We start from the raw sequence: 72,089 nt of genomic DNA, 5'->3' as shown, positions 1-72,089 counted from the left end.
TTTTTCTCTTCAGGAAAGAGAGAAATATATTTTTTAAACTTTTCCATTCTAAAATATTCTCCACCCAACACCATCATCACATTTTCCACCGCCCAAACATTCTTTATCTCATATATATATATATATATTTTTTTTCTTGTTCTTCTTTCCACCGCCCAACTTTTTATCTTTTATTACAAAAAAAAAAAAAAAAAAAAACACCAAAAAAACCTTCTATTCATTCCATCTCATTTTTCTGCTCAGTCTTGTACCTTCAAGCCATTCGGATTTGCACAATAAACTCATTTTATTCATATCGGGACTTCGCCCTGGTCATAATTTTCCACAAAAAAAAAAAAAAAAAAACCAAACAAACAAACACACAAAAACAAAACAACCACATCCACAAGCAGGATTTTCCCTTCTCTACTCTGCCGCTGGTCTCTTCTTCTTACCTCCGTCCTGGGCGGCCCTTGACGGTGCTGCCTCCGTGTTTCTCACACCGCCGAGCCCGTTCACTTCCCTTTGCTCCTCCACCGCAGCATCTGGCGGACCTCCGAATCGGAACATAATGGTGGCCTTCCGCTTCAGCTCCTTATTTTCCGCCTTTAGCATACTTATCTCTGCTCGCGCATCCTGATACATGCGTTGGAGCAGAGCCAGCTGGGCATTTAACTGCTGCACCTCATTTGTCCTACTCTGCAGCCGGTGCGACAGGTTTGTGACCGCCGTCATGGTCTCCACACATGACTTCAAAGTATACTGATTGGCCTCAATATCAGTTTGCATCGCCATTTTTTGCTCCACCGACCGCATCGGAAAGTTCAACGGAGCAAACACAGAGGTGTTTGGTTGAGGTTCACTGGCCACCGCACCAGTTCTCTCTCTTGTTGACTCATTGAGGTCGGGAAAGAGAGTGAGTAGCCCACGGGAAGACGAAGCCATTTTCTGGGCAACAGAGTGTTATAGCGTATTACAGAGTTTCTCTCTCAGAAAAGGAAGAATTTTTCAGAGGTTTCTCTCAGTTTTTCTGTTTCAGCTTCTGCCTCAGCCTCAGCCTCCGTCTTGGTTAAATAGCCGAGGCAGCCACGCGTATCGCGCGCCACTTGACGCCAGACGACAAACGGGCGCGCCAGCCAAGGCACTCACGTGCCTCGCCATCATATCTGGCACGCCTTTTTATGGATTGGGCATGCCTTTTGATGGCACGCCTTTTGAAAGATTGGGCACACCTTTTGAGGGTGCGACTTTTTAAGGGTCCGACAAGACTCTGTAAACTGTCCCGACATTGATTCCGGTTAGCTCCTTTATGGGTCCGACAAGACTCTGTAAACTGTCCCGACATTGATTCCGGTTAGCTCCTTCATGGGTCCGACAAGACTCTGTAAACTGTCCCGACATTGATTCCGGTTAGTTTCTACAAGGGTCCAGCAAGACTCTGTAAACTGTCACAACAACTGTCACAACATTGTCTGCTACAACGGTCCGACATGACCCCATAAACTGTCTTCTACATCGGTCTGACACCGCCATCCAGTGTCCTCTACACCGTTATGACACCACCATACAGTGTCCTCTACATGGTTATGACACCCCCATACAGTGTCCTCTACAACGTTATGACACCACCATCCAGTGTCTTCACCAATGGTCTGACACGACCACACCATGTCTCTTATCCTCTTTTATTTTTATGTATTTTCTTGTTTTGTTACTCTCTCCAAACTCAAGTTGGTTAGTTCCTATCCCCCTTGAGTTTGCGGGGGGCTGTTAAAATCCACCTACTCTCCACCACCTACTTCACCCACTTAAACCTACTCCACTAAACCTAACCCACTACACCACTACCACCTCACCTACTCCACTAAACCTAACCCACTACACCACTACCACCTCCACTTCACCTACTCCTTACCTACTACACACTCACCCTCTTTTATATATAGGAATCATGAATCATTGTAATTTATATCAATATAAATCAATCAATAATAACATCAATATATACATAATTGATTCTCTCCCCTTCTCTATACAGTTATTCTAACAAATATGCCTTCAGATAATGTCGTTAATTGGCATGGATTATAGAATTGGAACAGTGTAGGAACTTTACGCGGGTCAAATGTATTCAATAGTTAGTGTCAAACACTGAGAAATTGAGGGAACAAATATAAATATTCCATGCTCAAGGAATTTGAGGAATGAAAGACTGTCAATTCCTGCACAATCACGAAGGTCCCATCTATTATTATTATTATTTTTCCAGATAAGGTGACTGATCTACAGTGCTTAAGATTCATGTAGCCAAAAATTTGAAACTTGAAGCTTAGAAGAAAGGGTTATTGTATGAACCAATTGAATAATTTTTTCATTAGTTTCAAGATATAGTGTTAATTACTTCTATTGTCAGGGACATTCTCTTATTGCTTGAATCATGCCAAGATTTTGGTTTATGGAAGGAAGGGAAGCTGGTGCAATTGCTGATATTTAACTGTGGATCATAGTTTTGTCCTTAAGTTGTGTGCAAGGTTTTAAAAAGCGGCCGCAATCGTTACGTAACACCGTTACGTAACGGTTTTGGTGGTTACCGCCACCCGTTACGGCCGCTTTTGCAGTGATTGAAATTCACAGGTGTGTCGGCCGTAGCGGTCGTAACGGTGCTGTAACGGCCGTAACGGCCTGTTACGTAACGGTTCCGAATTGCTTCTTTCAAAAAAAACAAAAACCAAAAAGCTGAAAATGGAGGAAGAGGGATAGAGAGAGAAGAGGGAAGGTAAAAAGGGAAGATGGAGGAGTAAAAGATAGAGAGAGAGAAGAGAGAAGGTGAAAAACATGTTATTGATTTGTTAAAGCTATAAGACCTATGCTATTCTATTCAGCTGTTATCATTCAACCATTTTGTTTCTGTGTATCTAATTATATATTGTTTGAAAATAATAATAATAATAATAATAATAATAATAATAATAATAATAATAATAATAATAATAATAAGTGTAGTCATTATCTATATCTATATATATATATTTAGGCTATTATTTATTCTTTTACTTTTGTCATTGTTTAGTGATTGATTTTTTGTAAAATATCTAAAAAACATAGCACCTATAATTATATATTAATACATTTTTTATACATGTCAATTTTTTTTGATTAGTTTACTTTATTTTTATTTACTAGTTATCCAAAAAGAGAATGAATATTCAAGTGATCCAAACCCAAACAAAAAAAATTTCTTTATAATTTATTTTTCAATTTTTATATGATTACATTAGCATGTATAATTTGTTTTTTAAAACTATTCAAATTAAAAGTTGCATATGCTTTCACAAGTATAATAATTAAAAAAATAATTTTATACATCTAAGTCCAATAATTTCTTTTTTTTGTTGCCACAAGCATAATATGGATTTATGAAATACAAAGTCATTAATTATTAAAATAAAATGTAAAAAACTCAGCTTATAGTGATTTAAAAATATGAAATATATTGGATCATATTTAAAAATTTACAAAAATTGATCAATATTCATTTTAAAACCCAATAAATATGATTATGGAAAAACAAATATGCGTATCGGTAAATTTTTTTAAATTGTGCAAAAAATTAAAAAATTCACGGTTCCGGTTACTGCAACCGTTACGCTACGGCCTTTACACCCTGCAACCGCAACTGCGCCACCGCCACTATTACGGCGACCTCAACCGCTTTTCAGAACCTTGGTTGTGTGGGTAAGTGGGGTTAGAGTTAGTCAGTCATTGACTTCTGGGAAGATGGCAGGCACTTCAATGTCCTAAGATCACCGGAGGGAGAGATGAGAAGGCCAAGGCAAGTTGGGAAAGGGATAGGTTGGCAGTGAAGGACCTTGAACACTCGTGTATAAGTGTATAGGTTAAGTGTGTAAGTGTAGAAATGTCTCTGCCTACTACATATGTGATATGTTATATAGGCTCCCGGAGTATTGAAGCCCAAGCAACCTATTGGATAGGTAGCTCGTTCTTTCCAACTCTGCTGGAAGTTGATATAAGTCCTATTGTCGTATGTGGTTTGGTGGCAGGCGGGAGAGCAACATATCATATACGCATCAGGTTGTGAGTGCAAGGTCCTAATCAACTCTTCTCCAAGCTTGGTCAAGGCGGAGGTCTCCTGGCAAGAGGACAGCCAAACATGACCTTGACATTTCCCTGATATCGATACTTGAGCCATGTAGAGGGCAAGCCAGATGCAGATGGGATAGAGGGTGTTGGGACAAGGGATGGGAAGTGGGGCAGTAGTGAGCATTTGGCAATATTTATTATGTATTGGCTATTGTGCTGCATCTTAGAGGGCTGGCCGCAAGATGGGGTCAATCATGTGTTGTTCCCTATTGCCACGTTTTTGGCATGTGGCTAGTTAATTTCTCTGGGCCACTATTCCTTGGTAGCCTATATAAGAGGTTGGACATGTATTCAAATGTTGTTTCCTGCTCTGTAGGGAGGTATGATATAATGAGTTATAGATCTACCTCTTTTCTTCAGGTATTCTTCTACGAGCGATTCCCCAGTGTAGCACCAGTCCCCCACTCATTTGTTGATGGTGGCAATAGGTATTGGTTGGCATGGTGGGCAGATTTGAGTGCACAGGGAGATGTGGTGGATGCTTTTGATGATAAGTCCAAGTTCGTGGCTCGTCCTTATAGAGTGTCCATTTCTGGGATTGTGTCAGTTATACTGCCCAGAGGATTTTGAATCTAGACTGGCTCTTCGTATTTCTTGTTCGATATCCAACCATTCCTTTTTGTTATTTCTTTAGAGAAGTACTGGAGGGAGACTATTTTGAGCCTATGTTACATGGACTCTTCAAAATAAATCAAATATCCGTGTCGGACACCCGACACTCGGATAAGGGTATGGGATATGTGTCGGATACTTTTCAACGGATACTTCTTATATAATTGTATATAACACTATTATTATATGTACATATTATTGCATAATTGCTATAAATGTCTTTTTGACACTGTAAGTTACATATAACATCATTTTATCTTACATACTTCATTAATTTATAAAAATCTGGCATTTTTTTGCCGAGTCTGCGTACCCTTAAATTTATAGTTTGATGAGTCCAACCTCTAGATACATACCCACACCCGACACCCACACCCACACCCGAGTCCATGTAACATAGGGTTTAGGGCATTTGTCAGCACTAGTGTTTTAAAAGGTGCACTTAGGCGCGAGATACACCGAGGTGCCCTCTAGGTGCCTCAGACAGCTTGAGGCAAGACGCAGTAGGAAAGGCACATTTGAGGCGCTTGAAGCGTGCACCTTAGGCTTAGGCACGAGACGCACGTCTCATGTGCTTCATTTAAATTTTTGCTCCATTATTCTTTGTGTGTAACCATATGGAATTACAAACCCTTTAATATAAAATTTAAACACATGATTTGAGCCCCAATTTTCATATCAAAAAAAGCTCTAGGTATTAAGCAAAAGCTCTGGGATTGCAAGATGGACATATGGCTTTGGGATTTCTTTCAATGTAGTAAGTTACAACAGTTTCGGGACAATAATTGAAGCTATCAAGCAATTTGGTCCCAATTTAAAATTAAAACCACTAAGGTATTATATGGTGTGAATTCCTTATCTAAAAAAAGAAATAAATCACGTTAATAAATTGATAAAGAAAGATAAATAGTAGAGGAAAAATTAAAATTGAATGTTATTTTTGAGAAATTTTTGAAATGTTAAATGTTATTTTTTATGATTTTTGAAATATTGAATGTCATTCTATTTTTTGTTTTTTTTTTTTGAAACTTTAAGAATATTCGTTTTATGTTAAAAACTTCGTCTATATTAATATTTTGGTTATCTTCAATAGCTTGCGCCTCACGCTTAAGTTGTAGGAGACCTTAGTGCCTCAATGTGCCTAGAGCTTTTTAAAACATTGGCCGGCACTGCTTTAGGGAAGTTGCATATGGAGCGAATATTGGCCAATAATGGGGAATTATGCGTGCCCAATGGGGGAAGGGGTTCATCAGCATCAGATAGTGGGGATCTTAGTCCTTTAACTCGGCTTGTTGACGTGGCTGCCATGTTGACGAGGGTAGAGGAGTGTGAGGCTGATGTCACGGAATGTGGTCACAAAAAGCAGGCACTTGCCTCTTTCTCGAGGAGAGTTAGTCGACGGAAAAGAGGTGCAGACAGGTCTGTGGTGACCGAGGTTGCGTGGAATATACGGATTTCGTATATCGGATGTTGTCTCTAATGTTGCCAGTGATATGGTAGGCCCCTCAATTGTTATGCAGGTGAGTTTTGAGTATTTATTTATTTATTTTTGTTTTTATGAGTATATGTATATGTTTGTACACTCAAATGTTTCTAGTTTGAGTGTTTTCTTTATGATAGGGAGATCAGCAGCCTGATGAGGGCCTTAGCTAGACACGGGTGGTGTGTCGACAGATGTTGATTGATGAGGATGACGTAGATGGTGTGGGTCTTCTTGTCCCTCAGGATCGGTTGGACGACATTGATGTTTTCAAGCCTAGCAATGCTGCCATGGATTCTATCATGGATTGGTTGGCGGGGGGTGAGGATTTTCCTACTCTTCCCTTGTCGACCAAGCGAGGTAAGGTGCACATATCCAAGGGCCCTTGGCCAAGCCAATCGATAGAAAATGATGATGATGATGATGATGAGGAGGAGGGGAAGGAGGAGGAGATGAGTTAGGTGGGAGATGAGGAGGATCCTTTTTTGAGGTTTCGGGCATTTGTCGACATTGTTATAAGGAAGTTGCATATGGAGCGAATATTGGCCGATGATAGGGAGTTATGCGTGTCCAAAGTGGGAACGAGTTCATCAGCATCAGATAGTGGGGCTCTTAGTCCTTTAGCTCGGCTTGCTGGCGTGGCTACCATGTTGCCAAGGGTGGAGGAGTAGGAGGCTGATGTTGTCTTGAAATTTAGTCACAAGAGGCAAGCACCTATCCCTTCCCTAGGGAGAGTTAGTCGACTGAAGAGAGGTGTAGATAGGTCTGTGGTGACCGTGGTTGCACGGAAGATACATATTTTGCATGGACACAATTGTCTCTGATGTAATCGGCAATATGGCAGGCCCCTCAATTGCTATGCAGGTGAGTTTTGAGTTTTTTTATTTATTTTAATTTTTTATAGGTATAGGTATATGTTTGTACACTCAAATGTTTTTAGTTTGAGTCTTTGAGTATTTTCTTCTTTGTAACAGGGAGATCAGCAACTCGATGAGGGCCCCAGCCAGACACGAAGTGATACATCGACAAACGTTGATTGATGATGATGACCTAGATGGTGTGGGTCTTCTTGTTTCTAGGGATTCGTTAGACGACATTGATGTTCTCGAGGCTGGTGATGCTACCATGGACTCTACCATGGATTGGTTAGTGAGAGGTGAGGATCTTTCTACCCTTTCCTTGTCAACTAGGTGGGGTAAGGTGGGCATTTTCAAGGGCCTTCGGACAAGCCAATCGATAGAGGATGATGATGAAGAGAAGGTTGCACAGGATACTGAGGTGATAAGTCAGGCAGGAGATGATGAGGAGGTTGCCCAGGATACTGATGTTGCGACAGAGCAACGTTAAGTGCTTCTAGAGGTTCATGTTCTGGTGAATCAGGCGAATAAGGTGTTAGTTGCTCAAGAGGTTGGTACTGTAACAGATCAGCTAGAGGTCGATTCGGACGGTCATGGGTTGGCATGCCAAGGTTCAGAGGGTCTAGTTGTTCAAGAGACACATATTTTAGCGGGGCATTCCGGAGGTGTATTGGAGGTTCATGCATCACCGAGTTGTGTTTCAGTTGCTCAAGGGACTTCTGAGATTAGTCCAAAGATTGATTTGCCAACTAGCCAGGTGACATCTGATGTTATTCTGGAGACTTATATGCTGACGAGCCACGTTGTAGATGTTTCAACAGAGCAGTTTGAGGTTGCTTCAAGAGTTTCTGTGTCTGTGGGCAGGTTTTGTGTTAGTTGGGAAGACAGTGACTGCCTTCGTCATCATGTGCCTGATCAGCATCAGGGTATTCCCGCTGCTCCATTGTTAGGTGGCAAGGCTGCTTTGAGTTCATCTTTCGGCGGGGTTATTCCTATTCTCCTTCTCTAGAGTTTGGCAGTGGTCCTTTGTTTAAGGACAGTGCTTCGACTGTTTCTTCTTCTTTATTTGGGGATGGTGTCCTTGTGGGTAGGATGCATGAGATGATTAGGAGTGGGAGGAGTGCCACACTGGGTGTATGTGATGTTGCTGAAGGGGGGGTGTTTACTCTGACTCCACTGCCGACTAGTGACGGAGTGTATGCAATTAGTCATTTGGCTAGAGGTTGCGTGTCATTGTGGGGGGCGGATGGTGTAGAGAGGCTCTTGGATCCTACTATTTTGTTTGCTGGACTTCGGGAGGAGATCTTGCGGCGATTGTTGTATGTTCTTCAGTACAAGCCATCCACTTTTGCTCGCATTGGGCTCTCCTACCTGCTGGTGCACTGCTTGAACGGTTTTGGGGAGATGTTAGAGGGACTTAGCCAGTTATCTACTCAGGATGCTTCAGTTGACCAGGTTGGGGTTCTCCGCCAGGCAGTAGCAGAGTTTAGGGATATAAAGGTTGAGCTTGATTGGCTTGAGGAGTGGTTGAACCAACTTGAGTGTGTTATATGGGCAGAGCTGGAGGAGGTTGGGAAGGCCTTAGCGGGTTCTCTTGCGGCAATGGGTAGCCTTAGTCGGCAAGAGGAGTCCTCCATATCGGCCGTTGCGGAGTCTAGGTGAGCATTTGAGGAGGCAAGGCGGGTGATGGAGGGAGTAGTGGTGGACCTAGAGCGAGTGAGGCGGTCTTTGGCAGAGGCTGAGTCAGAGACTTCTGTTTTGCGAGGGAGGAAGGTTGCCGTTGAAGCCAGACTATCTCAGTAGCAAGTGTGTTTTCTCGAGTTAGTTAAATTAGTTGTTTTTTTTTTCTTTCAGTTAGTTGCTTGTAATATTGAATATTTCCCAGTATTTTAATGAAATGTCTTGCTTTTGGCAAACTGTTGGCGTGTATTATATATATATATATATTTTTGGGGGGCATAGCTTCTAGGAAAGACCATATGTGGAGGAAAGGAAATTAACAAGTACGCAAGAAATACTAGTAATGTTTTATTGATAGTAAACCCGAGTGGGTGTAATACATTATGGGGATCCTTTTAAGGTTAGCATGCCTTCATCCACTTTGCATTGATTGGACTTAGGAGAGTCTGGCTTGGAGATTTCATAATAGCCAATTTCATTCACTTCTTTTACCACATAAGGATCTACCATTTGGGTACAAACTTATGGGAGAAAGCTCCTCTCATGATGTGAGGTGCAGTTCGAAGCACTAAGTCTCTCATTTGGAATTGCCTAGGTCATACCAAGGTGTCGTACGCTCGAGCTATACAGCTTTGGTAGACTTTGATGTTGGGTTGAGCCTTGTCTCTTCTTTCATCCTTGGCCTTTAACTTTGTTTGTCTTAGATCTAGAGTAGTTTCGCTTTTGAGAGCCATGTGGGTAGAGGGGATGGCGATTTCCAAGTGTAGAATTGCCTCTGTTTCATACACTAGTGAAAAAGGGATAATTTGAGTTGGCCGTCTTTTTGAGGTTATGTATGCCCACAAAGCCATGAGAAGAGCATGAGCCCAGTCCTTTTAACGATCTTTGAGTGTCCTTGCTAGGATCTTGAGGAGTTTTTTGTTGGTCGCCTATACTTGTCTGTTCACATGAGGATAGTAGGGTGTTGACTTGTGGTGCTTGACGTTATAGGAAGCAAGGAGTTGTCCAACTTGTCAGTTGCCAAAGGGGGTTCCATTGTTTGAAAGGATCACTCTAGGTATTCCAAAATGGCAAATGATGTATTCTTGGATGAAGTTGGAGATGGCCGCTCTTGTTGTTTTTTTTAGTGGTACGACTTCCGCCTATTTAGTGTATGTTTCCGTGGTGGCTACTATCCAAATGTGGCCTCTTGATGGACGAGAGATGGGGCCGACAAAATCCATCGCCCAAGTATGGAATGGCCATGGAGAATTAGAGTTGTGCAAGTCGGTAGCAGGGGCGTGGATGAGATTTCCATAGAGTTGACATGGTTTACACCGCTTGGTGTGTGCTTTGGCATCAACTTCCATGGTAAGTGTTACAGGGTCAATTTTCGAGTTAAATTTTCAACCTGCAATGACATTGAGTTACAGCACTTAGTCTCAGCCAAACATGCACGAATTACTCACAATGAGTGTAGACACCCCATTTTTGACCGTCCTCAAGACTTGGGCGTCACCGTTTGAACACTCGGTGATCATCCATGTTTGTGTTCGTCTTGAGTTCCCGGAGGTCTCGGCTACGCGCCTTGCCTCAGGACCTCTCGACTCGACTGTTTTGTGTTTGGTTTTGCACCAAACACTTGTGTTTTGCCTTGGAGGGGCAGGGAATGGCTTGTAAGCCATCCCCACACATCACCTGTGTTAAAACCTATCACCTACTTCACCCACTTAAACCTACTCCACTAAACCTAACCCACTACACCACTACCACCTCACCTACTCCACTATACCTAACCCACTACACCACTACCACCTCCACTTCACCTACTCCTTACCTACTACACACTCACCCTCTTCTATATATAGGAATCATGAATCATTGTAATAAAACAACAATACATAAATCAATCAATAATACATCAATGTTAACATGGTATCAGAGCAAGGTTGAGAACCTAATAATTCCGCTTCACTGGCGGGCGGCAACCTCGCCTTCGCCGCCTGCCGGACCTCTACTAAATTCTACTCTCTTTCTCTGACTATCCGTCTCTACTCAACTCTCTCTCTCTCTCTTTCTCTCTCTCTGTGTGCCATGGCGTCCACCGAGAGCTTCACTGACAAGAACGCTTTTTCCAGAAAGCTCAAAGCCAAGTATACCTCAAGAGCGGCTGAATTATATAGACAGATACTTACAAAAGAAGTTGCTAAAAGTTCTGCAGAAGATGCAGGCTTGCCATCATCTCCAGTTGCTTCTCAGTCAGCATATGTCTCTAATAGACTTCCTGATGTCAAGATCAGTGAAGCTTCTAAAGAAATTTCCTCAGGAAAGCAAGAAGTTCCTAATGTCTCTGCTTCACCTAAAGCTTCTCATACAGTTACTGTTACAAAGCCTCTTGGTGCAAAGAAAACTGGAAAGACTGGGGGACTTGGTGCTCGAAAGCTTACTACTAAGCCAAGTGAGAATCTCTATGATCAGAAACCTGAAGAACCTTCTGTACAAGTTTCCACCTCCACCCACATGGGTTGGTTCCCACTTTTCATCATCAATATGTTCACACTCTCTTTCCATGGCTTCTCTGCTGTTCTCACTACTTCTCAAGCCGGTTACGTCCTTCAACACCCTTCTATTCTGGCCACGTTCGAAGATCGCCGGAGACAACTCCACACAACTCGGTCACCCCAATTTCTCGGCCTGAGAAACCAGCGAGGCCTCTGTTCTGAATCTGATTATGGGTCCGATGTGATTATTGGTTTGTTTGATACTGGAATTTGGCCTGAGCGAAGAAGCTTTTCGGATCTGAATCTCGGCCCTATCGATGGAAAGGGGTTTGTCAGATCGGAGATAAATTCAGTTCGAGGAGTTGTAATAGGAAGATCGTTGGAGCAGAGAACCACTAACCTTCCAGCTGTCTTTCCCATCTGCTCTGGGATTCCTTCTCTGAACCTAAGCTATGCCAATATCCAAAGCCCTGATCTTCTCAAACTTGTTAGCCACTGTCATAGCTTGCAGCGCCTATGGGTACTGGATTACATTGAAGACACTGGCCTTGATGCCCTCGCTGCATCTTGCAAGGATCTGCAAGAACTGAGGGTGTTTCCATCTGATCCATATGGGCCAGAACCAAATGTATCATTGACAGAGCAAGGCCTTCTCTCTGTTTCAGAGGGCTGCCCTAAGCTCGAGTCAGACGGCCACACACCCATTCTTCTTTTATTTATTTAATCACACCCACCACTTTTGTGTCACTCTCATCATCACATCCATACACACCCGTATCATGTTGTCTTCCACTTTCTTTTATTTATCCTTTTAGGCTACACCCTTATATGTTGTTCTCAACTTTCTTTATTTTATATATACATATATATATATATATATATATATATATCTCTTTTTCAAAAAAAAAAAAAAAAAAAAAAAAACACACCCAAACGGCACAAATATATTCTTATTATTTCTTTATTTATTTTTCTTTCACATTATTTTTAATCTTTTTTAAAATTCCATTCATACCATATAGCTTTGCACACCAAACCATATTTTATTCATCTCAGGGATCAACCCCGATCACAATTTTACAAAAAAAAAAAAAAAAAAAACACCCAAAGATTTGTTTTCTTTTCTGCAGACGGCCAACCACCGACCTCACTTCTTCGCCTATTCAGCCGGTCTCTTCTTCTTGCCTCCGTCTTGGTCGGCCCTTGACGGTATTGCCTCCATGCTTCCTAGACCACCAAGCAAGTTGCCTCCTCCCTGCTCCTCCACTACAGCATATGGTGGCCCTCCAAATCGGAACATCACGGTGGCCTTCCGCTTCAGCTCCTTGTTTTCTACCTTTAGCACACTTATCTCTGCTCGCGCATCCTTATACATGCGTTGGAGCAGAGCCAGCTGGGAGTTTAACTGTTGCACCTCATTTGTCCTGCTCTGCAGCCGGTGCGACAAGTTTGTGACGGCTGTCATGGTTTCCACACATGACTTCAGAGTATACTGATTGGCCTCAATATCAGTTTGCACCGCCATTTTTTGCTCCACCGACCGCATCGGAAAGTTCAACGGAGCAAAACCAAAGGTGTTTGGTTGAGGTTCACTGGCCACCGCACCAGTTATTTCTCTTGTGGACTCGTTCAGTTCTGGAAAGAGCGTGAGCAAACCACGGGAAGAGGAGGCCATGTTCTGGGTAGCTGGACGGGAAGAAGAGACCATGTTGCTGAGTGTTTCAGAGACGGGTTGGTTACAGAGTATTACAGAGTTTCTCTCTCAGCAAAGGAAGAGTTTTTTTCAGAGGATTTTCAGAAGTTTTTTGTCTGCCTCAGCCTCAGCATCAACCTTGGTTAAATAGCCAAGGCAGCCACGCGCATCATGCGCCGCTCGCCGCTCGACGCCAACCTGGACACACCTTTTGATGGCACGCCTTTTGATGAATTGGGCACGCCTTTTGATGGCACGCCTTTTTTGACCGATTGGGCACACCTTTTGAGGGTGCGACTTTTTAGGGGTCCGACAAGACTCTGTAAACTGTCCCGACATAGATTCCGGTTAGTTTCTACAGGGGTCCGACAAGACTCTGTAAACTGTCCCGACATAGATTCCGGTTAGTTTCTACAAGGGTCCGACAAGACTCTGTAAACTGTCCCGACATTGATTCCGGTTAGTTTCTACAAGGGTCCGACAAGACTCTGTAAACTGTCCCGACATTGATTCCGGTTAGCTCCTTCATGGGTCCGACAAGACTTTGTAAACTGTCCCGACATTGATTCCGGTTAGTTTCTACAAGGGTCCAGCAAGACTCCGTAAACTGTCACAACAACTGTCACAACATTGTCTGCTACAACGGTCCGACATGACCCCATAAACTGTCTTCTACAACGTTATGACACCACCATCCAGTGTCTTCACCATCGGTCTGACACGACCATACAGTGTCTCCTATCCTCTTTTTCTTTTATGTATTCGTCTATTTTCTTGTTTTGTTACTCTCTCCAAACTCAAGTTGGCTAGTTCCTATCCCCCTTGAGTTTGCGGGGGGCTGTTAAAACCTATCACCTACTTCACTCACTTAAACCTACTCCACTAAACCTAACCCATTACACCACTACCACCTCACCTACTCCACTATACCTAACCCACTACACCACTACCACCTCCACTTCACCTACTCCTTACCCACTACACACTCACCCTCTTCTATATATAGGAATCATGAATCATTGTAATAAAACAACATTACATAAATCAATCAATAATACATCAATGTTAACAACCGGCCATGGCTTGAGGCCACCAGCTGTGTTTTGTTGCCACCGGCCAAATGTTTGGCCGGCCGGCACTGTAGTTGGCCGGCCGGCTATCTTTTTTTGGTCAATTGCATTTTTGGCCGGCCGACTACTGTGCATCTGCTTTTACAGATATTTTCATGCAGCTGGCATGCACTTGGCTCCCCTCCATACACGTGTATGGAGGGATTTCCCTCTTAGCTAGCTTGTCTTGTAAGCTTACAAGATTGAAGCTCTATAAGAGGAGGCTTCCTCTCCCTCTTTGAAGGGTTAGACAATTTAGACAACATTTTCAGAGAGCTTTGAGTTTTAGGGTTTGAGTGTTGTATCCATCCTATCTCTATTTCTCCTTCTCTTTAGCTCTAAGTGTGTGTTTAGTCTTATTATTGCACACAAACACATAGTATCACACCTTTTCTTGGTTGCTGAGGGCCAGAGAAGTGTTCTTGGAGTTCTTGGAGCTGGTTTGGAGCCAAAGAAGCTGCTGGAGCTTCATTTGTAAAGGGGGTCTACAAGGGTAAGAAACTTGTCCCTTTTTACCCCATTTTTGCATAGCTCTTTTGACTACCTTAAAACTGTTTTTTAGACTTGGTGTATAACATATAAAAGTTTTTGCTTGCTCTAAATAGTTGTTTAAGAGTGTTTTGGTGTTTGAGGTTGTTTGACCCCTCTTAAGGCTTGTTTAGCCCCATTTTGTGCCTTTTTTGGTGAGCTCCGGGACCATAGGGTTTGGGCCTCCTCACCATTGAAATCTTGAGGGATTTCAGTGGTGAGGATGGTGCCTTTAGGTCCCAAGAAGGAGAGGGCCACCCCCTCTCCTTGTTGTCCTTGAAAAGGGCCATTTTTAGCCTCTTGAGGGAGCATATAGTTTGAGTATGTATTGACCATGCCTTGACTGATTTTCAGGCTTATTATGTCATAATATAGCATTGTTGTATGTTGGTTTTGGTACACCATGCTTGTCTAGCATACGTACCTTGTAATGCCATGATTTGCCTCAATACATGCATAGCATTTAGACTACCATGCTTTTGTGTTTTGGCCAAGTTTTGTGAAGCTTATATGCATATTTTGATGTGCTAAGGGACTGCTTTAAGTCATTTAAGTCATCCATGCCTTGCTTTGTATAGCTACCATGTAATCCCTCTTGTATGCCTTAAGCTTTGGCCCTTCTAGCATGCCATCCTTGCTTTGTTTCAGTGATTTGGAACCACTTGACATGTTATTTCAGACCTCATGATGTGCCCATATGCTTGCATTTGATCCCCCTTCAATGTGTTTAAAGGTTGTTGCCTTATGCCCCTTGTTTAGGCCTTGGAGTATGCTTGCATTTTTAGACCACTTAGATGCCATCTAAGTACATCCTTAGCTTTGTTTAGGTCTGCATTAGACCTATTTTAAGTCCCTTTGGCCTTGTGAGGCTTGGTTGACCTAGCCTTGGTTTACCTCCCCTTTGGCTTGCCTTAAGTCTTGGACCATTGTTGCATGTTTGGCTTGCCTTATTTACTTGGTTTGGCACCTTTATAACATTTTTTTTCAGAGCTTTATGTGCATGCCATTAATCTATGTTTTGTCACTTTTAAGTGTGCTTAAAGGTTGCATGTTTGATGCTTGAGTGTTGGCCCATTAGCATGTGCATGTGTGTGTGTGTGTTGGCCCTCATTTCCATAGCATTGGCTACTGTTTTGGACCTAGTTTAGGGCTGTCCAATTAGTGTAAGTCCCTTCCTTGCATGCTATTCAAATGTCATTACATTATTCCATGGTTGCATGCTTTGGTTGCATGTGTTGCATGCTTAAAATCACTTGTATTGGGTATGCATCCTCTTGGTCAAGTTGTTAGCATATTTGTATGACTTGCATGTTTGCATGGTTGAGTTGCACATTGCATACTTGATTAGCTTGCATGGATTGCATGCCTAGTGAGCATTGTGCATTGCATCTCCATGTTACACACTTAGGCTCACATGCTTAGGTTGCATTGTACTAGCATGCATGCTTGGCCTCTTGAATTGCTTGTGATAGAGGTTGAGTTCAATTTGTTTGTTTATGTGCATTGCATGACATTTGAAATGAAAATGCACAACTTGGTCTCTTGGGCCATCACGCATTGAAATGCGCGATTGGTGGTCCGAGAACCAAGGGTCGTATCCCTTTGAGTCACAAACATGACAAGGGATGTGTCGGTGCACACATTCGCTTGAATTGCATTGCCATGCAAAGCTTTGCCCTCTGCTGCTGTCAAACATGTACTGCAGGAATTTTTGGCCGATCGATTACACAGAGTGCCGACCGGCCATCCATCGGTGGCCGATGGATTCATATTTAACCGATGACCGCCAAATCGCAGCCGGTGATGATCCCTTTTGGCCGGTGGCATTCCCCAGCATCCAATGAGAATATCCTGAGACTTTGGCAGTTTTCAGAGGAGTATAGTAGGGAAAACAGAGGCAGCTTGCGCATGGCAGTGAACTTCCTAGCAAGACCGAGCATGCATTGCATTGGGCTCTTTTCCCGAGGCCGTTTATCGCTTTCTTAGATTAGTTGATTTGCTTAACTAATTTAGTTGGTCTGTAATAATTAATTAGCTAGGATAGTTGGTTTGTTATTCGGACTGTATTATCTTTCGGATCCTCCGAGCGAGGGCAATTGTGTAATAAGTGTGGGTGCGTGTGTGCATGTCTTCCAACCTCCGCTTCTTTCTCCCTTTTACTTACCTGCTTTGATGGTTAGTATTAGGACATGTTTACTTTAGCATACCTTATGCTATGCATGCGTGCATCATTCATCAGTATTGCATGCACCGGGCTTGGCACATCATGCTAACTGCATCGTATTTCAAATCTGACTTGAACACATGCTACTTGCCGCACTTTACATGCCATTTTAGGATTAGCTGAGCCTATCCTAATTGCATTCTGTATGCGTTGCATTAGCCACTTTAACATGAACTAGGATCACGCATGTTTGCTAACTAGTTTATTGTTTTGGCACGGAGTACATTGTAAGTATTTATGCTTTAGTATCTCGCATGCGTGTGAATGTTAACATAATTGCACGATTACCATGAAGCTAGCTGCTTATGTGATATAACTGCTTGAATGCCTGTGGATGAAGGTCGAATTGCTTAAGTTAGGATAATGCATTAAAACTGTGAGTTTTAAGCCCACTAGATAGTGGCAAAATCATGTTTTTCTAAAAGCCCACTCGAAGGTGGCAAAACCTGCATTTTAGCCTACTTGCGAGTAGCAAACCATTTTTCAAAACAAACATGCTATGTTTTGTTCCAATTTAGGCAATTTGGTCTATACTTGTTTGCTGTGCGCTTCACATAGTAAATCTAGGCTAATAAATGGAATAAGAACACATAACGTTTTCAAAAACGGATATCACGGTTAGTAGAGGCCGATCTTCGGATTAGGCGAGAGGGTATGCTCATAGCTGACCTTCCCCAATCGTACCCAAGCTCCCGAGCCGAGGCAACTTTGGTGATGCCGGACACGTGGCCTTTGGCACCGAGTCAGGGTTTCCTAAATTCCCCATAAAAAATATTTAGGTGGCGACTCTGTATCTGGCAAAGCAGTCTATATTTGGCACTTCTTTTCAAAAAATCTGTTTCTCAAAACGATTTGCCGGATTTGGACTCTTTGGTTCAGATTAAGAACCGTGATACAGATTGAGTCCGAACTGTAGCGAGGCCCGCAGGCGCGTCTACAATGAGGTTTATAAACAAACAAGCAACACAAACATATTACAAGAATCATTCCAACCTTTATTACCACCAGATAATACAAGGATACAAGAGTGTTCGTACAGATTACACACACTACTTGAAACTCTCAATACCTTAGCATTTTAAAGGCATTTATGAGCAGTTGACACCCCCAATTGCTAGGGTAAATTCAAGCCATCAAAAGCTGCTTTAGGAAATAACTGCCGGTAATTATCAAGAACTGCCTTGGACCAGATCCTTAATTCCAACATTCTTTGTCATGGCTTCTTGCAAGCATAACTGCCATGTCTGTCGGCCTTGCATCATGCCAACATAACTGCTATATCTGTCAACCTTGCATCATGCAAACATAACTGCCACGAACTACTATCCATGTTAGTCTTTTGAACCCTCTTGAGTTTGACCTACAAATTTGTGAGTCTTGGTCTGCCACTAAGTGTCAAGCCCATCGATATGTCTAACCCAACAAGCCCATGCTGCTAGCAGCATTCGGACTAAGTCTAGCCTTACATTTGCCCACATAAAGTGTCACTTGTCTTTGAGTCTTGTGGCATTGCCACTACCACATTGTTACCTTGACCTAGGCATGCCTTCCTCGTGCCTGACTTTGATGGTTAACATAGGTGCAAAGTGCCACCGCATGCCAACCTATAAGTGTCCAAGTCCTAAGGTGCTAACAAATCACCCCACCAGAAGAAGCCGATGTCCTCGTTGGTAAGGTGTTAAAATCCACCTACTCTCCACCTACTTCACCCACTTAAACCTACTCCACTAAACCTAACCCACTACACCACTACCACCTCACCTACTCCACTAAACCTAACCCACTACACCACTACCACCTCCACTTCACCTACTCCTTACCTACTACACACTCACCCTCTTCTATATATAGGAATCATGAATCATTGTAATATATATCAACACATCAATCAATAATACATACATCAATTTTAACATGGTATCAGAGCAGGTTTAGAACCTAATATTTTTCGCTTCACCGGCGGGCGGCAACCTCACCTTAGCCGTCCGCCGGACCTCCACCTATTCCGCTTATTTTCTACACATACCTTTCCCATTTCCAATGTAGTGGACGCTCGGCACCACATGCTGGGGAGGCTGGCTTCGATTCTGGCGAAAGAGCTCTTGAACGGCCAGAAAGTGGTGGTTGTGAGGTGCGAGGAGATATGCCTTTCCGGAGGACTCGTCCGCCAGAAGATGAAGTACCTCCGCTTTCTCCGCAAGCGCATGAACACCCAGCCCTCTCATGGCCCCATCCACTTCCGAGCCCCAGCTAAGATACTCTGGCGCACCATTCGTGGGATGATTCCTCACAAGACTAAGCGCGGAGCAGCTGCACTTGGTCGTTTGAAGGCTTATGAGGGATCTCCATCAACATATGCCCAAACTCCTCAATCTCCAATATTCAGCCTGACTCCGGCTCCAGCACCGGCACCACCATTCGTAAACCTCACGGCGTTACTCACAGTCACCGGCCCATACCACACCTTCCTCACCTACCTTCAGTCCACCAAAGTCATTGAAACCTTACAAAACCAAGCAAACAACACTGTGGAAGGGCTAACCCTCTTTGTCCCAACAGATGCTGTTTTCTCATCTCTCAAAAAGCCCTCTCTCTTTCACACCCCAATCCCGACAGCACGCCACCGTCCCATATGCACTATATGATGAAACCCCTTTTTTTTTAATCCATCCACTCCCTCTCTCTCTGGTCTCTTTTTTCTCTCCATCAACACACTGCAGCAGCAGAGGGAAAAGGGCCACACACACACACACACAACACCCACGTGATTTCCCACTTTTCTTTTCTTTACAAGGGCCACACACACACAACACCCACGTGATTTCCCACTTTTTCTTTTCTTTTAATATATATATATATATATTTTTATTATAATATATTTCCACCAATATATTTCCACCATCCTCTAAAATAATAATTCTTCACACACTCCCAATTTGACCCATTCTTTTTCTTATTATTATTATATATATATATATATATATATTTTTCTTTTTCATCCCACCATTTCAGAACCCATTAACAGTCTGTTCCACCAAAAAAAAAAAAAAAAAAAAAAAAAAATTCCAAATTTGCACAACAACTCATATTTTATTTCTCTCAGGGATCCACCCCGATCACAATTTTACACCAAAAAAACAAAAACAAAAAAAAAAAAAAACAAAAAAAAAACAAAAAACAAAAACAACACCATAAGCTTTGTTTTCTTTTCTGCCGACGGCCACCCACCGACATCACTTCTTCGCCTATTCCGCCGATCTTTTCTTCTTGCCTCCGTCCTGGGCGGCCCTTGCCGTTGTTGCCTCTGTGTTTCCCACTCCACTTGGCACGATCACTACTCCCTGCTCCTCCACTGCAGCATATGGCGGCCCTCCAAATCGGAACATCACGGTGGCCTTCCGCTTTAGCTCCTTGTTTTCTGTCTTTAGCACACTTATCTCTGCTCGCGCATCCTTATACATGCGTTGGAGCAGAGCCAGCTGGGAGTTTAACTGTTGCACCTCATTTGTCCTGCTCTGCAGCCGGTGCAACAAGTTTGTGACCGCAGTCATGGTTTCCACACATGACTTCAGAGTATACTGATTGGCCTCAATATCAGTTTGCACCGCCATTTTTTGCTCCACCGACCGCATCGGAAAGTTCAACGGAGCAAACACAGAGGTGTTTGGTTGAGGTTCACTGGCCACCGCACCAGTTCTCTCTCTTGTTGACTCATTGAGGTCGGGAAAGAGAGTGAGTAGACCACGGGATGAAGAGGCCATATTCTGGGTAGCTGAACGGGAAGAAGAGGCCATGTTTTTTGGGTTGCTGAGTGTTTCCGAGAAGGGTTGGATACAGAGTATTTACAGATTGTTTCAGAATAACAAGTTCAGAGGTTTCAGTCTGGTTTGGTTTCCTCCGCCTCCGCATTGGTTTATATTGACACAGACGACGCGGCCGACACGCCGCTCTGTCGCTCACGTGCCTCGCCGTGTCTCCGGCTCACCTTTTGATGGCTCGACGCTTTCTGTCGGGCACGACTTTTGATGAAGTGGGCGCGCCTTTTGAGGGCGCAACTTTTGATGGCACGCCTTTTTATGGATTGGGCACGCATTTTGATGGCACATCTTTTTATGGATTGGGCACGCCTTTTGATGGCACGCCTTTTGAAAGATTGGGCACACCTTTTGAGGGTGCGACTTTTTAAGGGTCCGACAAGACTCTGTAAACTGTCCCGACATTGATTCCGGTTAGCTCCTTCATGGGTCCGACAAGACTCTGTAAACTGTCCCGACATTGATTCCGGTTAGCTCCTTCATGGGTCCGACAAGACTCTGTAAACTGTCCCGACATTGATTCCGGTTAGTTTCTACAAGGGTCCAGCAAGACTCCGTAAACTGTCACCACAACTGTCACAACATTGTCTGCTACAACGGTCCGACATGACCCCATAAACTGTCTTCTACATCGGTCTGACGCCGCCATCCAGTGTCCTCTACACCGTTATGACACCCCCATACAGTGTCCTCTACATGGTTATGACACCCCCATACAGTGTCCTCTACAACGTTATGACACCACCATCCAGTGTCTTCACCAATGGTCTGACACGACCATACAGTGTCTCTTATCCTCTTTTATTTTTATGTATTTTCTTGTTTTGTTACTCTCTCCAAACTCAAGTTGGTTAGTTCCTATCCCCCTTGAGTTTGCGGGGGGCTGTTAAAATCCACCTACTCTCCACCTACTTCACCCACTTAAACCTACTCCACTAAACCTAACCCACTACACCACTACCACCTCACCTACTCCACTAAACCTAACCCACTACACCACTACCACCTCTACTTCACCTACTCCTTACCTACTACACACTCACCCTCTTCTATATATAGGAATCATGAATCATTGTAATATATATCAACACATCAATCAATAATACATACATCAATTTTAACACACCCTCTTCTATATATAGGAATCATGAATCATTGTAATATATATCAACACATCAATCAATAATACATACATCAATTTTAACATAAGGTCCCTAAGTACTCAACAATCTGTTTCTCAAACTGCCATAGAGTGCCATCCTTTTCCTAACTCGCATCTGCTTCAGGAGAACCCTTCCACTTAACTAAGTAATGAGTTCTTCGATTTTTCTTTCTCTGCCCCTCTGTTTTATGATCAAGAATTTGTTCCACCTTTGTCAAACTGTTTTCTAATCACTGGAGGAGCCTGGCTAGCTTGTGTCCGTGTTAGATTAACTTGATCCTCGTGATAAGGTTTTAGGAAACTAACATGGATTGTCAAGTGTGTTAGACTTATTTATTTTGATAATTTATTTAATTATATTTTAATTTATTTGAAAGAGAAAAATAAAATTCAAAATTTATTTTGATGATTTATTTAATTATGTTTTAATAAAATCCAAAATTTATTTTGATGATTTATTTAATTATGTTTTAATTTATTTGAAAAAAAAAATCAAAATTTATTTTGTCCCATTATTTTTCACCTAAACTTTTATTCTAAATATTGTTTGAATGTATTTAATATTTGCTTAAATCATGAGTTCATTTCAACCAAAAAATAATGCCTAAACCAGAGGTTCAAACAGTCCAAAACAAATGTTCAAACAGCCCAGCCTAGCAGTAGGCCAAAAGGTTCAAGTGAAAAATATTCAAATTAGTAATGATGGAGTGGAAGATATTCAAATTAGTAATGATGGAGTACAACGGCTATAAACGGCTATAAGTTTCATTATATATACCAAAGCCTCTAATGTAAACAAGTGACAAGAAAAACCAGAAAATATTCTTTGATCTATAATCACTCACATCTATTTTCTGAAAAATTCTCTGAGAAGTGTTCTTTAATTTTTGTTTACATCCTCTTTCAGAAATTATACACTGAGACGTATAGCTTTAAGCCCATCTTTCATGTGTGAGGTTACAGAAAAACCAGAGTTTCATTTTTATATCTATCTTTGAGAGATAATTCTTGTAACTTTCTGTGAAAGCAAACTCACGTTCTTTTCAACTTTGTGAGTGTAGTACACTCAGTGTTCTTGACTTAGAAAGTTTGTGTAAAATTTGTGAAGGATTGCTCCATCTGTGAAAAGGTTGCTAGCACCCTGTGAAGCTAGAGTATAGTAGAAAATCTCAAGTGAAGCTTGAGGAGTGGACGTAGGCCGAGTTGAAACCGAACCACTATAAATTTGTTTGACTCTCTCTCTCTCCCTTATCTCTTTATTTTATTTAAATTGCCATAGCTATATTTTATATTTTCACTGTGTTAAAATCATTAACTGACATAGTTGTTAGAACACTTGTTTTAATTATTTTTATTTCATTAACTATATTTATCTATTGTGCTAGTCATAATTTTTATTAGGATATTATTATTTTTATTTGTAAAAACCTAATTCACCTCCCCTCTTAGGTCTTTATGGTAACAATTGGTATCAGAGCCCAGACTCTTGTTTTACATTTAACCATCTGGGAGTTTCGATCCATGGCAACCTTAGCTGAAGGACAAGCCACAAATAGGCCACCATTGTTTGACAGAAACAACTATAGTCATTGGAAGGATAAGATGACCTTATACCTACAAGCTATTGATTATGCCATGCGGATTATTGTCTCCAAAGGTCTAAAAATTCCTACCAAATTAGTAGACAATATTAGTGTATCTAAAACTAAAGATGAATGTGATGAGAGAGATCATAAATTATTGCAAGCCAATGCTAAAGTCAAATCATAAATTATTGCAAGCCAATGCTAAAGTCAAACTCACATTTGTTTGTGGATTAGACTCTAAGGAGTATAATAGAATTTCAAGTTGTGATTCGGCAAAAGAAATTTGGGACAAACTTGAGGTAACGTATGAAGGTACAAACCAAGTGAAGGAATCTCATATTGATATGCTTGTTCATAGTTATGAATTGTTTAAAATGAACTCCGATGAATCTATTTCAAGTATGCTTACTAAATTTACTAAAATTGTAAACTCTTTGAAATCTCTTGACAAAACTTATACTAATAGTGAGTTGGTGAGAAAAATTCTTAGGTGTTTACCAAAGAATTGGGAAGCAAAGGTCACGGCCATTATAGAAGCCAAAAATCTCTCCACACTTATTAGATGAGCTTATGGGTTCCCTTATGACTAATGAGATCACCATAAAAGGACATGAGGATGTTGAAAACAAAAAGAAAAGTGGAATTGCATTCAAAGTCTCATCACATGAAGAAGAATATGAAAACTCCAGTGAATATGAAAGCTATGCCATGTTTAGTAAAAATCTCAAAAAGCACTTCAAGAAAAACAATTATGGAGGAAGAAGACCTTTCAAGAAAGAGTACAACAAAGACAACAAGAAAGAGCCTATTATTTGCTATGAGTGCAAAATCCTGGACATATGAAGATGGTGAAGCTTTAAGTAACCAGCTTAGGGTATGATGAGATATCACCCCTTATTTATACATGAAGATTAGGGTTTACAAGGCATAAAAATGATTACAGACCCTAGTGACTTTCGGCTAATATAATATGCTAAGTGACTTTCGGCGAATATAATATGCCAACACTCCCCCTCAAGCTGGTGCGAAGATATCTCTCATGCCCAGCTTGCCTAATATGTCATGAAATGGTTTATTCCCAATTCCCTTGGTGAGAATGTCAGCAAGTTGTTCACCAGACTGGACAAAAGGAGTACAAATGGTACCACTAGTGAGTTTCTCCTTAATGAAGTGGCGATCAATCTCAACATGTTTTGTCCTGTCATGTTGAACTGGATTGTGAGCGATGTTGATGGCGGCCTTATTATCACAGTATAACCGCATGGAGTCCGTCTGAGCAATACCTAGATCACTCAACAATAATTTGATCCATAAAAGTTCACACACACCTTGTGCCATAGCTCTAAACTCAGCTTCTGCACTTGACCTGGCAACCACAATCTGTTTCTTACTCCTCCAAGTAACTAGGTTGCCGCCAACAAATGTGCAATACCCTGAAGTTGATCTCCTATCAGTTACTGACCCAGCCCAGTCAGCATCTGTATAGGCTTCTACACGAAGATGATCATACTTTGAAAAATACAGACCCTTACCAGGAGCAGACTTCAAATACCTCAAGATTCTCATGACAGCCTCAAAGTGAATCGGATGAGGAGCATGCATAAACTGACTAACTACACTGACAGCAACAGCAATATCAGGACGGGAGTGAGATAGGTAAATGAGCTTACCCACTAATCGTTGATAGCTCCCCCTATCCACAACTTCTCCTCCTTCATCATCCCCCAATTTCTGATTGGGTTCCAGTGGGGTGGCACATGCCTTGCAGCCAAGCATCCCAGTTTCCTTCAACAGGTCAAGCATATATTTTCTCTGTGAGATAAATATCCCATCCTTAGAGCGAGCAACTTCAATTCCCAGAAAATACTTCAAGCTTCCCAAGTCTTTGATTTCAAACTCTTTGGCTAAATATTTCTTCAACAGAGGTATTTCCCCACTATCATTGCCTGTAAGAACTATGTCATCTACATAAACAATAAGTGCTGTAGTCTTACCACATGAGGAATGTTTCACAAACAATGTGTGATCTGCCTGACTTTGTTTGAAGCCATATTTAAACATAGCCTGAGTGAATCTCTCAAACCAAGCCCTTGGAGGCTGTTTGAGACCATATAATGACTTCCGAAGTTTGCATACTTTGCCTTCTGTTTGATGATCCTCAAAACCCGGAGGAATGTCCATATATACTTCTTCTTCGAGGTCACCATGGAGAAAAGCATTCTTGACATCAAACTGATAAAGCGGCTAATCTAGATTAGCTGCTAGAGAGAGAAGTACTCTGACTGAATTCATTTTAGCCACGGGTGCGAAGGTCTCCTGATAATCAATGCCATATGTCTGAGTAAACCCTTTTGCCACAAGTCTTGCCTTGTAACGCTCAATAAACCCATCTGCTTTGTGTTTCACAGTATATACCCATTTACAGCCCACAGGTCGTTTGCCCGTAGGTAACTCAGTCAATTCCCAAGTGCCATTCTTCCTAAGTGCTTTCATTTCCTCAATCATGGCTAGTTTCCACTCAGAGATAGCAAGAGCATCCTAAAAATGGTTAGGAATACTAACAGAGGAAATATTGGACACAAACGCTCTATATGAGGATGACAAATGAGAGTATGATACAAACTGTGAGATAGGATGTTGAGTACAAGATCTCACACCCTTCCTTTTGGCAATAGGAACATCAAGATCAATGGGCTCACGAGATTCAAAGTTACCTAGACTCTCATCAGAAGCAGGAGATGGCAGTGGAGTAGCGGAAACGGTCCCGTGTATCTAGTTAACTTGTTTTCTGTCGATGTCCCGGACATAAACATGTCCATCCTTCTTCTTGGTGACAGTGGGTTCTATAGTTCCAGTAGAAGAGGGGGGTGCAAGAGCAACTGGTTCTACCATAGGAGGCACAGGACTCACTTCTACTAGGAATGGCAACGGGGTGGGGCGGGGTCGGGGATCACCCTCCCCGTCCCCGATCCCCGATGGTCAAATTTTTCCCTTCCCTGGCCCCGATCCCCGACGGGAAATTTATCACTACCCCCGCCCCCCCCCCCAACGGGGATCGGGTTTCCCCGACCCCGAGCAATCCCCGGCTAAAAAAAAAAAAAAAAAATTCAGAAAATACTACAACAACACCATCATCCAAGACAGATCTGAAACAGATCTAAAAACAAAAACAAAAAAAAATTGTGAAACAGATCTGGAAAAAAAAAAATTCAGAAAATACAACATCATCATCCGTGACAGATCAGACCTGAAACAGATCTAAAAAAAAAAAAAAAAAATGAAACAGATCTGAGACAGATCTGAAACAGATCTGAAAAAAAAAATTCAAAAAATACAACAACGTCATCATCCGAGACAGATGAGATCTGAAACAGATCTAAAAAAAAAATGTGAAATAGATCTGAAAAAAAAAAAAAAATCTGATCTGTGAGCAGCGGTGGTGGTCGGCGACGTCGAGAAAGGAGGGAGTGCATGAGAGATGCTGTGTGGTGGCGATGGATTTGAGAGAGAGACAGAGAACTCAGTGAACCAGAGGAAGATGAGAGACGGAGACGAGGTAGTCCAGAGAGAGACAAGATCTGAGGTGAAAAAGGTAAAGACAGTGGTTTATATCTAAGGTAAAGTCAGTGGTTTATCAAAAAAATAAAAAAAAAGGTAAAGTTAGTGGTTATATATATATATATAAGGGTAAAATCGTAATTTAATATCGGGGATAAACCGGGCCGGGGATCGGGGACGGGGCCGGGCCGGGGACGAGACTGGGACACTGATCCCCGTCCCCGGCCCGAATATGTTCGGGGATTGATTTTTAAATACCATCCCCGTCCCGTCGGGGGTATTTTTCGGGGAAAACCCGCTCAATTCGGGGTCGGGGCTCGGGGTCCCCATCGGGCCGGTTTCAAATTGCCATCCCTAACTTCTACCATAGGAGGCACAAGACTCACTTCTACCATAGGAGGCACAGGACTCACTTCTACCAAGGCTCCCCCGGAAATGAGGACGGTGACACCGGAGAGGACAAGAAATAGGACTGGGACTCAAAGAAAGTGACATCCATGGACACAAACCACTTACGAGAAGAATGGTGGTAACATTTATACCCTTTTTGAGTAGGAGAGTAACCAAGGAAAACACACTTGAGGGAGCGAGGGTCCAACTTACCACGAGAGGGAGAGTGATTATGGACAAAACAAACACAACCAAATATTTTGGGAGGAATAGAAAACAAGGACTGAGAACCGAGGAGGACGTGAAGCGGAGCCTGTTTGTCCAAGACCTGGGTAGGGAGACGATTAATAAGATGGGCAGCGGTGAGAACAGCGTCGCCCCAATAGGGTCGAGGCACATTCATGAAAAAACACATGCACCGAGCCATGTCAAGAAGATGCCGATTCTTGCGTTCGGCCACCCCATTTTGTTGAGGGGTATTGGTGCAAGAGGTCTGATGGATAATGCCATGAGTAGAGAAATATTGTCCTAACCCAGAATCTATGTATTCCCCGCCATTATCAGAACGAAATATTTTGATAGTGGCCCCAAACTAAGTACAAATCATCTTATGAAAAGTGCGAAACACAGAGAAAACCTCACTCTTATCTTTCATGAGATACACCCAAGTAGCACGAGAAAAATCATCAATAAATGTAACAAACCAACGATGACCTTTCACAGACAGAACACGAGAGGGACCCCAAACATCAGAATGTATTAATGAAAAAGGAACTAAGCTTTTATTCAAACTGGGAGCAAAAGAAGCTCTATGTTGTTTTCCAAGTTGACAAGACTTTAAGTAAATGAAATGAGGGATGCCCAAGACGCCGATGCCACAGCCATACATCAGCGGGGGTAGTAGAAGACATGGTGGAAGAATAAGCAAGTTTGTCCGGTTGATCTAGGAAGTAGAGACCATTTTCTGCACTACCACTGCCAATCGTCCTCCCCGTGACAAGGTCCTGAAAAAGACAATGATCAGGAAAAAACGTCACACAACAATTCAAATCCTGGGTAAGACGACTTAAGGATAACAGATTAACAGAAAACTTGGGAACATGGAGAACAGAAGATAGATGTATGGTAGGAGTGACTTGGACTAAACCTTTTCCAGAAATGGAAGAAACAGTTCCATCGGCAATCCTAACTTTGTCCTGACTTGAAGAGGGCTTATAGGCAGAGAAAAGATCAGAGGAGCCAAACATATGATCTGGGGCACCAGAATCAATAATCCAAGGCAAAGATGCATGACACAGGAAAGCACAAGGAGAAGATGCTAAGTTACCTGAGCGGGCAAAGGACGAGGAAGCGGTACTGTTAAAATCCACCTACTCTCCACCTACTTCACCCACTTAAACCTACTCCACTAAACCTAACCCACTACACCACTACCACCTCACCTACTCCACTAAACCTAACCCACTACACCACTACCACCTCCACTTCACCTACTCCTTACCTACTACACACTCACCCTCTTCTATATATAGGAATCATGAATCATTGTAATAGATATCAATATAAATCAATCAATAATACAATTCTCTATTTCTCTTTATACATTAAATTTCTACATGGTATTAGAGCAAGGTTAAGCACTTAGTATTTTTCGTTTCACCGGCGGGTGGCAACCTCGCCTTGGCCGCCCGCCGGACCTCAACCTATTCCGCTTATTTTCTACACATACCTTCCCATCACTGCCTAAATCCTCTCTCTTGAGGCCAATGTGAATTCCTCTTCTTCATAATCTGCACTAACTGTGGCATCTTTTCCTGGGGCAAACTCTGCAACCCAACACTCAATCTATGCTTCTCCTCCATGCTCATTTGCCTCTTGTTAGGATCCTTCGCCTTCGGCTTTGGTTTGGGCCTCGCCACAGCCTTGAGCTTCACTGCAGCTTTCAGCTTCACGGCAGCCTTCGGTTTCACAGCAGCTTTTCGCTTCGCAGCTGGCTTGGCCTTTGCCGCTGGCTTGGGCTTCACAGCGGCTTTAGCTTTTGGCGCAGCAGCTTTTGTCTTAGCTGGAGCCTTCTTTTCCTTTTTCGCTTTTACAGCCTTCGGCTTTGCTTCCCTCTGGTGGCTCCCCAGGTTCCACCTGAGCTGCATGATTCATTTATAGCTGCAATTGATAAGGGAAGTATTAGAACAATGCCCAATAGAAGTATGCCAGCTGCTCCTTACCCTACTCCTGGAGCACTATTAATAGGTGATGCTTTCAACATGCGTCATCCTTTAACTAGTGGAGGAATGACTGGAGCCCTGTATAAGGTGTTTTGTGCATCTCCTGATCAAGCAAGGAAGGAAATGCGTGAAGCATGTTTTGATTATTTGAGCCTTGGAGGTGTGTGTTCAACAGGACCAGTGGCTTTACTCTCTGGTCTAAATCCTAGCCCATTGAGCTTGATACTCCATTTCTTTGCTATAGCCATATATGGTGTTGGCCGTCTCTTGCTACCATTTCCTTCCCCTAAGCGCCTGTGGATAGTAGCTAGATTATTTTTGGGTGCATCGGCTATCATTTTTCCCCTCTTTCTCTCACACGGGCTTGTCCCCTCTCTCTCCTCCGTTTGATTTCAAAATCCATTATTTTTATTTATTTTCTCCAAACCACTTTCCTTATTTCCCCCATCTTTCATTTTGATTTCAAATATATTTTTATTATTTCTTTCTTTATTTTTCTTTCACATTATTTTTTAATCTTTTTCAAATTCCATTCATACCATATAGCTTTGCACACCAAACCATCTTTTATTCATCTCAGGGATCAACCCCGATCACAATTTTAACAAAAAAAAAAAAAAAAAAACAACCACAACAACACAAACCACAACACCACAAGATTTGTTTTCTTTTCTGCAGACGGCCACCTACCGACCTCACTTTTTCGCCTATTCCGCCGGTCTTTTCTTCTTGCCTCCGTCCTGGGCGGCCCTTGACGGTGTTGCCTCCATGTTTCCCACTCCACTGGGCACGATCACTCCACCCTGCTCCTCCACTACAGCATATGGCGGACCTCCAAATCGGAACATAACGGTGGCCTTCCGCTTCAGCTCCTTATTTTCCGCCTTTCACACTTATCTCTGCTCGCGCATCCTTATACATGCGTTGGAGCAGAGCCAGTTGGGCGTTTAACTGCTGCACCTCATTTGTCCTACTCTGCAGCCGGTGCGACAAGTTTGTGACTACAGTCATAGTTTCAACACAGGACTTCAATGTATACTGATTAGCTTCAATATCCGTTTGCACTGCCATTTTTTGCTCCACCGACCGCATCGGAAAGTTCAACGGAGCAAAACCAGAGGTGTTTGGTTGAGGTTCACAGGCCACCGCACCAGTTATCTCTCTTGTTGACTCGTTGAGGTCGGGAAAGAGAGTGAGCAGACCACGGGAAGAAGAGGCTATGTTCTGGGTAGCTGAACGGGAAGAAGAAGCCATGTTTTTGGGTTGTTGAGTGTTTCAGAGAAGGGTTGGTTACAGAATGTTACAGAGAACGAAGAGGTTTCAACTGGTTTGTTATGCTTCCAAGCCTCAGACTTCGCTTTGGTTTATAAAGACAGAGACGACGAGGCCGACACGCGCTCTGTCAATCACGTGCATCGCCGCGTGTCAGGCGCCCCTTTTGATGGCTCGACGCTTTCTGTCGGGCACGTCTTTTGATGAAGTGGGCGCGCCTTTTGATGGCACGCCTTTTTATGGATTGGGCACGCCTTTTGATGGCACGCCTTTTGAAAGATTGGGCACACCTTTTGAGGGTGCGACTTTTTAAGGGTCCGACAAGACTCTGTAAACTGTCCCGACATTGATTCCGGTTAGCTCCTTCATGGGTCCGACAAGACTCTGTAAACTGTCCCGACATTGATTCCGGTTAGTTTCTACAAGGGTCCAGCAAGACTCCGTAAACTGTCACCACAACTGTCACAACATTGTCTGCTACAACGGTCCGACATGACCCCATAAACTGTCTTCTACATCGGTCTGACACCGCCATCCAGTGTCCTCTACACCGTTATGACACCACCATACAGTGTCCTCTACATGGTTATGACACCCCCATACAGTGTCCTCTACAACGTTATGACACCACCATCCAGTGTCTTCACCAATGGTCTGACACGACCATACAGTGTCTCTTATCCTCTTTTATTTTTATGTATTTTCTTGTTTTGTTACTCTCTCCAAACTCAAGTTGGTTAGTTCCTATCCCCCTTGAGTTTGCGGGGGGCTGTTAAAATCCACCTACTCTCCACCTACTTCACCCACTTAAACCTACTCCACTAAACCTAACCCACTACACCACTACCACCTCACCTACTCCACTAAACCTAACCCACTACACCACTACCACCTCCACTTCACATACTCCTTACCTACTACACACTCACCCTCTTCTATATATAGGAATCATGAATCATTGTAATAGATATCAATATAAATCAATCAATAATACAATTCTCTATTTCTCTTTATACATTAAATTTGTACTGAGAGCAGTAGAAGATCGGCGGTCCAACAATTGGCGCAAAGCATCCTCCAGCTCAGTATTAGAAGCTTGGGTAACAGAAGTAGAATTAGAATCAAGGGTATCAACGACACTAGACTGATGAGCCCGGGAATAGGAACCACGTCCTCGAGATTGGCCTGACCGACCTCCTCGAGAACCAGACCGATCACCTCGACCCCCAGATGGAGTCCCATGAAGCTTCCAACATGTCTCACGAGTATGCCGCGGCTTCTTGCAATAATCACAGAATACAGACTCCTTAGCAGCAGACGGAGGAGGCAGGCTGAGGCCATCTCGAGGAGTAGATAGTAATGCGGAACGGTCAGTAGAGACAGGGGACATCATAGCAGACCGACGACTCTCCTCATTTTGTACATAGGCAAATGCCTCCTGCAGTGAAGGAAGAGTGTCCATACTCAGAACTCGACCCCTAACTGGATCATACTCCATATTTAGGCCGGCCAAAAATTTAAAGACCCGTTCCCGTGCGATGAACTTCTTGTACCCGACAGAATCAGTAGGGCAAACGGGCTTATAGTCTTCCAGGTGGTCAAGGCGTTTCCAGCCGTTGGTGAGGAAAGTGAAGTACTGAAGAACAGTCTGCTCCCCCTGAAGTGAGCTCTCAATAGAGCGACGCAACTCAAATGCCTGTGAAAAATTTCCTTTGCGGGAATAGGTAACAGCCATAGCCTCCCAAATGTCCTGGGCAGTCTCCATAGACAAGTAGCCCTCACCAAGTTCTGGAACCATCGAATGGATAAGCCAACTCATAATCAAAGAGCTGGTAATCTCCTATTGGTCATAACCTGAGTCAGTGGTACTAGGTGCCTGCATCCTGCCATCAACATACCCCATCTTTCCTCTGCTTTTCAAAAAACAAAGTCAAACTTTGAGACCATGCTAGGTAGTTCTGACCATTAAATAGAGAGGTGGTGATTTTCAGACTAGGGTTGGGGTTCTCAGTCATGGTAGTAGGTAGAATGAGACTCTCACTCTTTGGTGTTTGAGATGAAGGGGACACACTAGTGGAATCTGTCATGGATACAATACTACCAAATCCGCAACAAAACTAGTGGAAATCACAAACCCGGAAGGTGGTAGTGAGATAACAGGCACAATGACCACTATAAAGACATAACAAAATTAAGAAATGATTTTTTTTTTTTGTTTTTTTTTTTTGGTTTTTTTTTTGTTTTTTTTTCAAATATATATATATATATTTTATTTTATTTTTTTTGAAGTTGATTTATTTATGTATACATGTCTTTATATATAAATATATGTATATATCAGGCTATATTTATATATATATCAGGATATATATGTATATATATATATATATATTTATACATACCACAGTGAGATCAGAGGCTGAGGACGACGAGTGATGAAGAAGACGAGCGACGACTGGCTGGAGGAGATCGCCGAGCTGAGGAGTTGACGGCTGAGTGACGATCGACAGAGGAAGGCGAGGAGATCGACGAGGTGAGGACGACGAGCTGAGGAGATCGACTGAGGAAGACGAGCTGAGGAGATCGACTGAGGAAGACGGCTGAGTGATGATCCACCCAGGTAAGCTTCGAACCCTAGAGTGTCGTTGGTGAAAAGGTCTACCAACGAGGGTGAGCCTAAACCCTATAGGTTCTGCTCTGATACCATGAAGCTTTAAGCAACCAGCTTAGGGTATGATGAGATATCACCCCTTATTTATACATGAAGATTAGGGTTTACAAGGCATAAAAATGATTACAGACCCTAGTGACTTTCGGCTAATATAATATGCTAAGTGACTTTCGGCGAATATAATATGCCAACAGATGGATTGTCCAAAATTGAAGAATCATGGAAAAAATTACAAAAGAAACAAAAAGGTCATGGAAGCAGCTTGGGGAGAAAGTGAAGATGAAAGCTCAAGTGATGAAATTGAAAATGAAGTAGCCAACTTCTGTCTCATGGCTGTTGAAGATGAAGACTCTACTTAAGATGAGATAACTACACTTTATGAAGAACTTGAAAGTGCATTCCATGAACTACAAGATGAATTTAGAAAAGTTTGTGCCAAAAATAATGTGTTGAAGAAATTTGTTGCATCCTTATCTATTAATGTAGAAGAATTAAAGAAAGAAAAAATTATTTTGAAAAATGATTTTGATACTGTCTCTAATGAGAAAACTACTTTAAAAAACAATATTGATGATTTAACAAAAACACTTGAAAATTTTGTAGAAGGTAGAGATAATCTCAACATGCTTCTTGGAAATCAAAGATGTGTTTTTGATAAAGCGGGTATTGGATATGATCCTATTAAGAAACAAAAGAATCTCAATAGAATTTTTGAAAAAACCCCTCTCATGACACACTCTCATATTACTTGTCATTGTTGTAGAAAGAAAGGCCATTATATATCTTATTGTCCATTCAAAAAGAATATGAACATGGGAATTAAAAAGATTTGGATTATTACGGGATCTAACAAAACTAACCAAGAAGGACCCAAGAAACTATGTGTATCAAAAATCAACACTTGATTGTCATCTTGTAGGTTTGCTTTAAGTCCAAAGCTAAAGAAGGGAAATGGTATCTTGATAGTGGATGTTCTAGACACATGACTGGAGATAAATCATTATTTACTAAACTATCATCGAAAGATGGAGGATTTGTTACTTTTGGAGACAACAATAAAGGAAAAATCATCGGTATTGGTAGCATCGGTATTTCTCCTAACCCTTCTATTGAAAATGTTTTAGTTGTTGATGGACTTAAGCATAACCTATTTAGTATTAGTCAATTATGTGATAAAGGTAATCGAGTTATTTTTGATAAATCATACTGCACAATTGAAAGCACAAGTGATCATAAAGCTTTATTCGTTGGTAATCGCCATGCTAATGTTTATATTTTTCATCTTAATGATCTCTATGCTAGTGATGTTAAATGTTTATATGTTAATAATGAAAATAATTGGTTATGGCATAGAAGACTTGGTCATGCTCATATAGATTTAATTGCTAAACTTTTAAGAAAGGATTTGGTCATTGGACTTCCAAAAATTAAATTTGAAAAAGATCATCTTTGTAGTGCTTGTCAACAAGGAAAACAAACTAAAATATTATTTAAATCAAAATCTCATATTTCCACAACTAAACCTTTACAACTATTGCATATGGATTTATTTGGTCCTTCAAGGACATCTAGTCTAAGTGGTAAACATTATTGTCTTGTTATTGCTGATGATTATTCAAGATTTACATGGGTTATGTTTTTAGCACACAAAGATGAAACCTTTTCTTCTTTCACAAAACTCTGTCGTAGAATTCAAAATGAAAAAGGCTTTCTTATTACTAATATTCGAACCGACCATGGTAGAGAACTTGAAAATGATAAATTTGAATTATTTTATGATGAGCATGGTATTGGACATAATTTTTCAGCACCTAGAATCCCTTAACAAAATGGTGTAGTAGAAAGGAAAAATAGAACTTTAGAAGAGATGAGTAGAATAATGCTTTGCGAAAATAATCTTCCTAAATATTTTTGGGCCAAAGCCGTTCACACCGCATGCTATATTTTAAATCGTGCATTAATTAGACCTATTCTAAAAAAGACTCCTTATGAACTTTGGCATGATAGAAAGCTCAACATTAGTCACTTGCATGTTTTTGGTTGTAAATGCTTTGTGCATAATAATGTTTTGTGCATTTCCCCGAATCCTTTCCAACAATTGAGTTTCCATGTTTGATATTGCATCAACATAGCCCACAATTTCCTTCCGTCACAAAGCGTCAGCAACTTGGTTGTGACGCCCAGGCTTGTGTCGCCATTCAAACTCATACTTTTCAAGGAATTCTTGCCACCTGGCCTACCTTTGAGACAACTTCTTTTGTGATTTGAAGAAAGTATTCGCCACATTGACTGTCATTACCACAAGCTCTATACACAACAGGTAAACCCTCCAAGTCTGACGACAATGCACAACTGCTGTCATTTCTTTCTCATGGGCAGAATATTTCTTCTCAGTATCATTCAACTTTCGACATTCGAATGCGACTGGGTGCCCTTCCTGCACCAAAACACCCCCAAACCCAATAGTCCTATCAGAAGCATCAGTATGCAATTCAAATGGAAGTTCAAAATTAGGTAACCGTAGAACCGGTTCGCTTGCAACAACTTTTAACTTGTCAAAGGCTACTTGACAACTTTCATCCCATTTTCATGGTCTATCCATTTTGAGCAATCAGTGAAAGGTGCTGTCTTCTTCGAGTATCCCTCAATGAACTTTCTGTAGTAGTTTGCGACCCAAAAAAGATCACCATTCAGCCACTTTGCATAGTGCTTGCCAATCCATGATTGCTTGTACTTTTCTGTTGTCCATCTTCAAAATGTCTTTGCAAATTACATGCCCCAAAAACTCAATTTCCCACTGGGCAAACTCACACTTTTCTTTTTTGACATATAACTGATGTTCTCGCAACCGAGTGAACACCATTCGAAGGTGGGTTAAGTGATCCTCTAAAGATTCACTGTAAATTACAATATCATCCAAATATACAACAACAAACAAATCGACATAATCATGGAATACATCATTCATAAGATTACAGAATGTAGCCGGGGCATTATTTAACCCAAATGGCATTACCAAAACCTCAAAAGACCAATACCTCGTAACACACGTAGTCTGACTCATTCCCTTCAGCCACTCTGACTTGCCACTACCTAGCACATAAATCCAGTTTGGTGAAATGGCCTTGCACAACTGATCAAATAGGTTTGCCACCAAAGGGATTGGATATTTGTTCTTTATAGTCACCTTGTTGAGAGCTTGATAAGCAACACACATGGCCTTGCACAACCGATCAAATAGGTCTGCCAGACTGCCACCAAGGGGACTGGATATTTGTTCTTTATAGTCACTTTGTTGAGAATTCGACAATCAACACACATGCGCAAGCTTCCATCTTGCTTTTTCTGGAAAAGCGCCGGGGCACTATAAGGGTCGTTGGATGGTTGAACCAGTCCAACATTCAATAAGTTCGTCAATTGCCTTTGCAATTCCGTGAGTTCCATTTGAGACATTCTGTAGGGTGCCTTCGCTGGAGGCTTAGCACCCGAAACCAACTCTATGTCGTGATCGGCGCCATGCCGAGGAGGAAGAGACTTGGGTAACTATGGAGGCATCACATCCTCAAATTTCCTCAAAACATCAACCTCTTCATTCGACACTTCTACCAACAAATCAGACTTGGCTTCCACTAAGGCAACAAGATAAGCCTTTGCACCATTTTTCAAACCATTGTGCACTTGAATGGTTGAAAAGTGTCTCCGTCTTCCTCTTTGTGGCCTTGCATTTGTTTGGCCTATTGCAACCAGTAACAAAGCAAGGTCTGTCCTCATTTGAAATAACTAATCCCCCCCAAATACCGCATTAAAGCCACCTTTGCACTCACAAAGAAATCATTCCTTAGGATGACATTGAAACATCCAAAGGAACCACCATCAAGTTAATCCGTCTAGTCCAATCTCCCATTGTGATTTGTACCTTGGAAGCCATCCCTTGTACAGATTGAGCCACTAAGTTTGCCACCTTGATTCGACTAGTACTTTGAGTAACTTACAATCCAAAGGTCTGTACATCCTTTTCCGACAAGAAGTTATGCTTGGCCCTAGTGTCTACCATTGCACCAATGTCAGCACCACCCAATGTCACCTGGATGTACATTAAACTCGTCAAAGGGGCTTTATCCGCATGAATTGCATTGAGCAATTGCAATGGATTCACCTTAGTCGGCCCCTCAAAATCTGACTCCTTTTTGTTATCTTCTGTTACCATAGCATTAAGTTTCTTACGCTTGGGACAATTCTTGGCTCTATGAGGTCCATCATAAATGAAACACCCTTTATTAGATTTCCCAATGTTTTAAAAGGCACGCTTAAACGCATGCCTAAGTGCGAGGCGCAATGAGGCGAGGTGCAGCCTTGCGCTTCGAATAGGTCGAGGGGAGGCGGAATACGCAAGGTGAAGCTTTGGTGCCGAGTCGAGGGCTTTTGTTCGAGGCGCAAGGAGTGAGCTTCATGGGCTTTACCTATTTTTCTACTCCAACTGCTAATTAAGTGTTTTTTTTGTGGGCATACCCACAAGCATTCAAAACTCTTCAATATAAAATGATCAAACATGGTTAAAAGAGAGTAAAAAGTGATAAAAGATTGAGTATTATGCTTTATATCTTTTGTTGGATATTATATTTCTAGGTTTTAGAAAATTGAATGTTATGTTTAAATATTGTCGAAACTAGTTATGATTTTTGAAATTCTGTATATATTTGTTATGTTGAAAAGTTTGCCTATTCTATAATCTTGCTTTTCTTCTACTACTTGCGTTCGCTTTGGTGAGGCATATGCCTTGCCTTGCATTTAGGCTATAGGAGACGTTATCTCCTCAATGCGTCTAGAGCCTTTTAAAACACTAAGATTTCCCACAATTGGTCTAAGAAGATTACTCTTTCTGTTTGTACTTGGAATTATCTTTACCCTTCTTGAAACTAGACTTTTTCTCCTTAACCTTCTCTTTCCCTTTCTTCTTGGATTTGTTGGTTTTTGATATGGGTTCCTTACTCAACTTGTAGTCAAGCAACCCATCTATCGTAGCCATGGCAGAAGGCAAATCTTCGACACAGAACCTCCAAAGTTCCAGTTGGGCCCAATTCTGCAACCTAGACGTAAAGTTAAAAAGTTTATCTTCCTCAGACATGTTCTTGATGTCAAGCATCAATGAACTGAATTCTTTCACATATTCCCTCACTGTTCTAGAATGCTTCAACTGCTTCAAGGCATCTCTTGCAACCCAAGATGTGTTGCAAGGAAGGAACTGCTCTTTTAATTCCTTCTTAAGAGTCTCCCATGTCAAGATCTCTGGTTGAGCATCATCCTCGACATGTGTACACCACCACAGTTTAGCATCACCAGTAGGGTACATACTAGTAATTGTCACCATATCTCTCTCAAGTATGCGTGCAACCTTGAAGTACTGCTCTACATCCCACAAGAAATTCGCCAAGTCTTTGGCATTTTGAGTTCCACCAAAAGCCTTTGGTTTTCACTTTGTGAGAGACTTCCCCACTATTTAGATTCCCACTAACAGCCCTCTGGACAAGTGTCATTTCATCTTCAACATCCTGAAGCTTGGCTTTCAAGGCATCTGCCATAGCAGTCATGTCTCCCATCATCTCCTTGAATCGATCTGCCGTCGAGGCCTCGAGGGCTAGGAACCCAGAAGCCACGACATCCAATCGATTTGTCAGCGAGCGATTCCTCATCTGTAGGTTCCCCCACTAGAGTCTTCAACTGCATCACTCTCTCTTTTAAAGCATCCATACCAGACATACAAATTGTTACAGGGTCAATTTTCAAGTTAAATTTTCAGCCTGCAATGGCACTAAGTTACAACACTTTGTCTTAGCTAAACATGCATGAATTACTCACAAAGAGGTTAGTAAACAAACAAGCATATTCACACATTACAGGAGCCATTCCCAACCTTTATTACCACAATATAATACAAGGATACAAGAGCATTCATACAGATTACACACACTACCTGAAACTCTCATTGCCTTAGCATGTTAAAGGCATTTATGAGCAGTTGACACCCCCAATTTCTAGGGTAAATTCAAACCATCAAAAGCTGCTGTAGGAAATAACTACTAGGAACTGCCTTGGACCAGATCCTTAATTCCAGCATTCTTTGTCATGGCTCTTTGCAAGCATAACTGCCAATAACTGCCATGTCTGTTAGCTTTGCATCATGCCAACATAACTGCCATATCTGTCAGCCTTGCATCATGCAAACATAACTGCCACGAATTGCCATCCATGTCAACTTTTGAACCCTCTTGAGTTTGACCCACAAATTTGTGAGCCTTGGTTTGCTACTAAGTGTCAAGCCCACTGATATGTCTGACCCAACAAACCCATTTTGCCAGCAGCATTCAGACTAAGTCTAGCCTTGCATTTGCCCACATGAAGCATCTCTTGTCTTTGAGTCTTGTGGCATTGCCATTGCTACATTGTTACCTTGACTTAGGCATGCCTCCCTCATGCCTGACTTGGACGGTTGACATAGGTGCAAAGTGTCACCACATGCCAACCTAAGTGTCCAAGTCCTAAGGTTCTAACAGAAGGCCAGCAGTCTCCCAAGTGTAGGAGGTGTTGAAACAATTTTCCTGGTATTAGGTTATCAGTAAGTCGTGCGATAATTTCATGAATCGATGCCCATAGAATTGTTCAAAGATGACTATATCCTTGATGCTATGCTAGTTTGTGGTGAAAATGATTGAACCAATACATCTTCAAGCATAAATATTGGTGGCACTGCATTTCCTTCTGACCATGTCAAGGAAATCCTTGATAAGGGGAGCAACATTCCTACGGCAGTTGCTGCCAGTGAGTCAGTGGGAAACTACGACAAGCTATGTTGAACATCTGATGTCTTCATTAACTAATCAACAAGCAGCGAGTCCTTTTAATCCTGACCTCTTTAGGGATGCTTACTCAGCCATTCAAAAGGCAGGTGACCAAGGTTTGAGCATGGAAGAACTCTCCCAGGTTGTGAATATGCAAGGAATGCAATGTATTTTCTTTGTGGGCATGTTTGTGTCTGTATCATGCGTGTATTTGCTTTCAACATTAGGAAACATCTTATTTTTGTCTTGAGTTCCTTCTTATAGATTGTATCTTGGTGTTTGTTTTCAGGGAAAAATATGCCAGAACTTATTGTTGAAGTACTTGAAGCATTTGGGCGTGCTTTAAAGGTTAGTTATACTACTTCAGTTTTTTATTTTTTTTTATTTTCAATAGTAATTTGTTATTATTTTGTTTTCATCAGCCTCTGGATTTGCAAGTGCTAGTGTAATGAGTTTCACACACATTAGTGGGTAACATCCCATTTGATGTCCCTTTGGATGGCAGCTCTCAAGCTGAATATGTTCTTTTTGTTTTCTTGTCATCCTGAGGGCAGGTTAGTTCACGGGAACCATTTTTAGCCGTAGCTGCCAACTCTTATATGCACAAGTTGTCCACACCTTTTGTTGATGAGACCATGACTTCTTTTTTTGTTGATAAATATTGATGAGACCATGACTTGACCAGTATTGTGAATGATTTCAGCAAGGTTCTTTTTAATTCTTCTCAGAAGGTGGTGATGTGGTCGTGTAGGTAAAATAGGAAGAGAAGAGGTTTGGAAGTTGTCATGGGATTTTTGTTTCAAACTGATTTGGATTGTCATCTCTCATGCAGTCTAAGTAGTTAGCCTTACCCAGATTTTGTCATTGAGAAGTCTAAACCTATGTTTCTAACCCATCAATGACTTTTGTGAGTTAACATTTATACGTAAACATTTTAGCTTGATTCTAATCTATTTGTTCTTATAATACAGGTCAATTCTTATGATTCTGTCCATGTTGATTCATTATACCGGTCCAAGTATTTTTTGATCTCAACGGCCACCCTTAATGAAGATGTTGAGGTGGCTTTACCAACCTCCAAAATTGATGATGGGCATTTGAGCCAATGGTCAGAAAATCCTGATGATGATGGTGCTAACACACCAAAGGATTCAAGCACAAACGCTGATGAGGTGCACAAAGTCACTATTCTAAATCTTCCTGAAGAGGCTTTCCATATCTCTAGTGAATTGGACCTGTACTTAGGCCAATATTACCTTGGGTAAATGGAGATGGTACCATCAACAAGATTGTTTGCAAGGGACTTGTACGCTGTGTTCGTGGCATTGTCATGCAGAATCCAGGGATATTAGATGTAAATTCTTGTCATATAAGCTTTTGGTGTGTACAAGTACTATTTGTTTGATTTGTCTTAAGTAATAGGTAAAAACGTACCAAAAGAGAAAATAAGTAATGTAAATGAGAAACTTATAGATTTCATCATAACTTGCAGTTATTTATTAGTCATGAAATTATAGCAACTTCTAGTATTGAATCTATTGACTTTCATTTTGCATATGTTCAAATTTCTGTGAATTTAAGAAGTGTACTACTTTTTGGTGATGCTGCTGCTGCTGCTAGCAATTAGAGGCTGCAATAAGAATTTTTCCAGTAGCTTAAATTTAAGGGGAAATATCATGTCAGTGGGAAATAAGGAAAAGATTTACAAATGAGTGGGAATCGTTTGGTGCGAGTTTTTAGTATGCCATCCCCACCTATTGTAAACAGTTTTGGTCTTGTATACTGAAATGTTATTTCCCCTAAATTTAATTTATTTTGTTTCTCTAATGCTTGAAAACACAGTTTTTTTCAAAGTTGTGATATGAAGTTGTGTTTTTCTGGTGTAGCTGCGACTTTTGTTGGCCTTCTTGATTGATAAATGTTGACAGATTCTCTAATCTCTAAGGTTAAAATTTTATGATCAGGCTTTGTCTGCTTCATCATCATCATCTTGTTCTGCTTTTAAAATGTACATGTTAGTTAGCATTACAAAATCATGTAGGAGTGGGCTCAATATTGTCATTCTAACTATAAGTTTACTGTCTTTCCATGGTGGATAGGTGCGACCAGTGGTAATATCCAATGTTTACTTTTATTCTCAGCCTTAATTAGTGACTTGGGGACAAGTAGATCATACAAAATTAGAAATTGGTTATAAAAATAATGCGACCAGTGGTAATATCCAATGTTTACTTCTATTCTCCGCATTAATTAGTGACTTCAGGGCCAATAAATCATACAAAATTAGAAATTGGTTATAAATTTAAAAATCAGTGAAGTTAGGATCCCAACTTTTTCCAACCTTCTGTCTTCCTTTTTAGAAATGTTGCAAAGGTATTAGATATGTCCTAAATTTCTAAACCTTCCAATATTGGTTTAAAATTTTTAATAAATCTTTTCCTTATTGCAGGATGATATCTGTAAGAAATAATGTATAGAGAAAGAGAGAATAAATTGTATGTATTATTATTGATTTTGGTCTTTTGTACAAATGTGAGAGGCTCCTTATATAGGAGATATAGGTGTAGTAGGTGAAGTGGAGGTGGTAGTGGTGTAGGTGAAGTGGAGGTGGTAGTGGTGTAGTGGGTTAGGTTTAGTGGAGTAGGTGAGGTGGTAGTGGTGTAGGTGAAGGTAAATTCTAACAGCCCCCCGCAAACTCAAGGAGGATAGAAACTAACCAACTTGAGTTTGAAGAGAGGAACAAAACAAGAAAATACATAAAAAATAAAAGAAGATAGGAGACACTGTATGGTCGTGTCAGACCATTGGTGAAGACACTGGATGGTGGTGTCATAACGTTGTAGAGGACACTGTATGGGGGTGTCATAACCATGTAGAGGACAGTTTATGGGGTCATGTCGGACCGTTGTAGCAGACAATGTTGTGACAGTTGTGGTGACAGTTTACGGAGTCTTGCTGGACCCTTGTAGAAACTAACCGGAATCAATGTCGGGACAGTTTACAGAGTCTTGTCGGACCCATGAAGGAGCTAACCGGAATCAATGTCGGGACAGTTTACAGAGTCTTGTCGGACCCTTGAAGGAGCTAACCGGAATCAATGTCGGGACAGTTTACAGAGTCTTGTCGGACCCTTGTAGAAATTAACCGGAAACAATGTCGGGACAGTTTACAGAGTCTTGTCGGACCCTTGTAGAAACTAACCGGAATCTATGTCGGGACAGTTTACAGAGTCTTGTCGGACCCTTGTAGAAACTAACCGGAATCTATGTCGGGACAGTTTACAGAGTCTTGTCGGACCCTTAAAGGAGCTAACCGGAATCAATGTCGGGACAGTTTACAGAGTCTTGTCGGACCCTTAAAAAGTCGCACACTCAAAAGGTGTGCCCAATCTTTCAAAAGGCGTGCCATCAAAAGGCGTGCCCAATCCATAAAAAGGCGTGCCATCAAAAGGCGTGCCCAATCCATAAAAAGACGTGCCATCAAAAGGCGCGCCAGACACGCGGCGATGCACGTGATCGACAGTGCGCGTGTCGGCCTCTTCGTCATGTGCTATATAAATGAAGGCGGAGGCTGAGAGAACATGTGGAAATCAAACCAGTCTGAAACCTCTGAAAAACTCTTCGTGGGCTGAGAGAGATACACTGGTAACACTCTGTAAACACTCTGTAACCAACCCATCTCTGAAACACTCAGCAACCATAACATGGCCTCTTCTTCCCGTCCAGCTACCCAGAACATGGCCTCCTCTTCCCGTGGTCTGCTTACGCTCTTTCCAGAACTGAACGAGTCCACAAGAGAAATAACTGGTGCGGTGGCCAGTGAACCCCAACCAAACACTTCTGGGTTTGCTCCTTTGAACTTTCCGATGCGGTCGGTGGAGCAAAAAATGGCGGTGCAAACTGATATTGAGGCCAATCAGTATACTCTGAAGTCATGTGTGGAAACCATGACGGCGGTCACAAACTTGTCGCACCGGCTGCAGAGCAGGACAAATGAAGTGCAACAGTTAAACTCCCAGCTGGCTCTGCTCCAACGCATGTATAAGGATGCGCGAGCAGAGATAAGCGTGCTAAAGACGGAAAACAAGGAGCTGAAGCGGAAGGCCACCGTGATGTTCCGTTTTGGAGGTCCACCATATGCTGCAGTGGAGGAGTATGGGGGAGTGAACGTGCTCGGTGGCGTGGGAAACACGGAGGCAATACCGGCAAGGGCCGCCCAGGACGGAGGCAAGAAGAAAAGGCCGGCGGAATAGGCGAAGAAGTGAGGTCGGTTGGTGGCCGGCTGCAGAAAAGAAAACAAAGCTGCTGCTGTTGTTGTTGTTGTTTGTTTTTTTTTTTTTTTTTTTTTTTTTTTTTTGTGTAAAATTATGATCGGGGTGGATCCCGGAGATGAATAAAATATGGGTGTTTTATTTTTATTTTTTTATTTTTTTTTTTGTTTTGGGAGTGTTTTGTTGAAAAAATAAAAATAAAATGAAAGAAAACAAGGGAGAAAGAAAATAGATAAAAAAATATTTATAGATGGATTATATGAAAAACATCAGTGCGATTGTTTCAAAATAAAGTGGGGTATTTAAAAAAGAGGAAAAGTGACTTGGAAAAAATAAATAAAAATAAGTGATTTTTGAAATCAAATGGAGGAGAGAGAGGGACAAACCCATGTGATAAAGTGGAGAGAGAGTCGGTGAGTGGGGTGCAAAAGGTGAAGGAGAAATGATGGATTGAAAATGGGTGACAGCAACTGGAAAATATCATAGATCTGATTTTTAAAAACCTCGTGACAGCATTTCATCAGCTTCATCCAAGACAAACATTTTGATGTAAACAGGGCGAAGTGATTGTCTCCGCAACATGTCAAACACACGACCAGGAGTACCAACAACAACATGAACCCCACTGGAGAGAATGCGCTGATCTTCGCGCACACTAGTCCCTCCAACACAAGCATGAACCTTCACACTTTGCTGGGCAAGTTCAAGAGTGGGTGGAAGAACCAAAGCTTGGCACTCAACCAAGCTATAATCTAGCTGCTGCAGAATTCCAGTTCCAGACTGTCTCGTCATATGAGGTGAAGAATTCTTCTCTATCAGCCTCACACATGACTACAGTTGCACAAATCTTTGTTGATTTTATCAGCGGAATAGGTTGAGGTCCGGCGGGCGGCTAAGGTGAGGTTGCCGCCCGCCGGGGAAGCGAAAATACTAGGTTTTAAACCAGCTTTGATACCATGTAAGAAATAATGTATAGAGAAAGAGAGAATAAATTGTATGTATTATTATTGATTTTGGTCTTTTGTACAAATGTGAGAGGCTCCTTATATAGGAGATATAGGTGTAGTAGGTGAAGTGGAGGTGGTAGTGGTGTAGGTGAAGTGGAGGTGGTAGTGGTGTAGTGGGTTAGGTTTAGTGGAGTAGGTGAGGTGGTAGTGGTGTAGGTGAAGGTAAATTCTAACAATATCATTATCCGGATGAACGTATTGAATCCTCAGGTATGCTTTTTTACCTTGGATTTACTCTATTATTATTATTTTTATTATTTTCCTAGATTGATATGGGTGACTGGTTGTACATTTCTATATTAATGACAATGAACGGCATCATACAATATTTCCTATTTCACACTAATGGTGCCTCTTTAGTTAATGTTCTAAAGCTTTTATTATTATTATTATTATTTAAATTTTTTTTTTTTAAAGTTGTAGTGACTGCTTTCTATTGTTATCCATCATTTTGATGCCCTAAGGTGCCTTATAATTGAATTTAATTCTCTTCCAAAGCTGCAAGAACCTCTTAAAATTGATGATTATAGATAATCATATCATTGCACGGAAGATGCATCAGACTATGTCCGGTGATCCCCCTACCATATGGGTGGTCTTCTTGGGATAAGTTTCAAAAAACAAACCTTGACTTGCCGATAACATTTCTTTGTGAATCCAATATGTATTACCTTATTGTAGAATACACAGCCTATTGGCACATACTTATTGTTGTTGGGTTTTTTTTGGAGCTGTTTCACCATGCTTTTGAGAAGAACACTAATGTTTGTTATGTCGGTTATATGTGGTTAAAGTGTTGAAGACATGTTCTGTAAGATTTAGCTAATGTATATTAATGATTGTAACTATATCTTGTGTTTTTGTATTGTGAAATTAGGTAAGCAGTCTGTTTATTAGTATATTTTGTGTTCTGGAATGTAACTCTTACTTGAATAGGTGCTGCTTGTACTTGTATTCCTTAAAGATTTAAAAATTATGACCAATTAAACTGAGAACCTATTTGGGAAGTGACATTTTTAGTGATTTTTTGATTAAAATATAAAGTGAAAAAAAAAATTTGAAAAATGACTTTTTGACTTTCACAGAAAAATATGCACAAAAAAAAAAAAAAAAAAATGAGGAAAAAAAATTTGATTTTATTTTGTAACTATTTATCTTTTTAATTAAAATAATTATTTATTAAATGGACCTAACTCTCTACTTATTTGGGTCTATCAATTGCACTTTGATTATTTTTGCCTGATGTTTTATAAGGTAAAGTAAATATAGATAAAAGATACATCAATAAAGTGAGTGCCAAACAACCTATCAATAATGTTCAAAAAAAAAAAAAAAAAAAAAACCTATCAATAAAGTAAATAAAGATAGTGCTGGAAATTTGTGTTAATGTATATAATATGATAGTGGTGTTGGTGGTAGATAGTGGCATGTATAGAATATGATAGTGGTGTTGGTGGTAGATAGTGGCATGTATAGAATATGATAGTGGTGTTGGTGGTAGATAGTGGCATGTATATAATATGATAGTGGTAGATAGTGGTAATATATAATATGTAAGTGGCATATAATGGGTTATAATGATGTTTGTAATATCTCCTATATAAGGAGTGTCATTTGGTCTTGTAAGATAAGAAGTTTTTGAATATAACAGAAATATATTCCTTCTTCCTCATATTTTCGAAGTTCTTCTTCCTCATATTTTCTAAGTTGGTATCAGAGCAACAAAAAACACAGCAGCCCTAAAACCGTCATAGCCATGTCGGAAGTCACGTCCGAAACCACTTCAACCCCTGCCGCTGCCATTCCGGTGAAAACGTCCAACTCTCACTCTGTCCAAATCACCACCATCCGCCTAAATGGTGATAATTTTCTCCGCTGGTCACAATCTGTCCGGATGTATATCCGTGGGCAAGGAAAGATCGGTTACATCACTGGTGACAAGAAGGCTCCTGCTGTTAATGATCCGCTGTTCGACAATTGGGACGCTGAAAACTCCATGGTTATGACATGGTTGGTCAATTCCATGGAGGAGGATATAAGCTCTAATTACATGTGCTATACTACTGCACAAGAATTGTGGGATAATGTTAGTCAGATGTATTCTGACCTAGGAAATCAATCTCAAGTTTTCGAATTAACTTTGAAGTTGGGAGAGATTCGTCAAGGAGATGATTCCGTCACCAAATATTTCAATTCGTTGAAAAGGTTGTGGCAGGATCTTGACATCTTCAACACATACGAATGGAAATCGGTTGACGACTGCAACCACCACAAGAAAACTGTGGAAGACAGCCGTATTTACAAGTTTCTTGCCGGCCTCAACATCGAGTTCGATGAAGTGCGAGGAAGAATTATTGGCAGACCTCCTCTCCCATCCATTGGTGAAGTATTTGCCGAAGTCAGAAGGGAAGAGAGCCGAAGGAGCGTCATGCTTAAGAAAAAAGGTACTGGTGAATCAATTGAAATTTCTGCTTTAATTAGCGATGCTGCGGCCAACAAGGCTGCAAATTACCAGCGCAGGTTTGATGATAAGCCACGGGTCTGGTGTGATTTTTGCAACAAGCCTCGCCATACACGCGAAACGTGTTGGAAGATCCATGGCAAACCTGTCAACTGGAAAAGCAGCAAACAAGGAGAGAAGAATCGTGGCTTTCCTACCGCTAATGAAGCCGATTCAGGTCCCTTCAACAAAGAGCAGATTGATCAACTCTTAAAGCTGATAAAATCCAACTCCTCAGCCGGTACTCCTAGTGTTTTGTTGGCACAAACAGGTAGAAATCCTAAAGCCTTCTCTTGCCTAAACTTCTCTCCGTGGATCATAGATTCCGGTGCCTCCGATCACATGACTAGTTTTTCCCATTTATTTAGTACCTATTTCCCTTGTTCTGGTCATGACAAAATCAGAATAGCCGATGGTAGTTTTTCACCTATTGCAGGAAAAGGATTTATTAAACTAACTGAGAAAATTAATCTCAATGTTGTTCTTCACGTCCCCAACTTAGCCTGTAACCTTTTGTCTGTCAGTAAACTATCTAAGGATTCTAATTGTCGTGTTACATTTTTTGAATCCCATTGTGAATTTCAGGACCAGAACTCGGGGATGATGATTGGGCGTGCTAGGATGCTTGAAGGTCTTTACTACTTTGATGAAGTACCTGTTAGTAATAAAAAAGCTCAGAGCTTTAATAGTACTAGTTCAATCTCTGTTCGAGAAAAAATAATGCTATGGCACTATAGGCTAGGACATCCTAGTTTTCTTTATCTGAAACATTTATTTCCAGAATTATTTAAAGGGATTGATTGTTCTTCTTTTCATTGTGAAAGTTGCATTTTTGCAAAATTTCATCGCTCTACTTATTTGCCAAAATCTTACCAGGCTTCCAAACCTTTTTATTTGATTCATAGTGATGTTTGGGGCCCTTCTAAAATCACTACTCTTTCTGGTAAAAGATGGTTTGTTACATTTATTGATGACCATACCCGCTTATGTTGGATTTATTTGATGAATAAAAAATCTGACGTGAAAAATTTATTCACAAATTTTTACAATATGATTGAAAACCAATTTCAAACCAAAATTGCTATTTTACATTCTGATAATGGAACAGAATATTTCAATGAGCAGTTGGGTGAGTTTTTGGAAAAAAAGGGGATTTTTCATCAATCTACATGTCGGGATACCCCTCAACAAAATGGCATTGCAGAACGAAAAAATAAACATCTACTTGAAGTAGCACGTGCAATAATGTTTTACATGCATGTTCCTAAATATCTATGGGGTGAAGCAATTTTAACAGCCTCTTATTTGATAAACAGGATGCCTACAAAGGTGTTAACATACAAAACACCTTTTGATTGTTTCAAAACTTTTTTTCCTGACACGAGGTTGTTTTCTGATTTACCCGCCAAAGTTTTTGGATGTACTGCCTATGTTCATGTTCCCAGTCAATTTCGTTCAAAACTTGACCCCCGTGCTATAAAATGTGTTTTTTTGGGTTATTCCTCAAACAAAAAGGGGTATAAGTGTTTTGATCCTCAAACCAAGAAATTTCATGTGAGTATGGATGTGTCATTTGTGGAAACAAAATCCTATTTCCCCAACACTTCTCTTCAGGGGGAGACAAGTGGAGTAGAAGATCGTTTTTGGGATATTTCTATCCCGCTCCCCAATGTCATTTATCCTACACAAAAACCACATCTGTCTGATAATGATCACTTAGGAAAACCAAGTTCTATGGTGCCTAGTCAAGAAGATTCTTGTTTAGGGGGAGAAGTACTACAAAATGATCTAAATCCTGAGCTTCAGGTTTATACTAGGAAGCGATTTCATCTGAGGAATAATGACCCGAATGTCCATCCTAATGACCCGAATGTCCACCCGAGTTCTGGCATCGAAATTTTAGGTAATCCTATTCCTTCTATTTCCGACCTTGATGTTCCTATAGCAATTAGGAAAGGTGTCCGAAATTGCATTAAACATCCTATTGCAAATTACCTCTCCTATCAAAGACTGTCTAAAAACCATAGAGCTTTCACATCTAGGATTTCACACTTGTTTGTTCCAAGGAATATACAAGAAGCATTGGATGATCCGAATTGGAAATTAGCAGTCATGGAGGAGATGAATGCTTTAAGGAGAAGTGGTACTTGGGAGATAGTTGATCTACCCAACGACAAGAAAACAGTTGGGTGTAAATGGGTGTTTACGATAAAATGTAACGCAGATGGAAGCGTTGAGAGATACAAGGCGAGACTGGTGGCTAAAGGCTTCACTCAAACTTATGGGATCGACTATCAGGAGACGTTTGCTCCTGTTGCTAAAATAAATTCCATCAGAGTACTGTTATCTCTTGCAGTAAATTCAGATTGGCCTCTACATCAACTTGACATTAAAAATGCATTTCTCAATGGTGATCTTGAAGAGGAGGTGTTCATGAGCCTACCGCCGGGATTTGAGCAGAGACTTGGAAGCGACAGAGTATGCAGATTGAACAAGTCATTATACGGACTCAAACAATCACCAAGAGCGTGGTTTGAACGCTTTGGGAAGGCAGTTATCAGTTGTGGCTTCTCGCAGAGTCAAGCAGATCACACAATATTTTATAAACATTCAAAAAACAGTAAAATTGCAATTTTGATTGTTTATGTTGATGACATCATTTTAACTGGTAATGATGAAGCAGAGTTAGCAGCCCTCAAAGAGAAACTCGCAAAAGAATTTCACATTAAGGATCTGGGAGCCCTCAAGTATTTCCTCGGAATGGAATTTGCAAGATCCAAGGAAGGTATATTCGTTAATCAGAGAAAATATGTTCTTGATCTCCTTGGAGAAACAGGTATGCTTGGTTGTAAAATGGTGGAGACTCCGATCGAGCCTAACTTGAAGTTACAAGCTGCTAAGGCTGAAGAAGTCAAAGAGAGGGAACAATATCAGCGACTTGTAGGGAAATTGATTTACTTGTCTCATACGCGGCCTGATATTGCCTTTGCAGTCAGCATGGTAAGTCAGTTCATGCACTCACCAGGGGCAGAGCACTTTGAGGCCGTTTATAAGATCTTAAGATATTTGAAAGGAACTCCAGGGAGAGGCTTACTGTTCAAGAAACATGGACATCTTCAAGTTGAAGTATACACAGATGCAGACTGGGCCGGAAGTGTTACAGACAGGAGATCAACATCCGGATACTGCTCCTTCGTAGGTGGGAACCTAGTTACATGGCGGAGTAAAAAACAGAATGTGGTAGCTAGAAGTAGTGCAGAAGCAGAGTTCAGAGCTGTTGCCCATGGAATCTGTGAAGTAATGTGGATTAAAAGAATTCTTGAAGAATTAAAGTTTTCTCACCCGACACCTATGAAGGTCTATTGTGACAACAAAGCAGCTATATCTATAGCTCATAATCCAGTTCTACATGATCGCACAAAACATATAGAAGTGGATAAACATTTCATCAAGGAGAAAATCAATGCTGGCATAATCTGTATGACCTACCTTCCAACAGGTGAACAATTAGCTGATGTGCTAACGAAGGGACTACACAAGAAGCAATTTGATAAGCTGACTAGCAAGCTGGCTATGGAAGATATCTTCAAACCAGCTTGAGGGGGAGTGCTGGAAATTTGTGTTAATGTATATAATATGATAGTGGTGTTGGTGGTAGATAGTGGCATGTATAGAATATGATAGTGGTGTTGGTGGTAGATAGTGGCATGTATAGAATATGATAGTGGTGTTGGTGGTAGATAGTGGCATGTATATAATATGATAGTGGTAGATAGTGGTAATATATAATATGTAAGTGGCATATAATGGGTTATAATGATGTTTGTAATATCTCCTATATAAGGAGTGTCATTTGGTCTTGTAAGATAAGAAGTTTTTGAATATAACAGAAATATATTCCTTCTTCCTCATATTTTCGAAGTTCTTCTTCCTCATATTTTCTAAGTGATAGATAAATTGAGTTCTTTGTTATTGTCAAGAAAGTGTAAATACAAAAGAAAATTTACTTATAAAACCTTGTCCCGAAATTGTGATCGGTTTAGTTTTAAAGATTTTTTTATAAATTAGTTAGTTTTATTGATTTTGAAAAAGTAGATAATATATTATTTAAAAATTGAATTTATGATTATACCCTTATTTTTATTATGTTTTTTTTTTCTTCTCTTTTTGTTGGTACTAGAAAGGTAAAATACACAATTTATGAGAATCAAATTTAGGATAAATTTTTATATAAGAATCTTTTTTGTTTAGAATGACTTGAAATTTGAGATTCTTCAAACATTTTAGAAAAAAATACAAAAATTCCTTAGCAAGTTTTGGTTCAAACTATAACACTCCAATATAACACTTAAACGTAATAGTCTAAAAAAAACTCATTAGTATATATTTTTTTTTTCCAAACGTAGCACTTTAATATAACATTCCAAAAAAACTCATTAGTGTAACACTTCAATGTAACACATAAAAAACTCCCTAATATATTTTTCTCAGACATAACACAAAAAAAAAGAAAAAAGATATGAGATTCTTCAAATCATTTCAAAATGATGTGCGATTCTTCAAACCATTTCAAAAGGAGTACAAAGATTCCTTAGTAAGTTTTGGACAAATATATAATTTCAAACTGTGAATGTTACGTTTAGAAAAAATACACTACATTTTTTTTAGTGTTTTTGTGTATTACATTGGAGTGTTACGTTTTAGATTACATTTATTAGAGTGTTACATTTGGGAAAAGCACACTAAAGATTTTTTTTTTTATTGGAGTGTATTTCATTAAAGTATTACATTTGGAAAAAGTATAATAATGAGTTTTTTTATTTTTGTTGAGTTGTTACGTTTAAAAAAAATACGCTAAAAAGTTTTTTTAGTGTGTTGCATTCTTGTTCATAATGTGGGATATGTTTTAGAATAAGGAAAAATTCAAAATCTCTATAGTGTGGATTACCCAAGTGTGTAATTTCACATTTGAAGAAATCCACTTTTATCCTTTAAAAATTAAATTCTTCATAAAATCACATTTTAAGATATATTAATATTTCATCCAAATATAAACCCTATTTTGTAAAAATAGCGGCCAAATAAGCCTAAAGTTGCATATAAGAGATATATCAATAAGTCAATGTGGTGCTATTTTCATCTTATATACAAAACCTTATTTGTTATAATTTAAAAAAGTTAAAAAGTCACTATTTTATTTGAGTCACATTATCTTATTTAAGTTACATTATTTTTCTACCACATCACTTTAAATCCAACCCATACCTAACTCATATTTCATAAAAAGTTAAAAAATATACTTATTTAGATTATCTCAAATCACCCCTAAATAGAAGGTCAAACATTTTTTGAAATAAAATAGCCATTAATTTGTTAAGCTCTTAAATGCATGTATATATGGTTGTTTAATGATGAAATTAAAGGAAAACCAACTAGGATTTATTAGTAAGGTTAGAAATACAAAAGTCAAACACGGAATGAGGCACTACCTTCTTATAAAGGTGGGTCTTATGCGTGTGTCTCGCACATATGGGCTTCATCTCTTGTGAGAGAGTTATATCTTATTTTGTCTTTGATTTTTATGCACATAGACGGAGTTGTTTGGGATATGTTATATAAATGTATTTTTTGACTTTTTGACTAAAAAAATAGAAAAAAAATATATATATTTGGGATAACTTTTTGAATTTTTACAAAAAGATGTATAATAAATTATTGTAGTAAAATTAAAATGACAATGATAATTCTACCCTTATTGACTTTTGGATAGTTGAATTCAAAGGGCAAAATAATAATTTTGCCTTCTAGGCTTCTCCCACAAGCTTCCCTAAAATAGTATGAATTTTTTTGGCTTTTGTAGGTTATCTCAAACAAAAACAATTAAGGGTAAACTACTAATAAGTCATAATAGTTAGACTTAATTCTTATCAAGTCTTATTGAAAATAAGTTTTAATACAATCGTAGCTAAAAATAATTTTTTGTGACAATTTTTTACACATTTCTAAAAATTCACAATTAGTGACTTTTTTTGTCATAGTTTTTATAAATTGCCTCTAAAACTTACAATTGGTGACATTTTTCTGTGACGAATTTTTCAAATTGTCATTGAAAGTTGACAATTAGTAACCTTTTTTGTGACGATTTTTTTAAATTGTCACTAAAACTTATAATTAGTGACATTTTTTGTGACAATTTTTAAACTGCCGTTGAATATTAACAATTAGTATTTTTTTTTAATAATGTATGATAAAAATGTCATTAATTGTCATAGAACTTATTGGACAATAAATCCAATTGTAAGTCCTCTAATGATTAAGGGTAACATATCAAAAGTTTGATTGAAGCCAAGATAGAAGCGAAATAATTCACACAAGGATCGGCATCAAGTTGAGTTGCGCTGTTGTAAAAAAACAGTATCCAAATTTGTCAATGAACTAAGCCTTGTAGGTTTTCTAACAACTTGAGACGAGTACGACCGAATTCCTTAGATTTTAAATCCTACCTGATGGCGTTGGTTAATTCCCAGTGATCTATCAGCTAAACCTAATGAGTTGAGATTTATACTTATTTTGAAACTTTTTTTCACATTTTTCTTATTTTGTACATATTTTTTCTCCCGTATTTTCGATTAATCGATGAGTTGACTAACGAGCCACTTCTCACCATGAATCACACTTCAACATTTATCCAAATTCAAGTTCTAGATCAAATCTTACTTAGATTGGTCCGCTTGCTCATATACGAACTTGACTAATTGGAGTTTATAATAGATTTTTCTAGTTTCGATTTACAACTTTTCTTTGATCGTCTAACGGATGATGGTAAATAGTAGAGTATTATAAGTTTGCCCCTAATCTATGCCGCAATATCTTTCTAAAATACCATGTAACTCGGAGATAAATTGATCCTGTAGTGAAATTCGATTCATATATATGATTGTTCTCCTCAAAACAGATAACTGTCATGCCAAAGTAGGATAGAAACTTGGTGATCGAGCGGCAAGCCGCTAAAGGATGACTCTTAGGTAGTATATCATTCTTATTTTCTAATAATTAATCCAAATAAAATTTGATTGATGTTTGATAGTTTAACAATTGACTACTCTTACTCTCTCCTAAATGTAACAAATGTATATATGTTCCCAACCGCAGACAAGCCAGTCCCAATCCCAAGTCACGTCAGATATATATTTCTCTCTCTCTCTCTCTCTCTGATCACCGAAGCTCATAAAGCCCTCTAAATTTTCCCCCAATTTTCCATCACAGCAAAGCAAAAGAAGAGAAAAATGGCGGACAATTCATCGTCTTCACCAAAACCAATTCAACAACCCAATGCAATCGAATCATCAATCTCTCAAAACCCAGGAAACCCATCTCAATCTCCATCAATCGATATCCCTCAAATCGCATCCCCGTCTCTCTCTCAAAACCCCCAAACCCCATCTCAACAACAGCAAATCGCATCATCACAAAGCTCTCAACACCAGCAGCAATTGTTACTGCAACAATTTCAACAGCAACATCAGCAGCAACAGCAACAACAGCAACAACAGCAGAGTAATTTGATGGATTCATCGAATTTCCAGATTCAGCAGAGCATGCAGAGGTTGCCATCGATTTCGAGGCTGAATCAGATGCAGCAGCAACAGCAACAGCAACAACAAAGCTATGGTGCGATGCGGCAGCAACAGGGGATTTATGGGCAGCAGATGAATTTTGGTGGTGGTTCGATTTCTCAACAACAACAGCAACAGCAACAGCAACAACAGCAACAGAATCAGCAGATGGGTAATGGTAATCTGGGTCGGTCGGCATTGATAGGTCAGACTAGCCACCTCTCCATGTTGCCTAGCCAAGCTGCCCAGTTGAATTTGCAATCGCAGTTGTTAGCTTCGGTATGAACTGTTTGCTTGAGATCGAAAAGCTTTAAAAAGGGGGGACAAATTGTATATTGGGTAGGATTGAATGACAATTGTTAGTTAGGGTACTCAATTTGTAGCCTTATTTGAAATTCTTCCGTAAAAGGTTCAATCTTTCAATTTAGAATAATCAATCTACTCTCGATAGCTAATCTTGTTGTAATTTTATAAAATTTTAATCCCAATTCCCTCATTTGAAATCCACTAATCCAAATGTAGGGTTATTTGGTGAGCAATGATGAGAAAGAGGATTATTTTCTCATGTTTGGATTATAAGTTGAGTGAGAAATGGTGAGAAAGAGAACTCTTACTAAGCCTATTTCAAGTGGTGAGGTTTGTTATTTGATGAGAAACAAGTTGATTGGTTGTAAAATATTTATAATACCAAGATTACCCTTTAAAATACTATGAAAGAAACAAATTCTCACCCATATCCCTCTCCCACATGATTTGTTTTTTACACATCCATACATAATAGTGAGAAAACACAAATCATTTTTTTTTCTTTTCTTTTCTCATCTACATAAGATACCACAATTATTTATTTTCTTTTCTTTTCTCGCCCTATAATCCAAATGGAATGTTATTGTTTCTGTGAGGGTTTCTCTTTGACAATTGTAATGTTGGGTGCAGCCAGGACAGAAAACAGGGTTTGTTCAAGGATCGCAGTTCCATCCTGGTAGTTCGCCGGGGCAACCTCTGCAAGGGATGCAAGGAATGGGAATGGGATCTCTCAACTTGAGCTCTCAAATTAGAGCAAATGGGTCCCTTGCATATGCCCCACAACAACGGATAAACCAGGTGCAAATGAGACAGCAATTATCCCAACAAAATCCCCTCTCCTCAAGTCAGGTATTAAATTAATTTATACTCTGTTAAGTTTTTGCAAATTCTTGTCTAGTGGACACTACTATTATTGTAATTTTAATTTTATTTTATTAATAAATATGGTTGTGCAGCTAAACATGGTTGTTATTTGCATTGGAAATAAATAAGAAGGATTTGATGGATATTTAATATCACATTTATTGCACATCGTTATAGGTGATTGTGCTAGTGCTTGGGCTCTCGTAGGCCATTGCCTCCTCAATCCTCGTCTAAGCAATTGCGAAACTATGAACTTGAATTCTAATGACCTTGAAACATGCACAATTACAAGTGCTGTAGTAGTACTTTAATTTTATTTGTCTTATCTCTCTCATAGAATAGTTTGTCCTATCTCTCTCATGGAATAGTTTGTGAAGAGTTGACTTAAATGCCTTCACTAAGAAGCACAACACGGACACACGATACAACACAGACACACTTCCAAATTTTCAAAAAATACAGGATACGACATGTGGTGGACATGTGCAAAATATATCATTTTATAGATTTGTTATGTGTCATATATTTGAATATTATATATTTTTTCCATGTCACATATTTATTCTCGTCAAATACATCAATCTTCTTGGGTTTGCTACTTTGGTGAAAAAAATGAAGAAAAAAAATGCTCGACGTGTCCCTAGCATGTCCGATTGAAAATAATAAAAATAAAAATGGGACATTTTCTCTAGCATATCTAACATGTGTCCATGTCAGATATCAGTGCATGACTTCCAGAGAGGTTTGTGCTTCATAGTGCCTTCATAAAGCCATTTTTGGCTTGTATGATTTGCAACTTTTAAGTAGCTGAAAGCTTTTTGTAGACCTATTCCCGTACTTGTGCACATAGTTTGTTACTCTCTCTACCCTTTTTTTTAGGCGGGTGGGGTTGGGACATGGTCTTGGCACATAAATTTTTTTTGATAAATAAGCATAAATTTAATAGAAAATGATCAAGACGATGCAAAGAATACAAAATTCCAACCCCTAAGGGAAAATGCTAAGCTATCAAATCCTCCACAAAGGTCTCTTTTGGGAAATGAATTAAAAGCCACTTCCCAGCTTTTAACCCATTTTGGATCACATCATCTCTCACATTTTTCACTTTTTTTTTTAAAAAAAAAGGCAAAAAGCTAACTTTTAATCATTTTTCCAAAACAACCTAAAATTTATATAAGTTAAAACATCTAGATCAACCAACCCTGTAACCCAATTATATAACACCATAAGCACTCGCCTCTTTAGCTAAGAAATCAAATGAGACAACCCTTGGAGTACATGTCTGTTACGCTCCAACCGAATAAGCCACATTAAACTGTGAGAAGCAATCATCCATGCCTTCTAACGTCTCCTCCCTACCCTATCCCTTGCCCAACTTTGCAAGATTGCCGACCCTGAACCTGGCTGCACCCAAACCAAACCAAATCAAACCAAAAGTCGCAACAATAAGCGTCCAAAGTTTAGATATAACTGGGTAATGAACGAGCAAATGATTTACCGATTCAGCATTACCACAACACAAACAATACCAATTCACCAGTATATGCCCATAGCGAATCAAATTATCAATCGTCAGAATACATCGCCGTCCATACAAAAAAAGCTACCTTGGATGGCGTGCCTGACACTCGACATATTTCCAAGGATATGAAATCATATCAACAAGTCTATGAGTTTGGACTGCAAGATTTATTTGCCACTTGGAGCTTAAAGATGGAAGAGTTGCATAACCTTTGAAGAAGTAAGATTTGTAGAGCTTGTTGTGAAATTTTAATTACACTCGCAAGCGCACAAATCGTATGGAGTTATAGTTTAATGAGTTTGAGGTCGAACACAAAGGGACTTGTGATTTTTGGGAATCACAGTAATATTGGAATTCAATCTCAATTACTATGGAAAATATTATTGTTAAGCTTATTTCTTTATTTATTTTTAAATAACTATTTGATGTACGCTCTTCCTTGCCTAAATGTTCAAAATCAAATAATCTAATGTATCTGTTTATAACAAATTACATTAGATATATAATATTTGAATTTAATAAAATAATAATCAAGGCAAACTAACTAATGGGTATATCTCAAATTATGAAAGAAACTTGATTAAATTCATATTCAAAATTTACTGAGCCAATTAAAACGAGGCCAGAATAATTAATTAATTAAATCACAAAATTGGGAAATAAAATCAAACCATGTATTTAATTACTACAAAACATGAGGTTTCATCCTCAACCTCAGTTGAGAATTTAGTTACTCATCATTGAATAAACTATTGAATCCATGAGACTAATATTCATCAAAATAAAGCTTACAAGCGTAGAAGAAGAAAAGAATATAAAATGTAAATACTGAAAAACCCCAATTGTTACTCGATTTCTCTTAAAATCTCTCATTCCCAGATAATGGGTGTTACATATATTTCTATTGAAACTCTAAAACCTAACTTACTAAGAAAAATAAAATAAAAATCTAGTTACGTAGATTTTTATTCCACACGGTAGAGGCTCCACACGGTCATTGTTAATTTTATTTCTTTCATTGACCATTGATTCAATGGTAAAACCCTGGCCTAATAAGGGACCCACGTATAAAATATAAGGGACCCACGTATAAAATATAATAAAACTTGATCATCAATTTAAATCATAACTAAATATAAAGGGTAAATTACATTGACCTCCCTTGAGGTTTGGAGAAAATATAGGACATCTCACAGTTTTGGCTTACTTATATTGAGCTTCCTTAAGATTTGAATTTACATAACAATTAACCTCCTTTTCATCAATAATTCATTAGTCATATGAATAGAAAAATGATATTGCCATCACTTTTGCATTGAAATGTATATTTTTTCTTGTTTATTTTTGTGTCTTCACACTATTTGCATTAGTTACGGCCACTTTAACCTTATTACAAGGGAGGTCAATGTAATTATGTCAAAACTGTAAGGTTATTTGTATTTTTTTTCATACATCCAGCGCAGTCAATGTAATTTACCTAGATATTATAAATTTATAAATTAAGGGAATTAACATAATAAAAATGTGTTTATATAAAAAATTAATGAAATAACTACACACTTTTACCCATTCATCAGAGCCTATGATGCAATCCCTTTACTTGGGAAAAAAGTAAAGGTTACACGTAGAAAACAGATCAGCAATGCCATTAAAGCTTTTGTTTTAAAGTTAAAATGGGGATTAGGACAATATCCTCATTTTGGATTTCAAGAATCTGATGGGATTTGTTATCCTTTACGTGGTCTTGTATTTATAGAGGACCGCCATTTAGAGAAGGGGCATTTCTTGAAGACCTAGATCTTAGAATTCTTCTGGAGTCCTTTTTCCAGAGATCAAACTCCATAGCCTGCTACAATTCCATTCCCCCGCCTCACCCCCGAAGAAGAAGACACGCCTTCCAACCTCGATGACTTTGTGACTTGTGATTCCCAAGTGTTTGTGCTTCGAAGTCTGTCAATTTTCTATTTCAAATCTTCTGGTTCATTTCCAACATTACTCAGAAATGGAGTTTTTTAGGTAAGGGGTTATTTATTTATTTACTTTTTGTATGTCTCAGATCATGGTTATCAAAATCGCGATTAGATCCTACGATCTTGAATTGGTAAAACAATCCAAATCGTTGTAGGATCGGTGAGTAGGATCGTAAATGTGATTGCTGAGTTTTTGATTTTTCACTTTATTTTTAAATTTCAATATGTATTTGTACCTTATTTTTTTAATAGAAAGTATAATCTTACGATCCTACGATTTGATCTATGAGATGCTCTCATCGATCTTACGTAAGATCTCGATTTTAACAACTTTGTCTGGAATTTACTTTTTTAGTGATTTTTTTGGTCTTTAGTGAACATTTTTTAAATTTTTTCCAAAGAGGCTTTACCCTTTTAGGTTATACTCGACTAGACAGACCAAATAGCTAAGAAGCACGGATACGGATACGGATGTAGACACGGGACACGACGATTTCAAAAAAATGGGGACTCGAACATGGTGGGGACATGACAATAAAATATATTTTCATATATTTTTATTTGCTATCTAAATTAATATTACATCTACAAACAATCAATATTAATAAAAACTAAGTCTAATTCTATATGTTATTTTGTTTTTTTTTAAAAATTAAAAAAATTAACACTTATCTTTTATATCTTTTTTTATAGATAATCTATTAAGTATTTTAAATTTAAGAAAAATAAAATAAATATTAAACATTCATAAGAAGTATTAAAGAAAATGGGGGAAAAGACAAGTTAGCATGTCCCTAGTGTGTCCCCGATGTGTCCTTGGAAAATAAATTAATTAAATAAGGGGCACGCCATGTGGCATGCCCCATATGTGTTCCTAAAAAAATCCAAAAGCATTTTTTTGGATTTTAAAATTTTGTTTTTTACTTTTTAAATCCGTCTACATTAGATACATTAGATGGACCTGAAAAATAATAAAAAAAAATTGACGTAAATTTGGAAAAAAAATCACTAAAGATTAAAAAGTTTGGAAAAATGTGACTTTTTCAGTGGGATCCCAAACTCACTCTCAATGGAAGTGCCAATCATACTTTTTCTTCTATTAATTGGAAGTTTCTTTTTTGTGAAGAGCATTTAATGATCTGAAGTATTAAATCTGAAATGGCGATCAAGTACTTCAAAATAATCAACATTTTTGAGTGGTTGACAGTGGTTAGTTGAATATAGAAATTTCGAAAAGCCTAATATTATTTTCTTAAAATATTTTTCCATTTCAAATTTGTGTCAACAAATGGAAATCTCATTTATAAACCAAGATTGGTTACATCTGTATATTATCACAGCATCATTCGTATATATGTCAAAAGTGGATTCACAAATGAAGGGAGGGGAGGGTGTGTCCATCTTAGAATCACTCTCATCTTGGATCAGTTCTGCATAAACAATTGACAATGTTAGGGGCTCCAACTGGCTTGGAGAACCGGTATTCAAAGCATTTTCATAAAGTAAAGAGTACAATTTTCCAATGCTGCCTATCTTTAATTTAAAGATCAGGTTCATCTTGTGGGGCAAATTTTCAAAACTACTAATTAATTTAATGTTGGCTTTTCAAAATGGGCAAAAAAATACAAGGAAAAATGGACCAACAATTTGGGACAGAGGAAGTAGCTCTTTCGTTCCTTGTGGGTGGGTGTAGTATTTCCATAGCTGTCAGATTCCATTTTTTGTATGTGTTCTTTTATTCACTTTTGTTTGTGTGTGTGTGCAACTTATGTTAACATTTGTGCCTTTTTTCTTTTCTTTTTCTTTTTCTTTTCTAGAAACTACAGGCACAAAGTCAACTGAGAACGTCATTTATAAACCCCCAGTTATCTGGGTTGACTCAGAATGGACAGGCAGGTTTGATGCAGGGCTCCTTGTCACAGCAACAATGGTTGAAGCAAATGTCAGCAATGTCTAGTCCAAACTCTCCTTCATATCGACTTCAATCTCAGAGGCAGCAGCAAGTACTTTTGCATAATCAGTTGGCTTCTTCTCCTCAATTGCAGCAAACGTCTATGTCATTGAACCCACAGCAGTTCTCCCAACTTGTACAGCAGCATCAATCAATTTTGCACCCACAGCTCCATCAGCAGCAACAGCAGCCTCAGCCGCAGCCGCAGCCGCACCAGCAACAGCACCACCACCTCCAACAGCAACAGCTTTTGAATCAGCAGCAGTCTCCCAGGATGGCAGTGCCTCCTGGCCAAAAGTCTCTAAGTTTGACGGGATCGCAGCCAGATGCTACAGCATCTGGGACAACTACTCCAGGGGGGAGCTCAAGCCTAGGAACAGAGGCAAGCAATCAACTTCTTGGGAAGAGAAAGATACAGGATTTGGTTTCACAGGTCATCATTCTATATTTCAATTGCTACTTCTCTTTACAATTCTAGGCAAACCAATGAACCATGGTTCCAGATGTGAGATTTGAAACTTTTTGGGTCTGGGAATAATTTAAAATGTGGTATTTCTTCATGAAAAATCAAGAGTAATTGTAAAGATGATTAAATTCAAATTGAGGAGACTTAACACACACACACACACACACACACACACACACACACACACAAAATGGTCATCTAGAATTGTTCGTAGTAATTCATCAATCTCATAGGTAATGTGATGTGATTCTTCGCTATATGTCAAAGATCCAATTTTTTTGGAGCAATTTTTAATTATTGGTTTGTATATGAAATAATTCCACATTAGTCATTATGATCATCTTTTGGTTCTTCAGGTGGATCCACGAGGAAAGCTGGATCCTGAAGTTGAAGATCTTCTTTTGGAGATTGCTGATGACTTCATTGATTCGGTGAGGCTTGCCAATACTAACTTCTTCAAATTTGCATGCACATTGTCTTTCTCTGCTTCAGAACATGCATGTTTTTGCTTTGCTTCGGCAAGGGTACATGTTTGTAGGCATGGTGCTTATTTTTTTCTTTCTTAAACTTCTTCCATTTTTAGATTGGTCTAAGACGTATGCTTTTCAATTTCTGCTGTTCAATTCTTACCGCCATCATTTCAAGCATAACAGTGTACTCAAGACGAGATACACTCATTTCATGTGGATATTACCAACTGATTTTATCTCAAGGTTCGTTGGGTTGTATTATAGGACTCCATGTTATTGCTTCGTTAGATTGTTCGGATATGATACAGTCAATATGCCTTAAGATAAAATAGTTAGTTGGCATGCAGTATTGAATTGGAACAGTGTAGGAACTTTACGCCAGTCAGATGCATTCAATAGTCAGTGTCAAACACTGGGAAATTGAGGGAACAGATAAACATATTCCATGCTCGAGGAATCTGAGGAATGAAAGACTGTCAATTCCTGCACAATCACGAAGGTCCCATCTATTTTTTATTTTATTTTTCAGATAAGGCAACTGATCTACAGTGCTTAAGATTCATGTAGCCAAAAAATTGAAACTTGAAGCTTAGAAGAAAAGGTTATTGCATAAACCAATTGAACAACTTTTTCATTAGTTTCAAGATATAGTGTTAATCTCACCTCTATTGTCAGGGACATTCTCTTATTGCCTGAATCACACCAAAATTTTGGTTTATGGAAGCAAGGGAAGCTGGTGCCATTGGTGATATTTAGCTGTGGATCATAGTTTTGTCCTTGAGTTACTAGCTTGTAGCTCACATGTGGTGGCAATGTATTTAAAATACTTTCAATCTTACTTGTTCTTGTGTGACAATAATTTTCCTCTGCAAATGTTGTTGGCATTCTAAGATTTGAGGACAACCCTTAATTTTGGAAACTAATCCTGTTTGTTTAGAAATTCTGTATTAAACATATGTTATATATTGGAATTGTGAAAATTGTTTTAGTGGACTCTGGCAGGTCAAATGGAATGGTGTTTCTAAAAGAGGAACATATGAAATACTGTAATTGGATGCAATCTACATTATGGTTGCAAGCTGAAATGAAAAATAGGGCAACATATCATATTGTAACCAAAATTTATAGGATGTTAGCCCATGGAATGAAATACCCATGATATTTGTGGCATATTCATTGATATATCTGCATTGTTGAGACTTCTATTAATCAATATTATCCACAATATTTTTGTAATACTTTATTGATTTCTCCTTAAGATGTTCCGTGGGTCATTACAGATTAGATCATAGAGGGTCATTGTTGCATTAGGAAGACAAACTTTACTTGCATAATACTTGCAGGACTTCTGTACCAAACATCATGGCATTTATATTTTTCATCTAATCTGATATCTGAAAGCCAGCAGTATCTTAAGCCTGGGTGCTGCAGGGACAATTTTTAGTCCACATTGTTGGGAAACTGCTCTGGCTCATTATCAGAATCAAATGTGAATACTTTGTAGTATATTTGTTTTTACTTTTTTTTGTTTTTTATCCAACGTGTGCACCCTAATTTTATCTTATTCTTGATTTTATATGAAATTTAATTACCCCTATTGCTTGTAACATCGTATTGTTAATGAGCTGTGTTAAATGCTGTTCATACACTGCTGCTATTTGGACATTTCCTCAACTTTATTGAGGTAAACATCTATATATACACAACTAACAATGTCCAACACCATCCTAATTTTATTTTTTTCGTAATTTTATAGGAATTTTGTTTCCCATGTTGTTTGTGATATGATATTGTTAATGAGTTCAGTTTAGTTGGGTTCATACACCTCTGCTATTTTGATATTTCCTTGATTCTAGTGAGGCAAACATGTCTGGTTTATGCTCAATCTGATTGAGGTTTTCTCAACTTATAGCGGATGCATTTTACCTCTTTCAACTTTATGGATGTTTTTCTAATGATATTGTACATGGCCTACTTTTGTGGTGTTTTCTTTCTTTGTCAATCCTATAGCTAAGATAAGCAGTCGTATACCAGTGTGCAAGCTCTGCATTTGGGTTAATAAAATTCTGAGTTTGTTTTGTTTAGAATTGGGGATATCAATCTCAAATGTGCAATCAACTGGATATGATTATGGGACATGCCTCACATTCTCAAATGTTGTGGGGGAAATTTTTGTTTTCTGCTTGTAAGTTGCATGAGGACTGCACATGCATCTTTTTACATTGGATTGAATTTTTTGAATGAATTTTCTCAGATGATTTAATTGAAATTATTTAGGAACATTACATTTCTGCTTAGTTGGTTAAATTGCAGTTAAGTAGCTTGCCTTTATCATCCATCCTAATGCCTTGTATTTTGTTCAAATGTTTTTGGCATAGAATTTTGTGGTCTTTCTTATGAATTCATCTTACTGCCTCTTTGCAGGTTACTACATTTGCATGTAGTTTGGCAAAGCATCGGAACTCTTCGATTGTAGAGGCCAAAGATGTGCTGCTTCACCTTGGTTTGTGCTTGCCACTTTATCAGTAGATTTATATTGTGTATACTGAATTTGGAAAACATTGGTTTTCCCTTGTTAATATCATTGGATAAATATTAGGAAGAGAGTAGGTTACATATGGCTTGAATAAAAGAATAAAAAAAAGAGGCTTCCATGGTTATAGTTTTCTTTTTTTGATTTACAATGCAAGGGTGTGTAGCTGCATTACCATTGGGCATAACGATGATATGCACCACATTCAGTGGCGTGAAATATCTTTTTTCCTATTTTTGTTTACATTTAGACAGTTAACCTTGATCTAATTGAATGAAATCATTTGCAGAGAAAAACTTGCATTTGACCATTCCTGGTTTCTCAAGTGAAGAGAGGAAAAACCAACAGAACCATGTAAGAATTTTATCTTTGTTAACAAGTTTTTGTTGCACTATGGTAGTAGTAGTAGATTACTTTGGCTCTAGCATTGGATTGCTAACCCCCTCATTCTTAAATCCCCGCATACAAAGTAAGATAAAAGCTTCCTCTCCAAAATGTTATTTTTGGAATGTGGATTTATCCCCAAATAATTGAGTACAAACTTGAATGCCTATTTGATTTCTTGTCAATTCCCGACCAACTTTTAGGTAAAATGACCCACTACTACTGTTTTTACATATCACTCTGTCCACCTGTTGTGTTGAGATGTGAATATGCCACTATTCCTGATGTCATAAACCACCCCATGATGAAAAATTGCTTCAGTGTCATAGAATATTGTGTTCTCATGTCCATCAAGCACATTTATGATTTGGTAAATAACTAGGAAAGAAGTTGGATCCATCAAGAAAAAATGGAGTCACTTCAATGAGAGGAATATCAGAGAGCCAGGGGTAATGCTAGCTCCATTTCTTATCAATCATTTCAAGTCCTTTAGTATTGGTGAGTTGCCTGCTAATAGAACAGCCAGCTGAAAAAAGCTAGGTAGGTGCCTGCTCGCTTTCTCTCTACCACTAGTAATTTAGTGGTTGACATTCGTCACTGCTCTGTGTGGTGTTTCTATATTGAAGCACTATATTAAAGATATTGTATAAGATGCGTGATTACATCGGAGAAGAATAGAAATGGTTATCTGCAGTTGTTCATATTCCCAATGAATATTTAATGATCAAAATTTAGGAACTGTACCAATTAAAAACCAATCCCAAAAAAAATAAAAGAAAATCTAAGCTGGCTTTGCCTATTATGCTTGTTAAAATTTCGATGTTAGTAGTGAGGGATTCATCTCTATTTTTTATTGCTTTATTAGGTGATCACATTGGACCTCTAGAGTGTTCTTTAAGCACTCCAGATGTAAAAGTACGCATTTATTATGGTTAAGATTAAACCCTAGTCATTTGTTTATAAAACTTTTGAATTGTGCATGCAGTCATCAACTGATCTCCACAAGAAGCGTCTTGATATGGTGAGGAGAATTTTTTATTAGTGCATTTCATCTGTCTTCTTCTTTCATGTTGTTCTAAAATTGTATTTTCTACATGAATTATGATGTCAGATACACTCAGTGATGGAGCCCTCACAATCGGAAACAAATGTGAACAATGGTAAGGAGGTAGCTAGACAGGGGCTCATCAACCCAGTTGGCACCAACCACCTGATAAGACCTTCCCCGAGTTCAGATCAGTTGGATTCACAGTCAAATGCTTCTCAAATGCTGCAACAACAAATAACTAGGTGTTAGACCAAACCCTTGATTTGGTCTCCTGGACCTTCTTGGTAAGCATCCTGAGCTTTCAACTATTGAACTTATTGTTTTCTTTTCATGAATTAACATGGTATATGTTTATTGCTATGGATGGAAACATGCCTCTGTCTAAAGTAGTTGTTGAATTTTGAGTTCATATCCTTTGGTTGTTGTATTAGGGGATTGGCTCCTGTAAAGAGCTACTCTATCCAATGTCTAAAACATTTCTAAATTTGGCTTTTCTTTTGGTTAATAATGAATACTGTATTTCTCCTATGAAATATTCCTGGAGCAAATTTGCACGGTGATATTGTTGTTATTTATGTAATATCTCAAGTGGGAAGTGTCAGTTATGTTATAGCTTACTTCCAAAGCTTGACTTTCTTTCGTGGCTGCACTTGAAACTCATATCATCGTCTGGGCCCTAGTCCTTTGTGGGTGAATGGGTGTCATTGTCCACTGTCACAATCTTGGTCTGCCTTCTTATTTAGGACTTCTAAATTTTTTTCCCCAGATTTTTCCATTATGCTAATTTACTTTACGAGTTGTGTTGCTCATCTGCCATGGCCATTTTAAGCACAGCAAAAATATTCGTTTTACCCACAACACTTAAAATTTTGGAAATCATTTATTTGGACATGATCATCTCTTGGGTGCATTTATTTATACAAGCATTCCCGTCATCATAGGAATTTCTATTGTCCACTTAATCCTCAGAATTTAATCAATTTTTTGCCACTACAGGTTGGGCTATTGTAAATAAATATCATGTTGATAGTGCCATGGAAGATGTGTTATGGAACCAGTGAGACGGTGTCTTAAAGTTTGGCAGCAGTGTCCGAGCTTGAGATCGACTCCTTCCCAATACTCTCTCCGTAGCAGCACAGTATGGGTACCAGAGTCATCCAGATCTTTCTCTCTTCTTTCGTTTCCTTTTCTTGGAGGCTTCCAGTTTGAATAAAATCTTGGAATGATCAGGATATCCTACCCTTTTTTTTTTTTGTGTGGTAAATTTGGTTTGATTAGTAAGAAGTATTTTGATGGTGGGTTGTGTTGCTATAAATATTTAAAGTAGTTTCCTGTGTAGGAGTTTGGTTTTTGTAGCTCAACAAACTTCTAAATGGAGAGATTTGAGCTGAAATTGACCCCTGGAATTGAACAGGTTTTTTGAGGGGTTAGTTTGGATTTTGTGAAATAGTCTTCGTGTCATGTATTGTCATTTATTTTATTTTATTTTTATTTTTGTTTTTGGCCTTAGTCACGTATTATCATTCAAATTTTTATTAATTTTAAAAGGGAAAATTATAAATAAGTGATATTTCTATAAAATATTTATAAATTCATAATTTTTTTTTATATAATTTTAATTATTAAAATTGATAAATTGTTTTATTAATTTGTAATTATTATTATTATTTTTTTTTTTGAAAACATGAACCGCAGTGCAATTTCTCCTTTTGTAAAAAGTGGGACCTATCATTTTATAGAGTTTTCCTAAATGAAAATCGCTTGTGTTATGTTTGAAAGTGGAATAAAATGTTTATTCTTTATCTTACAGAATAATCATTCACTTGTAATGGTGAATGGTGATTTTATTTGTATTTTTTTTTTTTTTTATCATTTTTTGGTGAATCAAATGTAAGAATGGATGTTATGATGCATTCTATTCTATCTTTATTCTAATGAAGTGATAATTACTTTTAAAAAAATCAGTTTGATTTGAATTTCTGAAATTTTTTGGTCCCTTTTTGAACCATTTCAAAATTTTTTTTTTTTTGGGTGCAAAATCAAATGAATAATAGTAAATGTGTCAAGAATATATATGAGCACTAATGGGGTTCACAACAAATTATAATATTAGAGGCGAGTTTCATTGTGTTGATATGTATATTATTGATACTTTTTACTAGTTTAAATTTATTAAAAAATTCTAACCACCATTTAAATTTTTATTTTATTTTTTGGCAATAGAATAAACAAAACATTTGATACTTTGGTATTTAAAACCTTAATCATGGACCAAAATCCCCGAAGAAATCATGAAACAAATAAATTGTTGAATTTTGTTGAAAAATAAAAGAAATACATGTACATGTACATTACATTGTTTATTTAGTAATTTATGAGACAATGATAGTTAAAATAAATTTAAACAATTAATTAACTAAAAAAGGGGAAAACTTGCTTTTTGAAATCTAATTTTTAATTATCAACTTGATATTTTTTTTTTTTTTTTTAAAATTTACACCAAACATACCTATTAATTGAACCTAACCCTCAAAACCATTTTAATCGAAGTCTATTGTTGACTTGACGAGATGGTTTTGCTTTGAGAGAGGGAAGGTTCAAAAAGTTCCTTTCGTACATGTTTCCCACCTAACGAGTTAGTTACAAACACCAACTTACTAATACTATTACTCCTAACTAGCAATAGTAGCAGTACACAATCTTTTGTTTTTGTGTAATAAAAATTGAAAATACAAAATTTGAATGATAAGAATCTTGAGTTGAGACAGAATTAGAATCTCATTGCTAGTAATTGAGGAGGTTATTAGTAGTACAATTCACTTGTCAATGTAATTCAAGAGTTTGATTTTGTTAAAAATTCTTAATAAAAACACGATAAAATTTTATATATTATGGACTCAATTATTATTTTTTAATTTTAAATGGCTAACATGATTTTATTTTTTAAATGTGAGATTCCAGGAAGAAGTGGGATATGATGTGAATCTTTTGTTTTTAATTTTCTCTCAAGGTTCCTTTTTTCCAAACTTATTATTATCCTAAAGGTATGAGAAAGGGGATAAATTATCACGTAGGCCCGTCCCATATCTTACGTGATATGCTCTTATAATTCTATTGGTTACATACTCACTCTTTTTTATTTTTTCTCTTTATGTATTATATAAAATAATCAATAGAATCGGAAGGACACACAATCTAATTATTATGTATTATATAAAACAATCAATAGAATTGGAAGGACACAACCTAATTAGTATTCCTAGAAGATAGGATAATTCCTCCAGAAAGAGAGAGTCACAGCTGATGAAATAGACAAAAACTCTTAAAATAGGAATAAAAAACCTTAAAAATCCTGTCATCTGGTGATCCTGTTATCTGGTGATGTTTGAACCTCCAACCTCTCATATGAAAGCATTGGGATTATGTTATTTGGTCTAAAAGCCTACAGGCATTTTAAAAGAGCACATATATAGTATGTATTTAAAATTTTAGTTACAATAATTCATAATTTTTATTATTTTGAATATAATTAAGATTAAATTGGTTCGTAACAAAAAAATATCATAAAAGCCTTATAACTTAAGACTACAAAAGTCTCTTCATAACCAAAACACCACAAAATCTTATAATAAAAATTACTTTAGATTATAATCAATCAACAAAGTCTCTTCATAACCAACCACCACAAAACTCACTATAAAAAGCTCTCATAATTAAATATAAACATAACATGATTTATAACTAGTACCACAGAAAGTTTGCTTAACTTATTTCCTTGTCAAATCAGACAACTTAATTGAGTTTCCCCCAACTTTAGGCAATTAGCTAAATCACCAAATAGAATAATAAAATTTAGAAAAATGTTATGTATTCAAAATATTTATTTAAATTTAATAATGTAAACTATACCTAAAATGTGTCTTGTCTTATCTACACGTTTAAAATTCTAATTACTTTTCCGAATAAATTTTATAAACATACTTGCGTTTAGTGTGTTGACAAAGTCAAAAAATATAATTTATTTTCGCTGTCCATGAATATAATTTAATTCATGTACCCATCTTTTATATACCATTAGGTAAGCCATTTTTGTTGGCTTTTGATTATCAAAGTGGATTGTCTTCTAATTGTTTAACTAATTTCTCTTTTAATCATTTGTTAACACGTTTCTGTAAACGCCTTTTATCCAACTTTTTTATCATGTCCCTCGCTTCAAAAGTCTACTTTAGAAAAGTTAATCCAAATATAGGCTTATTTTGAGAAGTAGGTTAAAAGTAAATTTTTAAATTTTTTTAAAAAGATGTGTAAAAAAAAATAAAGAGAAGATGTGACTCAAAAAAAATTAAAAAGTTATAAAAAATACTTTTAATCAAGTTGTCAAAATAAGTCATAATCTAGTTAATTGGGTTTAAAAACATGAAATTCATTGGAATAAGCAGTAGTACAAGAACGAATAAGCTTTTAATAATGCTACAATTGTATCTACCTCAGTTTTTGACATGTTAAAAATTTATTTGAAATTGACTCGTTAAACAAACAATTCAAATTTAAATATAATTTAAAACTTGTTAACTTTTCGAGTTAAATTTAAATAATTTACAACTTGACTCGAATTGATTATATGAATCAAAAAAAGCCAAACTACTCCAGCTAGTCTTGTCATCGATTTGATTAAAACTCAACAACTCGAAAGATAAAGAAGCCAAGTTTTAAAGCATTTTGAAATTGATTAATTTTTAAATACTCAGCTCAACTCAGTTCGTTTACAATTTTAATTAAATCTTTTTCAATATATATTATTTAATTCATTTGGATTTATTTTTCTTGGCATAGTTTTAAAGGTAAACTACTAATAGGTCCTAATAAT

At 38.7% G+C, this 72,089-nt stretch overlaps 2 protein-coding genes and 1 pseudogene across 6 annotated transcripts in view; 2 read left to right on the top strand and 1 right to left on the bottom strand.

The window, feature by feature from the left end:
- The window catches only part of LOC145813942 (heat shock cognate 70 kDa protein 2 pseudogene), a 1,361-nt pseudogene extending 1,157 nt beyond the window's left edge, over window positions 1–204 (bottom strand). Inside the window, exon 1 of the transcript XR_014357404.1 lies at window positions 1–204. This exon is cut by the window's left edge and continues 1,157 nt beyond it. The product of XR_014357404.1 is annotated as a heat shock cognate 70 kDa protein 2 pseudogene (transcript).
- A 32,902-nt stretch (window positions 205–33,106) lies between these two features.
- On the top strand, window positions 33,107–42,767 carry LOC145813941 (uncharacterized). 3 transcript variants are annotated; one of them, XR_014357403.1, is made up of 4 exons: window positions 33,107–34,567; window positions 40,605–40,663; window positions 40,738–40,869; window positions 41,287–42,767. XR_014357403.1 is itself a non-coding variant. In XM_082910380.1 (3 exons), the coding sequence occupies exons 1-3, from the start codon at window positions 34,462–34,464 to the stop codon at window positions 41,578–41,580; spliced, it is 459 nt and encodes a 152-aa protein (XP_082766506.1). In that variant the 5' UTR covers window positions 33,107–34,461; the 3' UTR covers window positions 41,581–42,767. The 3 variants fall into 3 exon arrangements, 2 of the variants coding, with proteins under 2 accessions (XP_082766506.1, XP_082766505.1); XM_082910380.1 differs by lacking the exon at window positions 40,738–40,869; XM_082910379.1 differs by lacking the exons at window positions 33,107–34,567; window positions 40,738–40,869 and adding an exon at window positions 34,576–40,474 and having other exon boundaries at window positions 40,606–40,663.
- An 11,921-nt stretch (window positions 42,768–54,688) lies between these two features.
- EER4 (Transcription initiation factor TFIID subunit A) lies at window positions 54,689–68,669 on the top strand. 2 transcript variants are annotated; one of them, XM_028233426.2, is made up of 10 exons: window positions 54,698–55,117; window positions 55,245–55,987; window positions 56,645–56,863; window positions 62,188–62,754; window positions 63,144–63,218; window positions 65,682–65,760; window positions 66,080–66,144; window positions 67,160–67,195; window positions 67,286–67,506; window positions 68,219–68,669. In XM_028233426.2, the coding sequence occupies exons 2-9, from the start codon at window positions 55,379–55,381 to the stop codon at window positions 67,469–67,471; spliced, it is 1,836 nt and encodes a 611-aa protein (XP_028089227.2). In that variant the 5' UTR covers window positions 54,698–55,117; window positions 55,245–55,378; the 3' UTR covers window positions 67,472–67,506; window positions 68,219–68,669. The 2 variants fall into 2 exon arrangements, with proteins under 2 accessions (XP_028089228.2, XP_028089227.2); XM_028233427.2 differs by lacking the exon at window positions 67,160–67,195 and having other exon boundaries at window positions 54,689–55,987.
- The last annotated feature ends 3,420 nt before the right edge of the window (window positions 68,670–72,089 follow it).

This window comes from Camellia sinensis, chromosome 15, assembly GCF_055761805.1.
Source record: "Camellia sinensis isolate YWXY chromosome 15, ASM5576180v1, whole genome shotgun sequence".
Taxonomy (NCBI): Eukaryota; Viridiplantae; Streptophyta; class Magnoliopsida; order Ericales; family Theaceae; genus Camellia; species Camellia sinensis.
This window is presented reverse-complemented; position numbering and strand designations above follow the sequence as displayed.

Coding starts and splice junctions, on each gene's coding strand:
- EER4 (XM_028233426.2), top strand. CDS start 55,379: ATGGCGGACAATTCATCGTCTTCACCAAAACCAATTCAACAACCCAAT. Junction 65,761..66,079: donor AGATGTGCTGCTTCACCTTG/GTTTGTGCTTGC, acceptor AATCATTTGCAG/AGAAAAACTTGCATTTGACC. Junction 67,196..67,285: donor ACAAGAAGCGTCTTGATATG/GTGAGGAGAATT, acceptor TTATGATGTCAG/ATACACTCAGTGATGGAGCC.
- LOC145813941 (XM_082910379.1), top strand. CDS start 40,242: ATGTCAAGGAAATCCTTGATAAGGGGAGCAACATTCCTACGGCAGTTG. Junction 40,475..40,605: donor CAGGTTGTGAATATGCAAGG/AATGCAATGTAT, acceptor TTTGTTTTCAGG/GAAAAATATGCCAGAACTTA. Junction 40,664..41,286: donor CATTTGGGCGTGCTTTAAAG/GTTAGTTATACT, acceptor CTTATAATACAG/GTCAATTCTTATGATTCTGT.